At 40.9% G+C, this 60,948-nt stretch overlaps 2 protein-coding genes across 4 annotated transcripts; both read right to left on the bottom strand.

The window, feature by feature from the left end:
• Window positions 1-295: 295 nt before the first annotated feature.
• On the bottom strand, window positions 296-32,515 carry sh3pxd2b (SH3 and PX domains 2B). Of its 2 annotated transcripts, XM_029518699.1 has the most exons (14): window positions 32,162-32,515; window positions 29,266-29,346; window positions 20,590-20,665; window positions 15,333-15,409; window positions 10,949-11,040; window positions 7,352-7,377; window positions 6,915-6,950; window positions 5,553-5,684; window positions 5,289-5,390; window positions 3,452-3,569; window positions 3,124-3,335; window positions 2,815-2,861; window positions 2,605-2,730; window positions 296-2,453 (listed from the first exon to the last, which is right to left on the bottom strand). In XM_029518699.1, exons 1-14 carry the CDS (start codon window positions 32,231-32,233, stop codon window positions 918-920), a joined length of 2,733 nt encoding a protein of 910 aa, XP_029374559.1. In that variant the 5' UTR covers window positions 32,234-32,515; the 3' UTR covers window positions 296-917. The 2 variants fall into 2 exon arrangements, with proteins under 2 accessions (XP_029374559.1, XP_029374561.1); XM_029518701.1 differs by lacking the exon at window positions 6,915-6,950.
• Window positions 32,516-34,007: 1,492 nt separating this feature from the next.
• On the bottom strand, window positions 34,008-40,115 carry LOC115054703 (leukocyte cell-derived chemotaxin-2). Of its 2 annotated transcripts, XM_029520035.1 has the most exons (6): window positions 40,077-40,115; window positions 39,888-39,966; window positions 37,514-37,816; window positions 37,099-37,189; window positions 36,280-36,425; window positions 34,008-34,525 (listed from the first exon to the last, which is right to left on the bottom strand). In XM_029520035.1, exons 2-6 carry the CDS (start codon window positions 39,937-39,939, stop codon window positions 34,359-34,361), a joined length of 759 nt encoding a protein of 252 aa, XP_029375895.1. In that variant the 5' UTR covers window positions 39,940-39,966; window positions 40,077-40,115; the 3' UTR covers window positions 34,008-34,358. The 2 variants fall into 2 exon arrangements, with proteins under 2 accessions (XP_029375895.1, XP_029375897.1); XM_029520037.1 differs by lacking the exon at window positions 40,077-40,115 and having other exon boundaries at window positions 39,888-40,024.
• Between the last annotated feature and the right edge of the window lie 20,833 nt (window positions 40,116-60,948).

The following is a 60,948-nucleotide window of genomic DNA, read 5'->3' as shown; positions in this document are numbered from 1 at the left end:
AAAAAATGGCTAATACAATGGCAAGTAAAATGAAGAAATACAATGCACTCTCCTCCTCCTTCCTGAAGCATGTGCAAACCTTAAAACTTAAACCTCAGCTGGATATGACTGGAAAAAGTGCACATCTGCTACAAGTCACTGTCATTAATTCTGTAGTCACGAAGAAAAGCATTACAATAGCACAAAACTAATATGCATTTTACTAGTATAACAAACAGCACTTCTACGTGGCAAAGACCAGTCATAGCTAATAGCATGTAGTCACTGAACTCTCTTATTGAGTGCAGCCTTTTACTGATGAATTTAGTAATATCTTCTTTTTTTGTTGTTGTTGTTTTGTTTTGGGTTTTTTTTTTTTCGTTTTCTTTATCTGCTTACTGCTGGAGAGAGACCGACTGGAATTAAATATCTCCTGTGATGCAGATTTACCTTTTTAAAGATTCTGGCAAGGACTTTGTCTACAGTTGCGTACAGTTTATTAAGCACTGAACCACTCAGCATATTATATTTAGGCACCATATCATAGAAGGCATGGGTGTAGATACATTTATCGCTGTTATTTGGCCGAGCCTTTGTAATGACAGGACTGGCACAGGCTGCAACTACCATATGAGAAAGAAACTAATTAACTAATATTAATATGTACTATTTAGATTTTTTTAATAAACAAACAAACAAACAAAAAAAAAAAAAACAGGTAAACATCACATGACCCCAAGAGAACATGTGTTATTGCTGGTTCAGTTTAGGTAGAACATCCATATCAAAATTAAACATAACGAATGCTTCAATAAAAAAAAAAAAAAAAAAAAAAAAAAAAAGGTACCTATAAATTAAAAAAATGCTAATTAGCTACGAAGTAGTGATGATTTGTTCATTTAAATTCTTATTGCAGTGGTTCGGAGACCACACCTACACTATGGTTTCTTGCTCAGGTAATTTGAGGGAATCCAGCCCTCAACTTCTTCTCCTACATTTTTACAAAACCACCAACCACTGCTATTTTTCTCCAGCACCTCGAACAGTGTGCCCACCTTGAAGCCAGATGTTTGTTCATCCCCTTCAAAGTCTGCCACAGCTAGATACAGCTCATCCTTACTGGGCTCCTTGAGTAAAGGTGGAAGCTTGTCCTTCGGTGGGCCAGGCTTCTCGCTCTTCACCTGGGGCTTGGGGGGAATGGGGACCTTACTAAACTTTGACTCTTCTTTCTCTTTGCTTGCTGGTGCTTGACCAAAGCCTTTGGGTTTCGGCGGAGGGGGTCTGCTGAGTTGGGGTGGCCCAGACTTGGGACTGTCAGGGCCTTCTTTCAGAGCAGAGGGGGGTTTGAGCTCAGTCGGACTGGATGGGTCGGTCTTCTTTGGAGGTGGAGGTCTTCTTGGAGCCAGGGTGGGGGGTCTCTGAGGTGGCTCCTTGTGGGGAGGCACTGCTGGTTTTGAGGAGGGAGGTGATGAACTCTCCTGGCTGTGACCATTAACGTGTTTTGGGGGCACCTTTGGCTCATCACAGAACTTACCATTGTTGAGAGTAGGGATGTGGATGGGGGGAGAGCTAGGTGGGGAACTGGGGCGGGAGCTAGTTGCTGCTGCTGAGGTGTCATTCTCGGCTGACGCAGAGCCGAGATCTGCAGGTTTTGATGGCCTCAGCTTACTTCTCAGGTTGGTGATGTCCAGTTTGTTCTCTGCAGGGGGTTCAGGTTTGGCAGCTGGAACAGGTTTAGGTCGGATCACTGGCTTGGGCTTTATAAACATCGATGGGCCAGGTGCCTCTGGCTTTTCCTCCTGCACTTCTGGTTTGGATTTTGGTGGCTGCTTAGGTACAGGTTTCAGATTAAACTTTTTCACCTCTTTAGCAGAGACCTTGTGACCACACTCAAGACCCATCTCATTCCGAAGGTGAAGGGCTTTGCTCTTATCATCTTTCTTGGCCTCTGTTGGTTTGTCGGGTTTGAAGGGGGCTGCTTTGGGTGTAACCAGTGGCATGATGACTCCAGGAGCTGGTGGTTTTGGGGGCAAAGGTTTAGAATGATCAGGCCTTGCTTTCTCACCTATCTCCGATTCAAAGCCCTTATTAATGGACTCCCTTCGAGGTGGCAGAGCTGGTTTCTCTTCAGCTGGAGGGGCAGCTGGAGCTGGAGGCAAAGGCCCAGAGAAGGCAGAGCCCCCCTTGTTGGCATTGGGCTTCCAGTCTCTCAGCTTAGGCCGGGCACATGACTCAGTAGCTGTGGTTGGCTCATCTGGTAAAGGCTTGGACCAGCTGTCATCCGTGCCTGAAATGTTTGAGGAACCACCATCTTCCAGTCGCAGCTTCTCCATCTCATTGGGCAATGGGGCAAGGAAATTCGGCCGCACAGCATTACTGGTCTTCTTGTACTTGTCAATAAAGGTGGCGGGGGCCCAGCCCTCTTTGTCATCTATCTGTATGTACCACCAACCACTTGCATTCTTCTCAATTACCTAGTAGATAAAGAAAAGTAATTATATTTAACTTTTTTTTTCATTCTACTTTATCATTAAATATAAATCACAAATATAAATAAATTAATTACTCCAGATGGGCTAGTAATAATAAAAATTTCTTCATACTTAATTTGGAGTTCTGACCCACCTCAACTTTAATTCCAGCTTGGAAGCTAATTCCATCAGGAATAGTGGTTTGGAAATCTGCTATGGTGTAGAACTCTTCCTCAACCTGAGGAGGGATTGGGGGCTTGGGCAGGTTTGCACCACGGGGCTGTGCCATGCGGGAGAGAAATGTAAGGTTAGGTTGAGAAAAAATTGAATGCCTCTTCTAATATGCTTCTGTGTCAAATCTTACAATGGTGAGATCTCTGCGTGGAGGTGGTCTGTGTCTTGATCCCATTTCTGTTGAGGAAAAAGACACATTTCGTTAAGGTGTATATTTGCAAAGTGGCAGAGTATCACCCATCTGAAGACTGATCAGCAATCTGAATTATGAAATTCACACATATTTGGCAGCATTGGATCTACGATGTCTTGCCAATAAGACTGGTCTAAAGCTGCATTTACATTTTTATATTTTAGTGCATTACTTGTTTTGACACTAAAGATAGACACCATCAGAAACATGAATGAACACCCCCCCTTTTTTAAATTCACTTATTACTTTTGTTGTTGTCAGAGAAAATTGAGAGCCTGTTTTCTTTCTGGTTGTTGTCCTTATTCTCTTTGGATGAATTGTTTTGTTGGTTCTGTTTGGAAAACCCATCAAGGTCATTTGTACTGGCATGAGCAGCAGAGCCCGCTGACTGCTTCTGGCTCTGAATGTCCAACTTCTTCAGGTAGGATGCCGGGGCCCAGCCCTCACGGCCCTGATACCTGAGTGAGGGACAGACGTACAAAAGTGCAAAAACTGAGTGGGTAGACTGACTGGCAGTTGTGTCTTTTTATTATGTGCATATATCCAGACACTGAATATCAACGATTTGAATTACCTGATCTTCCACCAGCCTTCCAAATTCTTCTGAATCACCTCGACAATCATGCCTTTCTCCAGGTCAATCTCATCCTGGTCTCGGGCCGAATACGGATAAATCACTGAATACTTCTCTTCTAGAGTGAGAAAAAGACAGTAATGTAAAATATAAAACGTCTGCCTAAGATGTGTGTTTTGAAGATTGCTGTGCAGATCAGGGGAGAACGAATAAATGCTATAGTGTAAAAGGGTGAAGGGTAAAAGCTTGGGAGACAAAGCACGCATTTCAAAATATATAATCTAACAACAACCCTCTCCCTGTGCCTTTTAGGATGAGATACTGTAGCTGCCATATTGGCTTTACATTAGCTAACTGACATGACGCAAGGCTTGAGCAGCATCTTGTGGAGTGAGAAGATATAAGATAGACACTTACGCAACACACGAAACACACATACATACTCCACAAATAATCGACACAAACACAACAAACTTGTTACTGTACTAGAATTAGCAATAATTACTGCATTTCTGATTTTTATTTTGTCTAGAGAGATGTAAATCTACAGTTCTGGTCTATCAAGTGTTTATTAATGCTGGTTAATTGAAATGGCACACATTTGACTTTGATAACACTCAAATACACAATCACCTTTGCATGCAAGGATTTAATTTACATGCTTGGGTCTCTCATGCAGCATACATATCATGCATACACATGAACCACCATGCACACAGTTGTGTGTGTGCGCGTACACACACAGGTAGAATAGGGGGGAAAAAGAAAGGCGTGCGCTCCACCTTGCCCAAAGCCTGTGCTGAATAGATCCCCTAAAGTTCTGCGGCGACCCACGTGCCTTGGCAGTGACCAGAATCTCCGAGGCACTAATTCCAGTACAGTAAGTGAGGCAAGATAGGAAGTGAACATTACATGTCATCCCGGTGATATTGTCATCCCAAATTAACACATTTTTAGCAATTTAACTTTGGACTCCAAGCAAGCATGGCATCTAGATGGACTATTTTTCAGTATTGGGACAATTTTCTGATCCATACATGTTTGTGTACCAATATATTGGAGATATTACTGCAACAATAGGTTGCTTTAGTTATGACTTTAATAGTAAGTGATACACCATTGGTCACAGTTAACAATCGTGTATGTAGCTGATGATGTTTACATAATATTGGCCTTGAGAATTTTCATGAATCCCTTATCATGACAGGGGAAGTAGCGCTGACACGTGACTCGACCTTATGCACTTGTCCAATAGGTATTTCATTCTCTGTTTTTGTATCGTAGCTCTAGACTTCTGTGATCACATCATTGGATGATTGTCTAATTTCAGGGAGTGATCCTCCCCATGGCCAAAGGGCAGCCTGCTCAGTGTCCATTTTTAAAACCACGTACTTCTCAGACTCCGAGACTTGAAATCTGGTCTGTAATTTGCATTTTGGCTCATATACATCGTTGCTTAGTATGGCTTTCACCATGTGCTGTACTGCATTCCCATAACATTTCTACATAACCCCAAATTTTTGTTCATGCTTTTGGACTGATGATTTTATGGGCAGAACTTCAACATCATCTATATTTGGTGGTGTGGTGTGGAGATGTTTGCCAAATGGGACTACATGTGGTGTGTACTGCACAGAAAGATAGCAGAACTTTCTGAACTATTTGAACTGAACACTGAACTGCAGAACTATGTTCAAACCTGTTTAACGTCTACTTGCAGTCCCATTATAATAGAAGTAAGAAACAACTCAGGTCAGTTCTCAGAGTTGAATACTCTTTAGATCCCTCACAATACTAAATGACATCAATGAGCCCCTGGAGGGAAAACTTTACGTACCTTCTTCTCCTGGCAGACTGAAGTCATCAGGGTCATCCTGCGCCTCGAGGCAGGTGGCAGGAACCCAGCCCTGGGCATCTTCTGAGCTCACAAACCACCACCCTGAATCAGCAAAACAGAAACAGTGCCAGTTGAGGTATCGAGGTATCAAATTTGAATGAGTTAGTTTCATTCAACTTTTACAGTTTTCAACTGCTGTGATCTTCCCATTAAATATTTTATCTGTCGCTATTAAGACTGTATTGGATTCTGTGTGGACCTTACCAGACTCATTTTTCTCAATGACCTCCACCACCTGGCCCACGTGCAGGCTGATCTCGGAGCTCTCTTGTTTTTCGTAGTCTGTTACTGCCACATACTGATCAAGGAGGAGAGGGTCTGCTGAGGTGGAATCTCCTATTAAGGCAAACAAATTGGTGCAGAGGTTCATTTAGCCTTTTTCCTCACCTGCTGACTTTTTAAGTGAGCTGAGGCCAAAATCCCCATTATGTAAAAAAGCCTCTTCTCATTAGCTGTTGTTCACTGGGGATTTTAGGGTAATATGTGATAAGGTTATGTCTGTGAACTTGGAATCATAAGATTTGGTATGCACAGCTTGGATATTTTTTTAGTTATTACTGACTGACCTTTCAAAATGGCCAATTTTATTCATGCTATGAAGAACTTTACTGAAAATCCAATTTAAGTATGGGAATTAAAAGTAATCTCTAGAGCTAAAGTAAGTGACGAAATGAATTCTGCTAAATTGCTAAGAATAATTTCAAAATCCAAATTTTGTTAAAGCAAGCCAAGTATAAGGTTGAGGTGAGAGGAGGCTTATTTACAGTACGGAGATTCACGCAGACACTGAAGCAGAGGTGGTAGTGGATGTGATTGGAGAGATGGTGAGGGAAACATTGAGCTGACAGATGGATAAAAATAAAAGGAAATTTGCAGAATAGGAGTGGATGGAGAAGTTAAGGAGTCATGGGTTAAGTCAATCATCAACATGGCTGCTTCTACAGAGGTACAAATCAGCACCAAGACCCACCACCAATGTTAGCTACAAGACAGTCTGCATAAAATCTTTTTTTTTTTTTTTTTTTTGGCTTATCAGTCCATAAAACACAACTTTCTTTCCATGAACATCTCTCAGAATTGATTTATGATCAAATAGCCATATCTCTTCTGCCAAGATCTGCTCTATTTCCTCGGTTCTGTCGGTAATGGTTCAAACTATCATTAAAATGGACATTTGACTTCAACCATTTCCAGTGAACTCAGCCATTTACTTCCAACTCTGTCTGTACCAGAAGAGCATTAACTTCAATCTGCCTGACTTTTCCTGATGCTGACAACATAATCAGGCCAGAATATGTGGCCCTATAAGGCACATTACGGATTAAGTCCCCATAATATACATACAATGTTGTCCCAATAAAAGATACCTAATAAACCCAAAGAAATTAGCCACACAGTCCATCAGTTAAACTGCTTGATTCGTCAAGAAAACCAGTGCAAGCCCCCAGCCCTCAACAAAGCCACCTCCCACCTGCCCTGGCCAGGGAGGGACAGGGGAGAGCAGCCCATGAGCAACCCCCTGGGTCACACACACAGCACGCCCAACCATGACAGCATGTTTACTACCTCGCTTTAGGAAAGTAGTCGCTCTCTCCACAAACCCTGATGGAAAGGAAAATGAATGGAGAAGAAAAACTGAAAAATTGACATGGATGAAACTCAAGATCTTAGATGAGTGAAAAGGAAAGACAGGATACATAATGAAACAATGGCAGTTTGTTTCTTTATAACTCGTACATTGAAAATAAGTAAATAAAAAAAAAATCACCTAAATAAATATTAACATAATATAAGCATACATTAAAAACAATTGTGACAGTGGACTCAATTATGCTTGTGTGAAACTCAGTGACCACTAGGTGGAGATAATGTCATATAATACAGATGATTTGTAGAAAGCTGGTCTTCATCAAGGGAAATTATGTCTCCTCTTTCTTTCCAGAGACAGAAAGAGAGAGAGAGAGGTCACCATTTAAAATCCACAAAATAAAGCTGCCTCTTACCTGATTTCTTCTTTCCAATGGGTTCCCTGGTAACGAGAGGAAATCATCACAATACTACCAGGAAATAGATCATTGTGTACATTTTCAATATTCTGACACTAATTGTGCTTTTTAAACAAGCCATATTGACTGTACTGACATGGTGCAACAACACAACGGAGGAGTGATGACGCCCTCCAGCAAAGAGTCAACATCAACTGCCAATATTATAATTTTTTTTATTTTATTTATTTATTTATTTTTTGTTCGATCTGTTTACATGCAACATGTGATGGATGAGAAAAGAATCAGGGAGTGGCGAGGCAGAGTCCGTGTGAATTAGGAGACTGTGGATGGGCTGATGTTAAATTCAATACTGCATCTGCAGTGTCTGGTTTAGACATTAGCCAGATATATAGATCACTCCACAGAAGCAGTCAGAAGCTGATTCAATGGCCAGATTCCCTGAAAGGTCAATGGTGGCTAATGCTCAGTGTTTTACTCCTTCACTTTGTCTCTTTCTCTGCTTCGTTCTTATCTGAATATGGCCCCTTTGCTTTATGTCGCTCCATCGCCTTCTCTTTTTCCATCTCATATCTTCCATGTCTACTCGGCTCTCTCCTTCGTCTCCCTTAATCATTTTTCTTGGCAGCTGCTCCTTCTTCACTTCCTTGCATCAACATGAATGCTCTCAGCCACAAAAAGCGCCGTTCAATTGACATAACTGTTACTCGCAGAGGTTTAGGTCTCAATAAATCTTTACCCATAAACGTGCCCATTAATGTACTATAAAAAGAAATCCCCGCTTAAGCCAACCAAAGCAATACCAATGATGTGGATTATTATAGAGCAGCAATGTTTGTGTCTGTCTGCGTTTGTTTTTGCTTGTGTTGAGTAGAAACCACAGCTCAGTAATGCAACAGACGCAGCTAATAACTAATAACTGACCCTCGGCCTAATATGATCATAACGACTTGACAGCATCAAATCAAATTAATCGACTCTCCGTTTTCATGTTTATCTAATTCTAAATAAAGAACGTTAACATTATAGCCAACTTCAATCTCACATCAGACAAACAGTTGAGTCATATGTGGATGACTGACATTGGAAATAGAGACAAACTATAAATACTTTCAAGTTTGCTGTTCCAGAAAAGATGATGATAATTATAACGAAAATAACAAAAGGTGACATCTGTGAAAGGCAATTTTAAAAGACACTACTGACTCTGGGTTCTGCTTTTAAGAGAACTTTTCAAATTAAGACGCTCCTTTTCTACACCTGAAGTAGGCACATTCCTGTAGGATTGATTATTGAAATGCTCCCCCTCATCACATCCTTTGCTCAAGTCACCCTTTCACCTCCTCACCTCATTTTCATTCTATATCTTGATCCACGATCTAATTCTCTTCTCTTCCCCAATCATTTCCATTTCTTTACCTCTTTACTTTCTTTACTCTATCCTTGGTGCAACACTTTTTTTCATGCCTCTCTGCATCTGGTCCTTGCAGTCTGTATTCCTGCTCCCCTCCCTCACACTTTGCTGTTCTTAAGGAGAAAGCCCAAGATATCCCTCTCAGTGCAGTAGATTTATAGGTCATGATAAATCTTCTCCCACAGAGGCTGCTGTGTCTGTTCACCAGCCCTGTTGTCAGTCAGCCAGACAACAGGCTGCACTAGCAGAAAGCTGTAATCCAATTTCAATAAAAGACAAACCAAGGTCTTTTCTATATTAATCCACCTCAAGTAAATGCCCCATCTCTTTTCCGCTCCTCCTAACACATGCTTGGGGTTTTGTACGAGGAGTAAGGGGGCATATGTCCTTGGCAACCTTGTGGAGGGAGGACAGAAGACTAAGTGGGTGTGTTTGTGTGTGAGAGAGAGTGAAAGAGAAAGGTCCAGCTGTCAGAGACTATACTTAAAGATTAAAAATGAATCTTTCAGACCTAATCTGCATTTACTATGAGACAAGCCTTATTTTCCAATTCCCAATTTCAGAGCAATTATATAAATGATAGACGGCCACTACAGACTAAAAGATGTTTCCCCACAGCAAAGAGGGCCTCGGAAATCTTCTTTTGCTTTTGCATAACTGTAATTAAAAGTAGAAGCATTATTTTTGGTCTTAATCTGAGTTACAGGGGGTAACGTTTACCACACTCAGGATGACAGAAGCACTTCTGCTAACTGGCATGTTCCCAAATATCTGATTCACATATTTATCACAGGACCGGGGCAGCAGTAAGCTCTGTAAATTATGTGACGGCAACAGACAGCACGGTTCAATGTGACATTTATTACATCCACATTACAGATGGAGTGAGTCCTCATCTCCATCCCCCTATCAGCTGTACATGTTCCTCATGTCCTTGAGCAGAGCGGAAATGAGTAGGAACTAATTCTAAGTACGATATAAATGTTGTACTGCTTTAATGGCGTTTTAATTTAATTACATGATGTTATTTCCTCAGCCACAATTTGGAGTATTATGAGATCTATACTGTATGGATTGTTTGGATGAACACAGGTTGCACTGACCATCACAGAGATTCTCATTTTGCCAACATTTTGATTATGACAAAGAATCTACACATATAAGTTTTTAGGTCAAATGCAGCGTTAAAAATGTCAAGATGATTAGACATGCCTGAGCCGGAGAAAGTACCTTGCTTAAGGGCATTGTAGTAACTGTGAGGGATATCTCAGAAAAAACACAAATTATTAATTAGTAGTACAAAATGTGGAAGGATTCATTTCTCCTATAGAAACTGGCAAAATAGTGAGGTTTTTACTGATGCCGTGGAGTAGAGTAGAATAAAGCCTGTAGGTAAGGGATTGGGACTCGGTGAGACTTTAATTTATTCGACTCGTAATTTGTAACCATGTATCAAAAAAATTGAGTGCTCTCTTTCTGGATACTTTACTGCTTTCCCATCATGAACTCCTTTCATATATAACTGGAGCTGTCGACTCGTTTTCCTGCCAACTCGGGCCGGTGCCACACATCAGTATGTGATGACAGCTGTTGGTGTAAAAACCATCTCAAGGGTTAAATGTGAGCTGTGAATTATGGGTCCTCTATGAAACCAGCCACCCATAACCTCCACTGCCCTAAAGGTGCTACCAACTTTAATAACAACACATTTGCAAGCACAGCCCGTGTGTAAAGTTTTGTATGTATAGTGTGAGTGTGCTGCAGGCAGGCATTTGCTGCCCGATGATGTCTTCACTTTAGCACATAGTAACTGTCAGCGCTGGATATGATGCTAATGTGTTGGATGAAATTTGCAAGAGACAACAGAACAGGTCTGCACACCTTCAGAGCAGCCGTGCAGTCTCAGCTGTCTGCAGCCTGGCGGCTGATCTGAGCTGTAGCTGCATGCTTACATGCAAACTCAGCATTTGGGGGGTGGGGGGGAATGGCCCATTAAGTTTGCTTATGCTTGAAAAAAATCCAACAGGTACAGGTGCAACAATATGAACTCTCATCCGTTAGAGGATGTAATGAATGTTCATTACTGGCAGGCTGGAGATAAATACATAAATGGGCGTTTTTCATTGTGTGAGTCTGAGCATTTCAAACTGAAACCGAGTGTTTCCACGTGTGCTACTTACTCCTTTGGTGGGTTGAGGTCTTCAGGTCTGGTCTCAAAAAATACTCTGACCTCCTCGCACTGGGAGATGTAGACCGGCAGCTGAATGAGAGCCTGCAGACACAAAGCATAGCAGGAAACTTAGGTAGTCACACTAAGTGGCAATCCAAACCACTTCAGTATGCACAGAAGTCAATCAGAGATGAAATATGCTGTTCAATTAGTTACGTTTCCAGTTCAACACCACTGCTGGTAAACATTAGTGCTGTACAAAAGCCATGGAGCGACTGGTTGATCTAATGTTCATATGCTGGAGGTTTGCCATAGTTATGTTTAATTGCTAAACAGATTTAAGCAAGAAAAGCTTTAAACATGGCGGCCTTTATCTCAAACAGTGGATGTAGTCAGATTTAACACATTCTTTGTGGCAATGTGGCAAAAATGTCAGTGACATTCAGACACTACAGGTGACCCTTCAAGTGACTCAAGTTCAAAATGTAATTTGATATTTGGTGCATACAAATGAGAAATTTCTTCTATAAATTCTGCTATACTGTCTAGTATTTCATGTTTTTTTTTTTTTTATTGTCCTCACACTGTCTGTGTTTTCTAAAGTTAAAAAACATAACTTCAGAATAAGATTTTCACACTTTCTTTGCAACGTGTTTTTCCAATTACACCAGCTGGATGTGTTTCTAGTCTCTGGTCTTCAGCCGAGTTCATTGATCCGGCTCATCTACCTCCCTCCCTCATTTATTCCTCTGTGAAGGATCACTAGCAGCAGAGAGATGAGCTCTGACAACACAGCCGGAGATGAAAGACAAACAGCCGCAGTCAGTTTCCTCCTTATTGGTGTGATCTCACTCACACAGACAGCTATCATGATACTGCACAGTTTCATTTTCGAGGTCCCCTTCTCTTTTTTTCCCCTCTTTCCAGGGCCTAACTCTTTATCTGCTTCTCCTTGTTCAACTCTCACTGGCTTTCATCAACACAGATAATCACCTACATGGCTTGATCCCTCAAACCTGAAGACAGAATAAGTGTCGCCAATGACTCTGTTCTGACTACCTCGCTTACTGCTGAGGGAGCTCGGTCCCTCCTTCTCCTCCTTCCATTTGCTGGCAGCCAAAACTCAATGCTATCCATCATGCTGCCTCAGCTGGCCACCACCTCTGATTTTAATACTCCTAAGTGTTTTAGTTCTGTCCTTTAGGATAGCAGAGTCTCTGTCTGTCTCCTCTTTGACACATACTGGAATGAAGACAGGAGTGAAGCCAAATACACATCCAAGGTGTCCTTGTCCCATTTGCCATGTTTACCTCGTCACATTTATGACCATAAATTTATGCCAACAAGTTGCGGTGAAAAAGAAGTGGCTGCTGCCACAGATGAAGCATATTCAGTGTTTTTCATTAGTGAAGTCATAAAGATCGTGCATGTGTTGCCCCCCCCCCCGCCCAAAACAAGCTTGCTGATTCATGGTGCATACAAAATTGTTATTATAATGTTCTCAAGTTAACTAAAACTACACCGTCCCTCTCTTGTGGCACAGCAAAGCAGCTGATTTAAGACTTTTTCCTGCTGGTGACCTCCAGAATTCCCTCACAGTGTCTAGTCCTGCAGCCCTGAGCCTGAGGTCAGAGAGCCGGCTATTCCCTCATTGGATTTATCCCTCTCTTTGTGTCAGCCTGCAGCCCGTCCACTCATTACAATTCTCCCCAGGGAGCAGACAGCAGGGAGGCTCAGGGTACATTACAGCAAATGGACTTTATGGGTGTTCTTTACAGCAGGCAGCATTAAGGTAATTGTGTGTGTGTGTTTTCTCTCCAAAGAAAAGTGGGTAATGGAAATTCCTCTAAAAAGGTACAGTACATTGTGACTGGTTCTGCACATAACATCACATGTGCCCTTACATGGCTATCTTGTCAAACAGCAACCAAGAATGACTAAGATTTTATATTGTTCAGTCGGTTACATCTGAAAATCATCATCCAGTGAAAAATGTATTAAAATCAAAAACGGCTTTTGGGGGGGGGGGGGGGGGGGGGGGGGAGTACTCCTTTTTTGATTCTTTGGATCCATAATAAAGGATAGTTAGAGGAGTAATTTATGCTGAATGTTAAGACTCGAAAACATAATCTCTTTATAAATATATAAAGAGATTATGTTTTCAAATCTTTTGAATGGCAACTAGTGAAGGTCAGATAGAAATTGCTTAATTATTACATTGCTGACATTTTGATGTGATGCGGTTCATCAAGCTGTGTGACCGAGATAGTCAGCCTGGCTCAGCAGCCTTTGCTCTTGGTTTTGCAAACAGTCTCTGATTTCATGTTTTTTTCCTCTCTTTTTTCTTTCTATCCAACTGTTTTTCCTGACTTGAATGAAAACATAAGACCTCACAACCAGGGAAATTCCATGAGCCAGGTTAAAGCGTCAGCTGTACAACAGAGGGGCTGATTCAGCTCTTCCTACAGAAAAACATTTTACATTTTACCTTGTCAGCCTGGACAAACACACCACCTTTGTATGTGCAGTCAAGTTCGGATTTGTTTCAGCCGTTCAAATATAATTCCCAGAAGTCACTGCCAAAGCTTAATCCTGCCTATCACTGGGCTGGGTGAGGACGCCGCTGATGTGTCCTAAACCGCATTTTAACAAAATCTGAATGTCACTCAAAGACTGTTCACTCAACAGTCCTGCTTTTAAATAACTTCCAGAAATTTCCACCATAACAACTCTGAGTGCACCACTGAAAACTATTCCCATAAACATCTACACCCACAGACATGAACCCATAACTCCAGCCTTTCCCATAAGTGGTTAAAGGTGTTACCTACACCAGCTGTGCATTCCTCTAACCCCCCAAGTGACACTTGCTGGAATATCATACATAAAACCTTTTATCTTCACGCCTTTTCCATTATTATTTATATCTACAAAGGAAGCAGTGACAAAAGGCCCAGCAGTACAGCATCAGACCAGAACAGTACAGTAATGGTTTCATGAAGCTCTTTGTAGGGATAAAAGTATAGAGGTAAAAAAAGAGGGCATGGAAATATGGGCTTGTTCATCACATCCTAAAATTCTCCTTTTCACAGAAGAGGAAGGAGGTGTGGACTGGTTGGAGGTCCTTTGGTAAACCTTTAGTCTTGAGAAAACATAGCCTATGGGGTGTGGATGTGCTGATTGGAGTGACCACCGCATCAGTACCCACTACAATAGGTAATACAACTCGTCTTCCTGGGGTTTCAAAAGACACCATTTCACACCTACATCATAAGCATCTGTGGCCTTAATACCCATATCTATTTTTACCACTTCACCGCAGACTCCTTCATTAGTTAGTGCAGATGTAGAGGAAATGGACATTTTTAAGCTATTGTCTTGGATTATTTTCTGACAGCACAAAACTACATGTGGTTGCTAAGAAGAGGAATCCATCATAGTGTATTCATTTAGGATTCTGGGCTAACATTTATGTCAAAATGAGACAATTATTTTCCAGCTATTGGCAGTTTTATGGTCACAGCTCTGCTACACTGGAGCCTGAATTTGTACAGTTCAATTAGTCGGCCTTTTCCCAAGGCCAAGTGATTTATCTCTTTGGGAAAAAGCCATGTAATGGGCTGGATAATGTATAGGTTTTACATGATCTTTTTAACTCTGTGGTATTTCAAGGGGCAACAGAGATCATAAGTGCAATTCTGTCCGTCTTCTGTCACTGGCATTAGCATAAGACAACATATATTCTCTTTTTTAGTTACTGTGCTACAATCGATTATTGTTTTGTTTAGCTATCGAACAATAGTTTTCCTCTTTAGTAGATAGACAACTGGTCCCATGAGAAAGGATTTTCTTTTAGTTTGTATGCTTTTGTATGGAAGTCAGAGTCAGTGACAGAGCACCTGGGGAGCTCTTAAGACTCCTCACCAAGCCTTTATGCCCCTGCTGCCATAAATGCACTCTCAAGAGAGTTCAGTATGGCACACAGCACACGCTGCCAAGTTAGAAGGAAAGTGCAATGCCATTATTCACACAGCTGTTCATGTAAAAATGTAATCCTCTAAATTTTGTTCCATAAATCTGTCAGTGTGACTATCAGATAAATTTTCATTTGTGCTTGAGCTTGGTGTTTTGGTTTGGTTTATTTATTTATTTATTTATTTATTTTTTACAGCTACTGTTATTGCAAATGTGCTGCTTCCCATGTTGCTCAAGTTGCATGAGAAATAGTTTTTTAATTTTCCTGTTGACTGAGTTGATACTGTTTCACATTTTAGGAGTAGCGACTTCTTGTTTTTCTACCTTTTTTAAATATGTCAGGCTGAGCGCAACTTTCATGGAAATTCAAGGAATACGACTATTGCAGACTTTAGAGGTATAAATCACAGTCCACTCACCCTGCAGTACTCGTTGATGGGCCTTAGCCTTTTCATCGCCACATCTCTGATATGGCTCCTTCTAAACAGGATCTTCCCTGGAAAGTAGAAAAAAAAAAAAAAACTTAGAAGTTGACAGGACGGAAATCCCAACGAGGTGACGTTACATGTTCTAAACAAAACCAATATTAAATGTTGTTGTTTTTTTTTTTTTGTTTTTTTTTTTGATGATATCCACACCAAAGGCTACTTCTCAAAAGGACAATAAGGACAAAGACTTGCAGAATAAGTGGTAAGTTAATTAAGATGCAGACACAGCGGTGTTATCAATATCACTGACGGCACAATAAGGCGGGTAAGAGGCTGCGTAAATAGCAGGCCTTTCCATGTCATGAATAAATGAATTTGGGAAAGCAAGTCATGCCTACATGACAGCTTAAATGCTACTCCACCATTTTTTAACCCGGGGCACAGACGAGCGGTGTCGCCATAACAATAACAAGAAATGGCTACAAATAGGCCTCTTAAAACACTCGTACTTAACGGTATGTCGGAAATTTCTGAGCCAGCATCTATTTTCTCCCCATTTTAGCAGCTGAAGTTTCACTGATAAGTTCACTGAGGCAGGTCTAATGTAAATATATAAAGTAGGCGAGAAGCCAAGGCCGTAACAGGATCCTAAATAACAAAAAGGAACGTGTTTTGAGAAGACACCGTATCGCCACCATCGTGCGGTGAAGGTATTTGTTTAGCGCGTAAATGAAGCAGACTTGCTGAAACATGAGTATATCTCACAGGAGGAGGCCACTAAGCAGCCAAACCTCCTGCAGCTCCACTGCTTCAACAGTGTTACTAAAAATGGCACCCAGTGCTTCCTACACAAATATTTGTTTTCTTTGTTTGTGTGCATCTATTTCTGTTTGTGTTTCTGAATATTGATACCTCTGTGTTAGTGCTCTGTGCATGCAGAGTGGAGGCTTAGGAAAGGAGGGAGCCATATAAGGGAAGGAAACATGAAAAGGAAAGGATGTGATGCCACTTCCTCAGGACACTGTTGGTGGGTGACCCAAAAAAAAAAACTGGACTGCAAATAGAGGAAATCTCTTTCATTACACTTCCTGGTTAATGTCTGACTAAGAATGTGTTAGAGCTGAAGATAAGAGAAAGTACCTCACCATAATATCAATACTTTCAGTGAATAAGGAAGTTGAAGCACTTAATAGATTTGGCTGCTCGTTTGAGTTAATTTTATCAGTTTGGTGGCAGATCTTCAAACACATGGCTGTTCCTGTCGCTTCTGTATCTGTGGCTTTTGTTTTCTAACTTCAAGTTTATTAGAAATGTCAGGGTAAATATCTTTATACAAACATTTATGTGTCCCAGAGTATGAAAATAACTTAGTTTTTCACAACATTTGAACAGGAAAGAGTGGAGTGCTAGGTAAGGAAGAATATTTAAAAGGAAACTGACTAGATGAGGAATGAGAGAAGGCGTTCCTAATCTCTCAGGTGCTGGCAGAGCTGGAACGATACACCGTACAGACACTGAAGAGGTTCGAAAGTCAAACCCCAGATGCGTAATTCTCTTCATTTTTTGTCTTGTTCTTCTGTCTCCTCCTTTGTCACTCCTCAAACAGAAAGCTTTCTTTGACGGGTTTTGCAAAACTCTCCGGGGTCAGGAGGGAAGCACTGAATCAACACTGCACACCCTGTATGCATGGCAGCTCATGGGTGCAGCCAATGAAAAGGGCTTATATGTGGGGGGTTGAAAAGCTGCTTGGTGCCACGGCTGAGGAAGGGTCGACTTTGCGGTCAGCCTCAGTGAGCGAGGCTATCAAACAGCTTTTGTTTCTTGGTGGAGAGTGCGGGAGATGGAAACACAGACTAGGTTGTTGTTCACCTCAAACACAGCAAGCTCACCACACGTGAATTCTTTCACCATTTTTCACCATATTTTGCCTCTTCAGGCTCATTTACATAATACAGTACTGTAGACTTAATACTCAGTCAAACCTAAGTCACAAAACAGAAGAATTGAGATGCCAAAATGTGTTTTGAGACCAATTCAAATAAAATAAAAAGGTTCAGCAACAAGCAGGCCCTTTATAGAAACACATAGAATAAGTAATAATTAGGTGGATGGGCTGAAATGGCCTGCCCTCATAATTAAAGAAAATCCTTTTAACACAACTATGTCAGGAAAATGTTTAAATCCTGTCATTTTTTTTGGGAGTATTCAAGATAGGAAATACTGAGTCAGCATGCAGATCTCGAAAAGATGTGGCCTAACTCAGACTTAAAACTTAAAACCTTGTTTGAGACTTGGGCTTAACTTAACTGAGACTTGATTTGAGAGTTGATGTTACAGATACTGAGAACTGACTTGCGTTTCTGTTGAATGACTAAAGTACGACTTAAATTCATCTGAAATGACACAAAGATTTGTGTCTGTCTGTAATTACTGTTTTCAAAGAAATTGCTGAGTATATATCATAAACAGCCATAAAACTCTACTTTGTTACACCACACGCAAGAGCAGTGATTGTTCCCCTTTCGACACGAGCTGAGTCTGATAGGAGTGTGGCATCAACAAGTTCATGATTACTGTGCAGTTATTGCATGTTTTTCTGCTTACACACGGAGGAATGTGAGTTATTCATCTCCACAGACTGATATTTGACCAGTCAAACATGCTGTACCTCCTACAGTGGCAGCCAGAGAGATTCCCCAGCAGTAATTAAAAAGTATGTGCTGTATGTCTATCATCATGAGGAAGAAGGGGGAAAAAATTACAAATTCATTGTCTACTTCTTGGACAAAAGTTCAGGGGAAAAAAAAAAAAAAAAATCACCTCTTGGATCAAGCAGGGGGCCCTAAAGAAACAGATCCACATTCCATGTTGGGTGTCCACACAAACCCTGACACCCCCAGCTTTAGGTAATTGGTCAAAAGCATATCAGCTCTTTTTCAAAGGCTGACCTGCTGACACTGCTGTAAGGAGCACCGCTCAGGGGTCTGGGTCAGATCAAATTTATCACTTTTTTGTCATGTGTGAACCCATCAAAGACATCAGCCACTGTGTGGTGGGGGGTCTAAAGGAAAAATACATACTATATTATTATATCTTCAGAAAACAGAAGACTCAGAGTCTGGTCAGGGTTGGGGTAGACTATCTACATGCAGAAGCAAAGTTATGCATGTATGCATTTGGTGCAAAGAAAAAAAAAAGTGAAGCAGAAATTCTGCACTATTCACACATGCAGACGAGCCACTTTGCTGATGTTGTTATACCAAAGGAGTAAAAATGTCCTGAGGCCTTGAACAAACCAAAGCAAGAAGGGAAAACCACTTCCGTGCCTTGTTTGGTTTTTGTCAGCCCACAGTTCAGATTTTTGCTGTATCAATGAATGGTTTTCTTGGCTGTCGGGGAAAAACACATCAGCAAAATCAGGCAAATGTTAAGTGGGAGTCATTAGGGTGCTATAGGAGCTGGTGACATTGGTCACATCTACAGGAAAGTGTGCTACTTTTAAAATACATCACTTTTGCTCTGTTAAAGTCAGATTTTTGGAAAGGCTACTGGCCCTGGTGGCTGTTTTGGCCTGGATGGGTAGAAACAGAATCGTGGAACAATCAGAGACCCACTGATTAGGTCTCCTCAGTCACGGTCCAGCCTTTCCTGATTTGTCACGATCCATCCACTTAGAGAAAGTGTGGAAATACATACATAATACACACTTTTTAGCATTCCTGTTCCTCACTTGCGTTTTAAGTAAGTAATCAACCGCAGACTGCGTTCATACTGTCACACACACGTACACCAGAATAAAAGAATTGTCATGTGAGAGGCGTTCTGAGGAAGGTTCGTGTGGATGGAGATTTTTTTCTGATCAGGAGTTTGTACGTGAGTGGATCTATAGCTTCCTTCACAAAAGCTCCAGTTATCCAGGCGCTAAACACAAATAATGTTTTTCCAGCAGAACTTTGCCCTCCTTTAATCGAATTTATACCATCCAAAACTGAAATCAGAAGGTTTCCGTGATTCATAAGGTGCGTTGTTGGCTGTGGTTTCTTTTTTACTGAGTTTATGTTTCCTTAATATGCAATAATTACTGCTCTGAAACAACTTGTATTCTGTAGACTTACAACCAACACTATTCTGAATAAAGCAATAGTGGCTAGTGTATGAGAAGTAGTGAGCAGTGTTTTTCTATCCCTCTTCCCTTCAGAGTTCATCAAATTGTGTGTGTGTGTGTGTGTGTGGGGGGGGGGGGTCTTACAATGAGTTCCAGACCTGCACAGCCACAAAAATAATCCTATCCCCCACTCAGCCCAAGCCTGGTAGGGGAGGTATGGGTGGAGTCTTTGGGTGAGGCTTCCTTTCATACTCTCATAAAGACTTACTTTCATCAGGATCTCAATCCAACACTGGTTCAAAAATGGGTCAAGGACACCCAGAGCCCTCTTAACAACAAACAAACGTCACTGTCACTTGAATTTGTTTGAAAGTAATGGAAGATGAAAAGGAGAAATTGTTTTGTCCAATCATGTATCACGCCCAATGATGTTTTAGGCAGAGCAATCATGCAGATACGCCAAGAAACTCGCCCGATGATGGTTAAATACTTTATTTCTTTTTTTATTCAACTGAAACAATGGCAGACACTCAAGCTTCAGCTCTGATCTATAGAGCATGTCTGACACAAGACAGCTATAGGCCACATGTTGACAGATCGGCAGAGGATGAAGACATATGTTCATGCTCATTATGGAGATGTTATCAATTATGGTTTCTTTGCTATTCTGGCAAGTTCCTTTGTATTCAGTATGCAAAGTCAACAAGCTGCTTTCCTCCATGCTATCCCCAATCAGTGAGTCATTGTTGTCCACATTTCAACTTGGTGCGTGCAAATTTCTTTAACATGCAACTTGAAACGCGCAGGAATAAGACAAAGACACAAGTGCAAGATGACTAAAATGACGTCCCTTGTCTTCCCTGGTGTATTTATGACACATTTCTCTGACACCATTTGTAATTATGAAGCTTATTTATTTATTTGGTCTATAGAATTTCAAAAATAATGAAAAATAATCAGATATCTGATCCAAATTACAGGAAAAAAATCCCCAAATTTTAAACTTGAACCAAAAAGTGCTAGTTTTTTTTTCCCCCAAATATGAGTTCTCATTAAAATAATGATTCTTCTATTCATTCAACAAAATTTGTGTGGGTGTGTGCATGAGAAAGAAGGCTCAGGGTCAATGTGTTTAACTCTTACCTGGTAGGAAAGGAATGATCCTGCGTTTAGGGTCTTTCTGGCCTCCCTCCACTGGGAACTTATCCAGCAACTCCATCTGAAACACACAATCAATTAAAGAATGATTAATACACAAGAAGTATTTACAGTCACATGTACACATACAAACATCACATTAAACACAACAGGATAGCTGAGTTTGGAGAGGAAAGGTCCACATTTTTACATATCAGCAGTTCCTGCGAGGAATTCGGCCAATAAAGGAAGGCCTGCCAATAATTAGGAACGTACTGAGCAGATGGTATGGCTTTCCTCTCTGCTTCATGTGCTGCTGCAGCTAAGGGGCCGTCAGCAGCAAACCAACACTGACACAGTGGAAATATTTCTGTTACGATAATCTTTAAAGTGGCACAGTTTTTCATTTGTTAGTTGAAATGATTTTACCTTAAGAGTAATATGTGTCTATGTAGGCAGGACCACAGAGAACATGTACTGAAGTCTTCTGGTGTCCCATTCAACACATTTTGTCGTTCGTCGTCTGTCACACTGAACTATAGATTCATCTTTTTGGCCTCTCTCATCATCTATTCTCATTTAAGGGTGTGCCTCTATTCAGCTGAGGCCAATAAAATGGCACCTGGCAGCACTGACTGAACTTCAAGTGCACTCTCTCTTTCTGTAATACATTCTCTGATATCTTCAAATCTTCCTTCAAAAGATTTAGGGGTAGAAGTAAAATAATTTAATGTATTTCACAGATTTATAGAAGAATCTTCAGAAACGTATTTGATATTGCAACTAATGGGTACAATCCTGTCCTTCAAAAACGTTAATAAAACACCCTCGTTTGTATGCACAGTTTTTGTATTAACATATTTTTGTGTGACATAATTCACAGGAGCTCATTTAGTTATTTCTATCAGTCTTTCAGAATTGGATCGTATTTGTGGTGCTGGGTTAGGATGGACTGATCTAACATAAGTGTTTTTCCTGTGCCCACTTGCAGAGCACACATTCTGCACACTATCATTACACATGTGCAGATAAAAAAGGCCAGAGGACTGAAAGACAGGGCCAGCAGAACTTTTTTTTTTTGTCTTTGACAGCCCATCCATGTCTGTATGTGTGTGAGAGTGAGTGGGATTTGTGAAATAGTATAGTACCTCAGCAAAATACTGCTTTAGAAATTATTTTTGTTATCAAGAAAAGTGTGAAACTATACAGATGGATTATTGCGCTGTGGAAGGCAGTCCAAGGAAAAGAAGGACTTTAACAAAGGGAACATTTTCTTAGCTAGGCGTTGACCAAAACCTGCGTGACACTAGATTTTCTCAATAGGAATAAGTAGGCGAGACAAACCACATAATACCAAAATAATGAAAGCCTGAGAAGGCTAATGGCGGCAAAGTTAGGCTATGGGTTGTAAGACTGGGTCCAGTTCAATATTAACCTGATGAAGTGATTTTATTTATTTATTTATTTTTTTATTTATTTTTTCATTGCTACAGAGGCATCTGAAGATCAAAAAGATAAACTAGCTAAATATCTAAACCTGGGGGGGGGGTTCCTTCCAGCAAATGTTTAGATGTCTCTGAGCCATGGGAGATACAAGAGCCTCACATCTAAAATATGTCATCAATGTCCCAACAAAAATATAAGGTCCTAAAGTTTCTATTCCTACATGTTTAAACTCGCTGGCTGGTTTTCAGATCCCACAGTGAGTGAATGTGTCCATTCTTTGGTTTTTGGTGCTTCTACATAGACTTTGGGTGCATTATGTATGGCAAGTTTTTGTATTTTGCATTAGTGACCCCACTTGGACAAAGAGAAAGATCCAGCTTGTTGTCAGCATCAAAGATACATGTCTCAAGTTATGAAATGAGGGCTCGACCTCTTCTGATCAACTAAACTTCGAACTATCATTTGGTAGGTGATTGTGTTTTACTTCTGGCTGAATCCTTTGTGGCTTTCACCTTGTGAATTTGTGAATTGGTCAGTCATATTGCCTTGTTTCCGTATTAGTTGATGCTCCATTATACCATACCAACTTCTGTTTACTTCAAAAACATGCTGAGGGATTTATTTGACAAAACTCAGCTTATTTCCGTGGAAGAAGCTAGATGTCAGTAGACAGAGCAAAATTAGTCAAAAGCACAGTCTGGCCATACACAGTTTTGACTTTGTCATGATTAACTTTCATTAATTATTGATGATCAAAATTGGGATTTCAGGGAGTGGTATTTGTTGAAATAGTTCACGCAGCAAGCTTCTGCGAAACGAAAATGAAGTTGAATCAAAATGTCACAAAATGCATCACTCTGAATGAAAATGTTACAGAAATAATAAGTTTGACAGAGCCAAAACTAACAGAGAAAGGTGGGGTGGGGTAAAAAGGCTTGAGGCACTGCACAGTTTATGGAAAAAGCAGTGACTTGTGCCAAATTGTACCCTTTAATACTCTTTATGGACTGTCTAACTAAAGTCAGGTGCCAAACAGACATTGTTACCATAAAACAATGAGTGGCAGAAAGTTCTCTGCATATTAGTCAAGCAGACGGGGCTTCATACTAATGCTGCATGCTGTATGCTGCAGAAAAAACAGATGGAATACCTGAAATACACAACACCAGAGGCAGTCTCACATTAAATATAACCCACATATAAAGATTCCAGAGACGGACCGGATATACAGTATTTGTATTTATACTTAGTAAGTGCCAGAGTGGTAATACATGCAAAAGACTGACAGTCCCTGAATGGTTACAGACATCTGGATGGAAAAGTATAGTCTGAAAAAAAAAAAAGAAACATCAATATACTCTGTTCAAACATAAAAGAAGACATATGGTCTACATATCTGCAGCTGTAAAGAACAACCCTGCTGGCCTTCGCTTCCTCTGCTTCAATTTTTTTCTTCACCAACTCTCTCAAAATGACCCTCATTCCCTTAAAAGGCCTTTTATAGTTTGATCTTTAGCGTCCAGTAACATTGGTTATACTTATAATACAGTAAACAGCACTAAATTCACCAAGCATCACTCTGCTTGGATTAAACTGAGTGGCCTCACCACCGACACAGTTCCACCTTAAAAGATGTGGAGTAAACATGAAGACAGACAGGCTAAGAGCGACAGAGGTGAACACAGACGAGCCTATGCCCCACACATTGTAATTGTTCCCATGTGTCGGACTTGGAGTGCAGGCACACCCAGTCTCTGTGTCTACTCTGGACATCGTATCTACTCTGTAATCAGAGCCACTCAAACACGAAAAGGCATCTGCAGAGAGTAAAGATGTGTCTTGAAAATACCAGTTACATCATGCCCCCCACATCAAACATTGATGCTCTGCAGGCACGACAACGTCAACCCAAGAGGGAGCACAGTCAAGTTCCACATGACTTTCCAAAGCTTTTCTCAACACAAGTTATTTCAAATGATGTGCATTTGTCTTTGCTTCTTTTTTTTCACAACTTATTGGCTTGGAAGTAACATTAGCTTGTGGACTCCTTTATACCAAATCCTAGTGTGGAGATATTACTATTAATGTTTGAAAGAAGGAATAAGTACACACTTTCTATTGTCAACATGCATCATCTCCAATCTGTTAATACACCCAAGATACTGTAAACCTTTAGACGTTGCTATTTCATCCTGCGCAGTCTTACAACAGATTATTATTTATCTAGTCCATTTCCACTTTTACCACATTGTCAGTCTTCACATAAAGGCCTAATAAAGAAGATCTAAGCAGCAGCAGACTGCTGAATGAGGGTATAAAAGTTCCAGGAAGAATGGCTGCTCTCTTAACCGCATGCCTATCTCAGTAGTCCCCAGATTCCATCACTGAAGATTCATGTATGAGGTCATTTTAACCCTTTGCATGAGATCACACCGAAAAAAAAAAACAACCCTCATTCATCTCAATGTGGGTTAATATAAAATGTACAACATACTGTACTGTGTGCTAATATCAAGGCCTGTAGTCGCCTGTATCATTGGATTGAAATAGCGGGTTAAATATATTGGTTGATATATACTATAAAAGATGCTTTGGATAGAAATTATATCAAGTCAATATAGAATTCTGATCCCAAGATGCCTGAATGAATTGCACTGCCAGGGACCAAGAAAAATCCACAGCCCCTTGTGAACAGACTTAATACTTCTACTGCAGTGCACTGATAGTGGATGGATGAGTTAATGGTGTCTGCATTTCCTTAATTCATGAACAAGGATCCTTCTCTCAGACCTGACTATTCAGTAGGAAATACTGTATATGCCAATGTTAGCATACAGTAAACAGACACAGGGATGATGTCAGTGCCGGACACGTTCAGTCTAGTTATGGTCTATTTAAATTTAATGTCATACTTTCAGTTAATCCCAGTGGAATCATTCTATTTCCATATGGCCACATCCAGGTCACAGCAGAGGGTCAGAATAAAAACAGCACCCAAGGGTGTGGTTGTGGCCCGGCGTTCAAGCACACGAGAAATGAATAAAGTGGATTGACTTTGGATTAGTATTCCTGAAATAGTATCATACCATTTAATATTTCAGTATTCCTGTGCAGTACTGTAATATACTAGATAATAAATTTGAATTTAGATTCAATTTAGACGGCATCAAAGTAATACTTCACCATTGTCCGTTCTGCTATATCAATTGCTTGAATAGGGTTAACTACAGCAGCAAAAATGGTGGAGGAATACTAATGTTTCCCCTCGACCCCAGGAACACCGCCAGTCAGTTAAAGGATTTTTTTTTTTTTACTTTATCTTTTTTTTTTTTTTTTTTTTTTAAGATTTAAGCCTATTTCAGCAAGGTGTCAGACACCAATGTAACTTTTTAGTGCTATCTCTCAATCTCTCCAAGTTAAAGGCCACACCAGAGTCTGTGACGAGCTGTGCTCATCAGCTGATTGGAGGAGTTACTCTTTCCAATCGATGTCACATGAATAAGGCTTCAGTTAATGACTGTAATTCTGGACAACTGCTCTCCCCTGGAGGCATATGACACGATTTCCCTGTCACACACTGCCCCACCCTGTCCTCCTGTTGCTGAGGCAATTTTCTATACCCACTTATTCTATTGTGGGTCACTGAGTCTGGAGCCTATTCCAGCAAACAATGAACAAGTGGCAGAGTGGACCACCCCATCACAAGCACAGCCTCCCTGTTTTGTGGTATTTTCTACCAGCAGAAGACAGATGGTCAATCAGTTTGTCAGAATATTAAACCATGTTCATTTGCAATAGCAGCAAATTTTTATAAAACATGACTAATCTCATTCGACTGGCCAGTCCCAAAACAGACGGATGGATGCGAAAGGTTCAGGACCCAGAAAGTGGAACATAGAAAAAAAAGGTAAAAACAGTAACATGGTGATGTATTGCGATGGATGCTTGTATGCATCAGTGAATCGTAAGGAAGAGTGTGTATCATGTCATTCAGTTTTGCCTGAGTAAAATCACGTTTTTGTGTTACAATTGTTGCATATTCCATTATTCAAGGAACACTGCAGTGCTTTAGAGATGTATGAAGTACATTTTTATGACAATAACCCAAGTGCAAAGTTTGTAGCTTGCACAAAGGGAAATAAGAGCAGCTGCTTTATGAACTCCATATAACAGGCAGCCCCCCTGCCCTCAGGAAAATTATCTGCCCCTCTGTAAAATGTTTGCTACTAGAATACTTCAGATGGAAAATATGTGACAGCTGTACAAATCCGAGTAGTAATGAGAAATGTATCGTTTTTTGTGTGTGCAATAGCTCTAAAAGTAATTGTGTACCCTGTATCTAAAGCATTGAATCAGGAAAGTTGGAAGACTGACGTGAGTGGACACGTGTGCAGCATGGAAACTGTTCTTAGTGACATGGAAATAAAATTTCAAAGCCACAAAGATGACCCCATGGCAAAGAAAGAAATCCAATCCCCTGCACTTTCCATTTTTCTGAAGAAACACTTTGGTCTATTTCTGTTCACGGCAAAAACATTTTGAAAACAGACACAGCTTTTAAATTAAAATCACAATTACTTGGTTTACTCTGTATTCATCAGCTCGCTAAGCTAAACACAAACCCATTTATTGTTAAGGCAACAATTCTACTTAACCGCAGAGTCTTTGGTATCAAACAATAGATAAAAACTTTTGTAAATTTAAATAAACCTAATTATTAGAATAGAAAACTGTTGAAATAAATGTAGGAACGATACTAAAGTCAAACAGAGTGTATGAACAGTCTTCGGTCAGTCGCCACACTAAAAGCACATAAATTGAAGCATCAGCTGCTTGGGCCAGCTGTGGTGACGGGATGTGGTGAATAACACTTCCTGCCTGGCTCTTGGGCTGTGGACTGACCGAAGACCCTTTACGTATCTTTTTTACGGTTTCAGAGGCACTTCTGACTCACAAGGCAACACAGCGGCGTAAACCTATAGAATGAAATGAGAGATGACTAGAGATGAAAAAGCAGGATGAAGTAAGCGACGGAGGATAACAGGAAATGAAGAAACGGTAATGAGAGGAGGAGTGACTCGTTACGTCATTGTTCAGTTCCGACACCTAGTCTGACGTCCCGGAATCTGTCCTGGAAGTTCAACAGAAGTCAACAAAAGCTTTGCATGACTCCCACCTACTCACCTTTTATACAACCTACATGCCATTGCTTTAATTCAAAATGACTAACTGCTTTAAGTAGTGACTGACTGTCTGAAACACATTTTCCCCCTTCTGGGCTTCCCATAAGCTGTGGATGTTTACTCCTGAACCCGAGGCCATCAGTAGACTCAGTGTCTGCTAGCCTGAGGGCATCAGGTCTCATTCCCGCTGCCTGCTAAGTCTGAACACGCACTGCAGCAGTTTGGTTAAATAAACACAGCTTTTACTTTAATAATTATTTTGCACTTTTCATTTCTATCGTCATCAATGACTTCTCTGTTCTGCAGATTTCGTGTACAATACACAATAATATACAAGTTGTCAGACTTTTGTTTTAGTAGAATGCCCATATAGTCATATCAGGTGATTGTTCTTGTGCTCCAATACCAGAAAAAAGTCTATATAATCGTACAATACTTTGTGCAATTAGAGGTTTCCACCCAGGATGTGCTAAATGAGTTATGAATACACACAGGAACTTTCAGCATTTCAAACTTTTCTTTCCGAAATAAAACAGCCTCATGATGGGCCATTATGTTACTGCCAAACCTAACGGGAGATAAGAAATTGGCCTGTACTCTCTACACCTGGGTTTATCAACATCTCCCTCACCACTTAGTCTACCCACAACCTGCCAACACAGCAGGAAGCAGCTGAGGGTCGGGAGGAGGCCAACACCAGTCGGGAATGCCCCCACTGAAAATAACTCGTATGCTATCAGTCAGTCTGTGGCATTGATAGGATATGCATGTGATAGTGAAAGTGATCTCTGCTGGTAATATGCTTCATAGTAGATAAAACAAATATTAAATTATCAGTTAACTCGGCTTTATTGATTAATATTGGTGATGTTGTAAAGGAGGAACTGTTTCCAAGCACACAAATATCAACACTTACTGGAGTCATTTATTCTGGTATAGAAATTACTTAATCCATGTAAATACTCCTGTCTTTCCAAACTCACTTTCCAGTAAGCAGAAGATCTCATAATGTTGCTTCATCTCACCACTCACTGAAAATAAAAAGTTTTCCTTTGGGGCCAAAACATACAAAAAAATTTAAAATGATTTTCTTTCCATATTCTGGATGTCAGAATAGCTACAGAAAGCTATGAAAGGGTGTTGATTATATTGGCCAGGCATCGTTCTTGTTTCTTGCATGAAAACGCATTTCTTCTGTCCATGTAGACCAAATCGATAAAGGAGAAAGCGGGAACAAGAAGTTCTTTACGTGTTATTGTAGTTCGGTTCTGGGGAATGTTTTTCACCATCCTCGCTTTTTCCTTATCTACATTATTTACTATACAGATGAGTTTACTCTTAGCCAATATATGCAATGAATTTTAAAACTGTAAAGAAAGCAATAAGTGGAAAAAACATTATGACAGGGTTTAGATTTCTTGTAAAACTAGAATAAAATATTCTCATAGTGAACATTAGCTTTACGGGCTCAGAAAACCTTACTGGACTGTAAAAGTATTTTATTTCATTGCTCATCCTTTGACCATCTGAATCAGTTAAAGGGCATTTAATTCAATTAGGGTGGCGGGATACTTAGCCTAAATTGTTTCATTAAAAATGGTTGCCTTCCTGGGCTTCCTGGAGTCCATTCTCTTGAGCTCCGATGTGGCCAAGGCCACAGATCCATTACCTTTGAAAGAGGAACGGAAACTAGGATACTAATGAGATTCCCTCCTTGCGCAACACATGCTACCAGCATGACGTTAAAGAATGATTCAGACATTTCTGTGGTCATCAGTGTGGTCATTGTATTCATCACAATTCTCAGCTAACTTCAATGGGACATTTTCCGACTCTTCTCACACGATATAATTACCACTGTCATATGGGTGGATAGAGTTATAGGGAGAGGATACATTCCTTTTGTGGCATATTTTGGTTTCTGGTGGGGGAAAACTGAGGACTTGCATCAATAATTGCCCCCATAAAAAGCACCCATGTACACACATCTAGAGCTTAAAAAGAGAAGCACCAACACAGTTTTGTGTGCACGAGATCCAATGCTGTTACTCACCTGCAGGTCAAAGAATTTGCTGTAACGTCTGTAAATGACTTCTGTGCTGCCATCACTCCAGGATACTTTGATGATGTAAACCTAGAAAAACAGAAAGGCAAATAATAACATGAACTTGTGAACTAACAGTGAGCCATTATTGTTAATACCATTTCATTGTCCACACTGTCTGGAGCATTTCTCCTGACTCACAGTGCCAGTAATTGGCAGTGCTGTAACTCCTAGAGAGGGCAGCCTGACAAAAAGCAGGCAGCAAGCTTGCCAAGCAACATCAAAAGCAATGCCCTGTCACCATCCGTTCACATGAACACAACTGGGATATCCGATGATTTAACTTCCCGAGCCTTCAGCATCACTTCCTGCTGAAGAGGAAGGTTTTACCCTGCATGGATGCAGCTGCTTTAACCACGCTATGTTTTCTCACTTCAAGTTGTTAAAGAACCAATGGAGAACCAGGTCATGAGATTGCTGCGAGGTGTTCAGCGCAGCGTAAGGTCACATTCTGCCTGAACACCACTGGCATGCAGAGAAACTGTAACTTTAATGTGGCATTATGTTAAGTTCAGATTTAATTTCTTCTTTCAGCATTAAATGCTCTTACAGTCATATCATCAATATTTAATAACATGACAAACTTTTCCAACTAAGCATCTAGTCTAAGCATTGCAGTCTTGAGGCAACAGACACAGTTTTGTTTTGTTTTTTTCTTTCCTTCCTCAAGGCGAACAAGAGGGGAGAGGCAGGGAGGTGATTGGAAACTCCCGGGTGGCTCGGTGTGTCTGGCTGAATGCTTTTGGCCCCACTCCCAGACCTTCTCTGGACACACTCTCTCTTTCTCGGTACGAAAGTCAGATACAGCAAAAGATGGACCAATTATAACCAACTACATAGGCCAGCAGGGAATCTGTCATTATCAAAGAAAGTGCCATTTCCTAAAACATATTTTTGGTGAGCATGTGCACCTGAACTATTACCAGAGTACGCTGTCTATGGCCAGCTGCCATTTACTAAATTCTCACAAGTTAGGCACGATGATTTGCTCTGTATTGTGTCATTGTTTAGTAAATGTTATTTCTCTGTTTGCTTTTTTTTTTTTTTTTCCTCATTTAGCCCAAGTCAGCTGAGACGTTTAGCTTTAAGCTGCTTTTAGTAATCTTAACCAAACCTCTGGTTTCTGGAGGGTTTAAGGTGTCTGGGCTGCATGTGCACAGAGAATACCAAAGGCACAAAACAACATGGCTATACACCACAGACCAAACAGACAGATGGAGGAGTCACAGGACCCGGAGAACTCAGTGTCCTTGACCGCTAACACTCACAGCGGTATGAATTCTGTTGGTCCTTCTACCCATGCACCATCTCACACATGCATGGATGGAAACCAACATATGCATGTGAGGGCACACACAAGCACGCATCAGGTACACGGAACTCACACGAATACCTGCTAAGGACTTGGCAGAGGCCTTCACTGTTAGCCGTCGTATGATGTCATACCTCTAACTTTAAACAGTGTGCACAAAATTTGCACACAAATTAACCCAAATATTGCCCCTCTGACTCGCTATCACAGAAGTGAATGACAAAAGGGTCATTGTTCATGACTTGCAGAAAATGAGTCTTTGTCTTTTTGACATATTTGTCTCCCACACCAGTTCTCCTGTATCTGAGCGGATGATAGCTGAAAAAGAACACCTATCCACACATACACCTACTTCTCCCCTGCCCCCGACAGTGATTCAAGACTGATCCCATTAACTGGCAGAGATGCTGTGTTCAGTCACAGATACTTTTAATGAGATAAGCACAAAATTATGGCACTACAGCTCTTAGATTTGATATTAATGTCCATATCAGCTGTGGAAGTAGAGCTATTCTGTGTAAAAAAGCCTTTTTTATCTATTTAGTTGGTCTTTGTGATCAATATGAATAACTCAAACCCGAATCGTGTCACTGTAATGCAAAACTTCAGTCATAAAACGCCAAACACTGCATGTCTTATGGTAATATTTAGGCCCAGCCCCTGTTCAAACATGGCCTTGTACTCACTGTAATGTCCTTAGGAACACCACCATCGAGACTTCCTGCTTATCAGCGCCTGCAGGTATTTTTTTTATTTTTTTGTGAGGTGTGACAAAGCTGGGATGCTAATTTTTTCACTCTCTCCTCATGCAGATTAGTCTGAACGGTTTGTGAACAGCTCTGATTCGCTTATTAGGGATGTTTTTCTTGGACCTTCTCCTGTGATGGCACGTGGCAGTATGGCCACATGAGCAGGACTGGAAGAAGTTTGGGTGAGACACACACACACACATATATATATATATATATCTCCATGTATTGCCTAATTACTGAGTCACCTGAAGATGAACAGACAAAAGAAGGATGATGGGTCGGATGAACCAGATCCAGTCTGATGCACTGTAATGGCACCTAAAACTACAACATCTCAAACCCTAATGGGAGTGAAAACAACACTTATCGGTCCAATCTCAGATCTATACACGTATTGATGAAGGAAACTGTATTTTCTGCACTCTGACTCAGCAGTTGGTAAAATGTCAACCTGAAAAACACCCAAGGAAAAACTTGGAGGAGACTGGATCTCCTTGCTGTTGTCAAACTTCAGTGTTTGAGCTGGAGGGATCGAGAAAAGCAAAACAGTTCCTCTGTTGACTGCAGAGCTAAAAATAAAGACTGCGAAAAATCGGGAACAACATGACTTTCTCGGAAATCTGTGCTGAAGAAAGTGTGTGTATCTGCGCTCAGATTGGAGAGGTGTAATTTGATCCGCTCTTTGTTTTTGCTTCGGCCGTCAGCAGAGGAAGCGGAGCCGCAACATAAAGCTCTCGATCTGTTGCTCCTCTTCGGGACTATTTTCTGAAAACAGACTCACGTAGTGTTTATTCGGGTTCCGTCTCTTCTGGACATCCTGCACTGTTACTTCTTGCACGGTCCGCCTCGGCATGATGTCCTCGTCTTCTTCTGGTCTCCGTTAGAATAGAAAAGAAGAAGAAACAAACACACACAAAAAAAAAGCTGTTCTCGTTGGGTTTATACGAGCGATCAAACCCGACTGAGAAAGTTTGCGCGGTGACGCTTCTTGGTCATCCGTCCTCCTCCTCGGTCCGATCGGAGCGCAACAAATGCTTTTTTTTTATTATTTAATTATTTTTATTCCGGACAACAGTGTGTGTAGAGCCTCCTGTCCAGCATTCAGACTCACAAGCCAGAAGTGGATACTGGGTCGGTCGGTTCTTTGCTCCAGCCCCCCCCTCCTCCTCTGAGCCGGCCTGCTGACGGCTCCCAACCAAACTCCCAGCCTATCCCAGCTCGCCCAATCCCATTTGAGGAACTCAGACGGCCATGATTATGCTCCACGGACCGACCAACCCCCACCCCCACCACCACCACCACCACCACCACCACCCACAGACACTAACGTCAGGCTGCGGATCCTCTCCGCCGGACTCGATCCAATTTCGATCTGTGCGCATTTTGATCAGACGTCACTGATGCCAACCATCCTCAGAGAGTGATCACTGTGGCTTTATCCCGAGGGCGACATCCGGACATCCGTCAATATAATAACCTTGAGTTTGACTTTGAAGTCACGTTTTCAAAAAGTGATTTATTTGAAATGAAAACATCTAAAAAGTTCAGACTAATTCATCAGAATGACACTGAAGCTCAAAATATCACATCAAAATCAGACCTCCAATTCATTTAAATATAACTACTAAACAAATGTCAGGATTTTTATTATTATTATTATTATTATTAAAATTGAGCCTACTTAGAAATGAATGTTGAAATTGATTTGTCAAGAAATTAACTTGAACTAAATGAATTAAAGAAAGTGTTGGGGTTGGGTTGTTGACTTGTGTTGCACACTGACACGGTTTTTTGTTTTTTGAATTGGTCCAGTCTGCTATTGTGTGTGTGTGTGTTTGCCTGTGCTTTGCTTGGTGCATGTGAGTTTGTGTGGTTTGTGAAGACACATGGACTGTGAACACACAGAAGTTTGATCCACTTCAGACTCCACACTTTTGTTTCAAGATGCGTTACTGGCTCAAACACTGGCCAGATTTTGGCTTTTTGCTAAAGTTTAGGTAAATTTGTTACTGTGTGTTTATACATTTAAATCCAGCGGAATATGAACATTTAATATATGTATACAAAAATAAAGATGGGGTGTAAGAAAGGAAGTGTCAGGCCTGACTCATTTCCTCACGTGATATTTTCATGTCTGTTTGTGGTTAATAGGCCGATCAGTCAGGCCCTTTCTCTTAGAAGAGTGCTTCTTGAGTGTGTTTCATCTTATTGCTTCATACTTTAATGATTTTAGTGTAATTAATTAAAGTAGCAGGAAAAAATACAGTTACATTTATATTATCTAATTTTTGCAGAAACTTATCAAGACAGATGACTAAGTTGAGCTTTTACTGGCAATTTTGTTGCAAAATAGCTCCATCTTTTGGTGTGTTCTGTACATTACAACGATACTGTACATGTGGCAGTTCTTCACTTGTCCCTCACTATAGACATGGTAGAGTGAGAGTGACTTGATGGCTGAATTGAGGAGAACATTTCAGGAAACAATAATGTCATAGAAGGATGAAATTAGATGGTGAACGGTGGATACTGGTTTTCAATGACACTGTGTGACTGTAGACTTTGTCACATTCTACATTTCTTTTTCCATATGACTTATAGAAAATGAAACTATTCCAACCCAAAAGCAGAAGTGAGACAAAGCATTTATTTCGTCATTCAAATAAAAATACATGGTATAAAAAACGTTACATGAGTATATATCCCAAAAAAACGACAACAATATTCAGTGGAAAATTTATAATACAAAAATACACAAAAGGACAAAAAACAGGAAGAAATTGATATAAAATAACAAAATTCTGCCATGAGAAGATCGTTAGTAAGTTGGGTCCATTTTCAAAACTGTGACTTGAGAGGGACCAAACTTGAGAGGTCTCTTAGTCTTAACTAGGCACTCACGGTTAAATTTACAGGGTCAATGTAAAGTGTTTCAAAAGGTGAGGGAGTTACCGCTTGCAGGCAAAATAAAAGCTGGATCATATGAAAGGTGAAGGGTCAGTGCTATCACAGTTTTGCAGCTGCAGGTGGGAGGTGATGCCGGAGAAATGCTCCTGTAGCGGCAGCAGGTAACCCAGGGGTTCTCCTTGGACCACCGGGCCAACGTAACGGTACGGACGGATGTTGAAGATCTTCACACAGTGAACTGGATTTGACAGAAACAAACAAAAAAATCACTCATACCCAGCAAGTTGTCCTTTTTTGTTACTAAAATTTGTGAGAAACAGATTCACAGGTTTTCCCAGATCGCAGCGTTGGAGTGGAGTGGATGCAGCTGAGTTGAAAGAATCTCTCGAGACAGCTGTTCCTACACTGAAGCTGAATGGATGTGTAAAACAGGAGTTAAAGGCTGGTCAATAGAAAAAATCATTATGTTTGCTGAAGAGACACAAAGGAGTCAGGCAGGTTTAGCATTCCCCTTGCCTTGGCTAACTGTTCCTTAAAAGCTATGAATCCTACTTAATGTGCTGTACACAGTCTGTACACATACACAGCACAGCCATAATAATGAAAATGCTGTCAGGCCCTGAAACAAGTACATAAAAAACAGAATAGCTGGCTTCTAAATGCTCATTTAGAAATCCGAATGGGTTGACAGAGGCTTGAAACCCAAAGAAGGAACTATCTTAACATCTTTATTTCATCACTCTGCAGACAAAAACAAACTAAGAAACAAACATCTCAGAGTCCTAAACAAGTGCAACACCATCTTTAAGTCCTATCAGTGTCTCAGCATTAATGCGGTTATCATGGCAAGGTAATGCGTCTCTGTGATGTCTAATCGTGTCTGCGCTGTACCGGGAGATGAAAGGAGCTGACAGTACATGTGTTCTTCTGATAACACAGTACAATTAGGGGTAGAGGCAGAGTGAGGACTAATGATGTTTACTCATCATGCTGGCAACTTATCAACCCAGGAAGCTCTTAAAATACGTTCCAGCACGTATGCAGACACATACTCTACGGTACAAAGGCATGCGTGCGCTCTTCTGTGGGCCCCATCGACACACACAAATGCAGATGCGTTGCTTTGTTCTATAATGACGGCCCTTTTGGGGGTCATTACTCGTGAACTGCCTTTGATGGGGTTTCACGTCCAACTGGGTGCAGATGTGAGAGGCAACCAGGAGTTCAGTGGAATCTCAGCCTCCTCTCCTGCAGCTTGACTAATCCCTCTAATTCATCGCTCCTTTTACATCCCCACCTAATGCCTCCACCATAATGACCTACTGCCACCTCCGCCCCGGCCGTGGCCCTGTGCAGTATGGATTACACACTCTTACCTCTCTTTAACCTGCAGAGGTAAGAGTGGAAGATTACAATGGTTTATGTTTTCAGAATTATTTGTTGAAGCAGAAATCTGAGAATCTTGTTGTTGATATGGGAATGAAGCAGATGTGTCTTCAGTGCCCAGCTCCATGATGCAAGTTGAGCGCTTTGGTCTTCAGTGTGATATAAGAACTGTTGGATAATTGCTTTGCCATCTGTCCGGATATTCAAGGTGTGTAGAGGATGAATTCCAGTGACTTTGGTTATTTCCTGGCTTTTTTTTTTTTCGAACACCATCAGAAGGTCAAATTTTGAATTCTTGACAGTATTTATGGTGCCCAGAGAATAAAATCTGTACTTTTCATTGTCAAGATTCATTGAATGTCTTGATAACTGTTAGTTGGATACATGCAAATGATCCAACATCGTCACGATTTATGTAACAATTTAAATTTACTAACAATGAGCAGCCTCAGCTTCTGAGCTGTGTAGCTGTGGCTTCTTGGTATTGTTGAGTTCCTAAACCAACGCCTTTACTGTGACTCAGTTTTGGTTGATAGTAAAACATATTCTGTCTTTCTCTTGCTGCACTCGCTGCCAAGTACTCCAGTGTCATCAGGTTTTCCTTACCATCACTAAGAAGCTTGACTCCATCGTACCGATTCCCCGCTGGGTCTTTCCGACTCACTGGACCTGCCAAATTTCCTGAGAATGGTGCATTGACTGAACCATAGTCATCACAGACCAGGTCCACTGCTTTATGGAGGCCTTTACCTCTGTAAGAGCAGAGACCGAGAATTAGACCAAAATAAAACACTTCAGCTTCATGTGCAACATACTAAACTGTTTTTGTGAGTGTGTGTCTGAGAGCAATTATCCTCTGGCTCATTGTGTCAGCATAACGGTGGGTTAATGTGCAATTTAGTGTCATTGGTCTGCAGCTTTTGTGTTGTGTAGTCATGGTGCACCAAGCACGTTTTTCATCTTACCTGCATTACGACTTCTCTGAGCCAGCAATCAATGGCAAATTACACTTCCTGTCTGTTGCATGTGTAAGAAGCAGAGAGGAGGATTGTGTGCTCTTTTTGTAATATTGGTTTTCTACAAGCAGTTTATGTTCTACATGCTGAATATTAGTATTGCTTATTGAGTTACAAGCCAGTAGTATTCTGTGTTGTGTGATATATTCAGTCGGACAAATAGGGCGCATATATTTGTAAGTTGAACTCGCCCACTATTGCTTTAGGTATTTAATGTGAGATTGGGCGGCTCCTGGTGTGTTGTCACTCTGGTGTGTAAGGTGCTTCAGTAAATGCCCATTGAAGGGCTGTTTGGCTGCCTCATTCAGAGTGCAACACTGGACATGCTGCCTTATCAACAACGCATATACAATGGAGCTCTTGAGTTGAAGGTTAACACGTTTAAAAAACAGATCAGGAAGAATCACACCTTTTGGAATTGAACGCTCCACAGCCGTGCACATCGCATGCCCTCACTCTGTTGTTGTGGTGACCAGCACAAAGGACATTCCAGGCTCCATCTAAAGAGACGAGTAAAGGTATTTAAAAAATGTATTTTATCTTCTGCTGAGTCTGAGTCACCAACCATTCAAATGTTATATGAGCAGTGTCAGACACTGATACAACCTCACACCCACAACAACACTTTTTCATGACTCTGAAGTCTGACTGAAGTCACAATGACCGTAAACAACCTTTTTAATCCTCTTTGTCAAAGACTATTAGTGTATCTGTGTGACTGTGGATGAAAGTAGTCTGTGTGTATGAAGGTCGTCATCTAGCGTTATATCTGAATAAAAAATGTGCAGGCTTGTGTATTTATGGATGGAACTACATCATTTTACCTGGCACACAGCACTGTCTCGTCTTGGACCCTGAACACTTGTCTTGAAGGTAGTGGCCTTGGCAGATGTATCGGTTTGGTTGGCAGATGCCTCCCAGCCTCGTGCAGCTTGTGTCACTTTTTGGTGCCATTTTATTTTCTGTCTTTTTGAGCTTCTTTTTTGGACTCGTGATTTTAGATCGCTCAGGACGTGCAGATGTGTGGTTTCTCTTCGCCTTGATGTTTCTGTTGCCGTTCTTGTCATTTATTTGAAATTCTGTGCCTTTCTTCTTTTTATGTTCTGAAGCACAACTTAACAGGACATCTGTAGCAGAGATAAAAAAGCATCCAGAGTTAGAATTAATGAATGGAATTAAAATAAGAATCTGACTCTGTTGAAGGATAAGATCAAATGTTTTTGGAATTGATATTTGAATTTAATTACTTTGAATGTGAAGATGTCACATCCAAAAGTATCAGAGAATTTGGAGATCTAAGGAATCCAGAGATAATTGAACTATCTGTATTCAGATTACCAATCAATATATTATTATATTATACGTTCCCATAGCCATTAGCCAGAGTGAAGTGAATTCCTTTAAAGGCTCAAAGACATTCAACAACCAACCACAAGAAACCTCTATAAAAACCTTGTAATGTATAAATGAAAGCTAAAAGAAATTGCATGTTTTTGTCATTAACAGCTGATGGATGTTAAAGGAAAAACATGCTTTATATTATCCATCCATCCATCTTCTACCGCTTTTTCCGTTTCTGGGTTGCGTGCTTTGTATTATATCAGTTGCACATTTGTGTTGCATGTGGTTACTTTCTTAATATTTGATTAAAATCTCTAATGTCTGAGTTCAGTGTCTGGCCAGATTTGGTGAAAACCGTGATATTTGTCCACAAAGACAGTTCAGTGATTCATACAGTAGTGTCTTCATTCTGACAGCACACTAACTATCCTGCCCAGACACAGTCTTTGCTCTTCATTAACTCTGTTAACCTCAGAGAAACAGAAAATATTTCAATCATGCTTCCCTGGCACAAGAACACACACCGGGCTCAGTTATTGAAAGAAGCTGCTTATCACTACAGGCCCTAATGACTGGGAGACAGAACGGGAGAATAGCTGGCTGTGGCTAGAAAAGCACTTCTCCTCAGGATGTGAGTTAAAATTAGAAAAAGCTAAACTTTGTGACAAAAATGTTTACGTAGCCTTGTTGCCCAGGTTTGAAATAAGGTGTTGCTGGTGTTTTGCAAAATGATTGTTAGCGCATTGCTCAGCCGTCTCTACATTTTGACCCTGCCAACGTGTTGCGATGCAGAAAATGTGCTCATCTGGATGATTATTGCCTGATGGTTGCTGAGGTGTTTGGCATGGCTGTTAAAACATTTGGAGTGAAATCAGCCTCGTGTTTCTCAACCCAAGGTGCTGAAACCTTCAGACCAACTCCCATTTCTCTGTCTCTCATTATTGTGACCAAATATGATACTGTGAGTGTCGCTAATGCTTGCAAGGAAATGCTATTATATGCTATTTCACATTTAATTTGTATGGGCGATGTGGAAAGCCTCGGCCAAATTTGGCCACTCCTTGCAAGTTTGTTCAAAGACATTTGCTCAACAAAGGATATACTGATGTGACAAAATTCATAAAACCTACAATTGAGTTTTAAAGTTTTGTCGTTATCTTTGTCTCTTTTGATGGAACTGAAGGAAGATTTTGGCTTTGTTTGAGTTTTCTAATGAAAATATACAGAAAGCAGATGGAGAATTTGAAAATAATGGCAGGAAGCGAGGAAAAAAAAAACCTGCAGCTCAGTCGCAGACTTTTCTACTAATTTGGTTTGAGGGCATTCTTTCTGTGGGTGGCACACAAAACACAAAGTAGCTATATTCAGTCGAAAATGATCAGTTCACATTTTCCAGTATAATAGTAAACCTGAACAGAGTGAGAGTCAGATATCACACTTATTATAGGTACCTCTCATTTAACCGCAGTGTGTCCATTGTGCGGTGCAAATGATCATATCTCTGTCTAACAATGAGACAGCCATCTCATTTTCATATCCCTCAGTCAGTTTGCCTCGAACTTTGCAGCGAGATGCAATGATGTAAATGAATCATGTCTCTCTTGTAGTAACACACAGAAATCCATCTGTAACCCCCTAATCCCCCCTCCAATTGTTTTGTGTTTTCAGTTATTTTCGACGACAGAAAGATTTGTCTACACAACTGATTGCTGTTGCTGTATATGCTGTGGATGTGTGGATAGGCTTGTGTTGCTATAATACGTGGCAGGTTTATGCATGTGTGTGAGCACTCCAGGCATGATGTATTTCACTGTATATCTCCTGTATGGTGTATTCTGTGTACTGTAGGATACTTACAGCATACGAGCAGAACTGCAATGAGACAGACCCTCAACAACATTGTCATCATCAGAAGATCAGGTCAGAACTTAAAAATCTGTGCATCACGGATAGAAAGTAGAAAATCATCTCCTCTAATGTCACATCGGTGCAGAGCCATTCTCAAATAAAGCAGCAGGCTGGTACAGAAAATGGAGCTACACTTACCGGTCTCATGGAGAAGTTGTGTCTCCAGGCGCAGTTAGTAGAGACACAAAGCAGGGACTGTTAGAAATCCAGTGTGCTGTGGAAGCTGCAGACCTAACCGCAGGGCGCGCCCCCCCACACTGTCAATATTGATATTGGCCTTTAGAAAACGCACACATTTACTTGCACAGAAAAGGCTCACTTTATCGACTTTTTGTTTCAATGCTGAAAGTTAGACTGAGCTTGTTATTGGTCCGGGAGGAGAAGCAGAAAGAAAGTACAAATATTCCTCCAGTGCTCCATGAAATGAACAACTGGGTCACCATACTGACAAATACTATTCCCAACTATCCCCTTCATTTAAAAATATATATTTTGTCACAAGTTGTGGGACTTGCCTCATCTCTACAAAATAGTATATAGTATAGTAGATATTATTGATTTGCTTTTTTTGTTGATAATTTTGAATTATCTACTTTTAATTCAGCATAATTGTGTGTCTGTAACACCTTTAGCTTATTGCTTTGTCATTAATGTGATGACATTTTTCAAATCCCAGAAGAACTACAGAATTATGATGTTTGCTAATATTATTAAGGCATTAAGGAGCTTTATCATAATTGTGTTATTGAGAGGGAAACTACAGTTTCCTAATTTTGTCATGCTGAACCACTGATCCCTGGATATTGTGTTTATATAGTCCTTATTTTTCCCTATTATTTGGTGGTGGGAAATATTATTATGTTCATAGGTCTGTTAGGCTGTTAAAATTGGTGTCAGGGTTATATATGCAAATCCAAAGAGTCCACAAAGGCAGAATGACTTCTCCTAAACGTGATCATGAAATAGTTTGAATGTGATATCTCCTACTGATTGGATGTGGCAGTTGTTGCGTGTCCATATTTATATCCATCCATCTTCTACTGCTTTTCCGTTTCCTGGTCGTGGGGGATGCTGCAGCCAATCCCAGCCAATGCTGTGGGAGAGGGCGGGGTCACCCTGGACAGGTCACCAGTTCTATATTTATATATTTATCTCAATTTTCAGAAATACCACACATTGAAAACACTAAGATACCACCTTTTTTATGATTAATTTTTTATTTTTCAGTTTTTTTATGAATATCGAGTATCTAACTTGTTGATATGCCACTGCTACATCCCATTCAGACTGTCTGCTCACACTGTCTGAGAATTATAATGTAATGAAAGCAGGGGGAGGGGCTGAATAATGGCCTGTGAAGAGTTGAGGCTTTTTGCAGTGAGACAGCTTTGATAATCAAATATCTGGGCAGAGGATTATACTGATAGACCATATGGCTTGATATTTGAAAAAGAGAGAGGGAATCGGGGAGCGAGGGAGACTAATAAAAGACAGATAGGAAGTGGAGAATAATGTGAGAGAAAGTAATAGCACCTGTCAGCCAGTGAGTGAGTTAGGGAATGGAGTGGGGAGAAAGGAAAAGAGGCAAAAGGAATATCATGAAAGAGAGAAAAAAAGAAAGATAATGCAAGAAAGACAACCAAGTAGACAAAAGAAGACAAGAGAAGCAGTAGAAACTCCAGTCTGCATCCTCAGCACACTCTGCTCCGGCAGAGGAAAGGCGGATAGTGTGGACTCTTTGAGAACCCTTTTGATAAACAAGGCTACTTAAATAGAAACACGCGCCACATTCTTCAAACTCCTGCGAGGATAGGACTGACATTTCACTCCGGCTTCTCTGTCAGTTAGTTCTGGCATTTCAAGGAGACGGAGAAGAGATGCCACAAGTGTTTCCTAGCAACAGTTTGCCGCAAAAGCCTCCCCCTCCCTCCTGCTCTCCCCTGTACCCCAGCACCACCCTGCCTTTTTAAACTCCCTCCTTCCCTAAGATACCAGTTGCAGCAATGCACCACTTGCTTCAGACCTGAAATACATTCTAATTCTCCCGGCACACCCTCCACCTCCCTCCTGCTCCCTTCAGAAAACTGCTGGACCTGCATGAGATGACATTCAGGCCCCTGTCACCTGTGAAGGAAAGGGCGCCTGTGAAGGTTGAAGGCATTACAGCCGAGAACTGTTGGCAGATAAAATATCAAAAGAACGCAGCAATATTTCACCCTTTTACAAGCTGAGCTGTTCCTGGCCATGAGTTTCACTTTGTCCATCCCCACCCCACCCCCAGAGCAGTAAAAAAAAAAAAAGCCACTGTGGGCTCTGTGGTCTGTTGATGGATTGAAACTGCTCCATGTATCCACATCCACTTTCTCAACACAAGCGACCCAGTCACACCTACTTGGCTCTGCCGATTTGTAAACAAATTCACTGAAGGAGTGACGGGTATACAGCCTGTCTGAGCACACCTACAGCGCCAGAGGGCAGGGGATGAACTCTACAGTGTTGGGGGAAGCAGAGAGGGGGCGCCAAAGTCTGGATCATATCTTCTGCTAAAAGCATTTCAGTGTCTGCCTGGGGAGAGCTTTCAAAGGACGTTAGTGGACGGGCTGAAGTCCAGTCACACGTTTCCACCTCTGTCTCTGAGTCTACAGGGAACAAACTAACATTTAGACTGAGCATATCTCTGAAAATATAACAAATGTCAACCCATGTCCTTCATCCTCCTTGTGAATTCCCATGAACATACAGTATGAGTTAAAAGCTGACCTGAGACACCGAGCGACGGTGAAACAATAAAGCAGGAGGATGGATGCGAGTAGAATCTTAAGGTCCATCAACCTCAAAGTTACAGGGTAGCACCAGATGAAAGTCTAGTTATAATGTTATTCCAGAGAATGAAATCTCTTCCACAGCAGATATCAGTATTTGACACACTGGGAACAGCGTTTGCAAAAAGGTAACTGCTCTGCGTCTGTACTTTTGTGTGCAAAACAAATGGCTCCTTTTGACACTCTGACCTATAACATTTCCTTCATGTTGCTTCGTACTCTTCATCCTGAGAGAAGCTACAGTGACCCCAATGCAACAGAACACAAAGGTGATAGGGAGGAAAAAGTAAAAGTAGCTCACTGGCGTGAGAAAGGAAGAGCTTAAACTTTAAGGAGCAAAACCTTTGAAGTGTGCAGGAGTGGACATACCGGCAGGGCTGAGCGTGATAGGCCAAGACCATGAATGCCATGGCTAAGCATGTATGGATCAAAGTGTGGTTTCACAACTGACAGATCCCTGAGGAGGGGAGGGAGAATATCAAACGCAGCTGAATTACACCCCTTCACTTCCATGAGGGAGAAGGCAGAGTTACATGACAAAAAGATGAGGTGGAGCAGGGGAATAAATGAATTAAGAGAGAGCCAAGTCACAGGTGAAAAACATGGCATCCTACTGGATCTCAGCTGGTGGGTGGAGGGCAAAGAAAAAAAAAGATAGGTGGATCTCAAACAAGAGAGTGTGACTCAGGTTTTCTCACTTTTTAGCTGATGATTCACAGTTTGGAAATAACATGCAGGAGCATGTACCGAAAAGCCCTCATGTATTTCTGACACGAGTGAGCAGACTAATGTTTGGCTCTGTGTAATGCTCAGATTCTATCTGTAGGCATGGAAATGTGACCAAGATATTCAATTCACCATGATGTGTATCCCAGGTGTTAAATGTGAGGGCGGCAGACACGCCAGCTGCTGGATCGATTAGCCTCTGAAGTGAGGTTGAATTGACGAGCGGGAAAACACAGATGACCCCCATTTTCACGTTAAATATTGTTGTTGCACACTCATTTGTAATAAAAATAAAAAACTAAGGAGACCTCTTTAAGAAAGAACAATACCTTAGAAATCTCCCTGTCCCATCTAGCTCCTGCTGTCATCGACAAAGCATCTCATTTAAAGTCTTTTCATTAAGAAGTACCCAATTACAACCACATTATCTATAATTACAGTGTTTTTACATCACAGTTCTGAGATAAAACTCCTTCAATGCGGCTTCAGTGTGTAATTAGTCCTAACAAGCACCTACTACACACATAATTAGAAAGAAATTGATACTAATACACCTGTCTGCTAGACATAAAAACGTAGTATCTACATAGACACAAAATAAACCTTTTCACGGACATGATTATTATTTAACTGAACACTACAAGTTGAAATCCTGCTGGGATAATACATCACTGAACAGAAGGGTCCTCATGTGTGTGTGGGAAATAGAAATGGCCTAAGACTCAGGTGGATACTTCTATTTCATGCACATGTAAGCCAAGGAAATACATGAGGTGCCAAGAAGCTGAGGGACTTTCTACGAAATGATGGATAAGACTCTGCAGTATTGACTGCTATTGGGAATATACTCCAAACTTCCGAAAGCCACTGCTGCAAGGACAGAAACCTGTAAGACTCCCTCATGGGGCCCTGTTGCGTTCTGGTTGAGCTCTTGAATGTGACTCCCAGAGGAGGAAGAAGTGGAACAAATGGTGGAAAAAAGAGCAGTGAAATACTAAAAGTGCACCAGTGACTGAGGAACTGGAACACTGGAAGCCTGTCTTTTCATGCGAAACATGCGACACTAAGAGTGGCAATTTAAAACTAATGATCGATCCAATTTAGCTAGTCTGAGTGTAATTTATCAGCAGCGCTCAGGTTAGTGATTGATTTGGTCTCTTCATAGAGTTGAGCTGATTATCTGGTAAACCGCTTCTCTAGTTCAAGTAAGCCATCTGTGCTGTCCGACGTAATTGTTTATCTATATTAAGGAAAATTCTTATGAAGTTTTTGTGATGCATGTGTAATTAGATGTACTTATGTTAGATTCACTGTATGACTTAAACCCAGCATTTCATTTCCATCTAATCTTTTTCTAATGGTCTGGGTTGGACCTTTCCATTTTTTATATTTTCCATTTGTCAGACTTTCCTCCTCAGACACTATTAACCTCCCAAGTGAAGTAAGATAGAAGATAGACAGGAAGGAGAGAGCATTTTGCATCATCTCCTGCCGATGTCTCCTGGCAGGGCGGCAATCTGTCATCTCAGGAATATTGGGAGTGATCGTGCCAACTGTATCCTCTGTCACATCTTTCTCTCACACCGGGTCTGCCTGGGTTCATGTCCGGCCAGTAGATGGCAGTGATTATCCACCGAAGCAGGCCGAGGGGCAGGCCAAAGGCACGTTGCAACAGCAGGAATCTCATAGGTTAATTACATACACTCTCATGCCAGGGAACGTGATCATTCAAACAGCATCTTACTGGATAGGAGCACAGAGAGAGATCAGGATTGATAAATTAAAAAAATGTGAGAGGAATGAGAAATCATTTACTTTTCCACCTTCTAATTACATTATTGTTTGCTTGTTACAATTATCACAAAGCTTCTCACTTTGCCATCCCACAGTGTTCGATTCCTCTTTTTACGTGGTGAGTCTGGCAGTTTGGGTTTTCACTGAACTTATCACTCTATCCTGAGAGAAAGAATGAACTGAAATGTACCCCCCAGCCCCCTTTCCCACGCAAACACGTACTGTACATAGACAGATGTCAGGCTGCAGAGTCATCAGCACACAGTGAGGCTGAGGATTCTGTGCCTTGCTCATGGGAACAGCAGTAGTGTCGCAGCAGATGTTAAGCAGCCTCAATGCTAAGAAATGCTGCGGGTCAGATGGCAAAACTTGTTCAAAATGATGAGACAAAGTAAACACATATTGGAATCAACGCACGGTAAACACCAAGTAAAATAAGTGAGTGTTTATAGCCTTCTTAGGTCCCTGTTGTCTTACCACAGAAGTCATTTCCTTGCTGAGCTGCAGCATAGGTAGATTTTTTTTAAAAAGAAACAAATGAAATTTTATAATAACAGAACCAGAAAGTTAAAATTTAGTTCACTGTCTGTCGGGGAAACAAGTGGAAATGGTCCTTGGCGTGAATACATCTTCTATTATATCCACTTGGATGTTCAGGTATTAACTGATGTTTTCTCAGGTTGCATTGTACATGTTTTTCTTAACTTTCTCTGCTCTTCTGTCTCGTCCTTCCTTTCTGTTAACTATTCCAGTGATGCTTTCCCTGAATTTGACATTGGTCACAAAAAAGCAATAACTTGTCACATTGAGCTAAGCGGAAAGGATAATTGGGTGCTTCAAGAATAGGGCTCTTGAATTTTGTTTTAAATGAAATAGTACACAAAAGAGAAAAGAGGCAACATGTACCAGTTTACTTTTAGCTGACATTTACAGGCCAAGGTAGGATTTGGAACAAATCAACCTCATATGCTTGTTTAATGGCAGCATCTTAGTTTTCGTTTTCCTTCTGACTTAATCACACTCTGCAGTCTCAACCTCGCGACTCTTTCGCATCTTACTTTAAGTTTGTGGCTTCTTGAATAGGGGACTCTGGTGGTGTATGACATCTTAACAACTCTACAGCTGAAGCTTTGAAAACCTTGTGATTGCTTGATAAACACTCTCTACAGCACACACTTTCTCTACATGTACTCTTTGCAAGTACCACACATAAATGCTATGAGCTGGGTTAAACTTGCCCGTAGGTAAAATCCCTAAAAACCACAAAACTAATCAAAGCTTCAAATGTTGTTTAGTAGATTTGGCCTTCTGTAATCAAGCTTCACTTAGTCAACAACAAACTGAGCCTCCTATTTGTAAATCCTAAAAGAACACCACAGGAGACCATTTCATATCCTTGTGTGCAGTGCATGATGAATATTCTTGACTAATATTTCACACAAGACCTATAATATGTGCTAATCGTCCTGCACTTTATAACCATGAGTCAGAAGCATGAACATTGTAAACTGGAGCCATTAGTGTCACCACAGTTAGACATAAATGGCATAAAGAATGCACAGAAGAACCTGTTTTCCCATGAAGCACAGAGAGTGTTGACCAGCTTGGCAAATAAGGTCAGTGCGAGTGTCAAAGTGTCACAGTGTGTTTCCCATTTATATCAATGCTCCCACATTGGCCGTGCTCTTTTCCTCATGGCCATGTATAAAATCCTACTTTGTTATTGTTCTTTGGAAGGGGTTGGAATATTATCCAGAATGGCAGAATTTGCAATCAGTCAATTGATGATATCCAACCTTAAAGGCAAAGTTTAATGGTTTGACACTGGAACACAAGTCTGCTTTTGGAGCCTTTCAGACAGACTTTACTTTGGGCCTTTTAAAGGACGGTGCTGCTCACATGAAGTCCATTTGCCCCTTTATATCAGCAAGGCATTCTGGTAAATGTTATTTTTATGTTATTGTATTTGACATTTTCAGTTATAGTCAGAGTAAAGTCATTCAGATTTCAAGTCTGTCAGGGAGACCTGAATGTTACAACAGAACTGAATATAACATGGAAACTTTTTTTAGATCCTGAGGCTGTGGCTCGACTGACACCAAGCAAAAGTCTAGTCTAGACTAAAGTCTATTTCTGCTGACAACATTATTTAATGGTCTTGGGTTTAAGAGATTTTTTTTTATTTTATGTACTAATGGCCCCACGACCTGGAAACAGATAAGAGGTGGAATATGAATAAATGAATGAATGAATGAATGATTAAACCAATGGATTGTTCATTAGTACAACTCAAATTGTAGCTGTACCCTGGACATTAAGCAGACACACCAATAGAATGATTTAACAATTTTGAGTCCCGTCAACTATTCTTCTTTTCGGCATCCTTTTCTCTCTGTGTTCCATTTTTCTGTGATGAAATGGTCAGTGTTAAAGAAAGCAGATGAAAGCCTTAGAGGTCCTTCTTCAGGGTGGAGAAAGTTGAAAAAGAGAGAGGTAAAGGGGATAGAAGATCAAAGTCCAAAAAAGAGACAGACTTTGTGATGAAATTACAAAATCAGAGGGGGCAGGCGTAGCTGTGGGCTGCGCAGTCTGATTCTCCTCGGGTAGTTTAAGGTTAGTTTGCCATCAGAAGGGAAGGGGTGGCGGGGCCATTGAGGAACCCAATAGAGAGTGACAGATATCACCCTACATTACTCTCCCCTGCAGTGGAGTCTCCAATCCTATTCTCCAAAACTTACTCTTCTCTTAGCACCTTTCCAACTTTTCAAAGAAATAAGTCTGCATCACTCTAAAGAACGCAACTCACGTTAGCAACTTTACAAAGAACCTCTGTTACAAAGAAGAGTCTCTCCTGTACCTCCAAGTACAGGCCGTCCTTTGAAATGTTGCCTGGCTGTGGTGGATATATATTGAAGCAAACAAACAAAGTTGTGAGGCATGAAACCAAGACAATGAGCAAAAAGAAACAATAAGGGATCCCTTGAACGTTGTGTGCAGCCATTTGGTCCAGTGTTAACATGGAAATATCAATAAGAGCACTGCAACATAACTATATCTTTGCTGTAAGGTTGGAAATTCAGTTATATTCTGAGCATAACAGTGACGGCAAGAGGTCACATTAGAGCAAACATGGAGCTTCATTTCATGCGTGGCATGATTGGGCTACCAGGTCTGTGTTACTGTGTGCCAACTAGTGCTGGAGCAGTGTAAATATGAGTAAGTAAATGAGGTCATAATGATCCAGACCTGACTGTCGTGTCACTTTTGCGCCCCTCATGCTTGAGGGCATGTGGTGACACAAAGAGAAGGTGGCCTGGTGCCTGGAGAAGTTGTAGCTTGTTTGACAGGAAATAAATCAAAGTTGGCATCTGACCAAAATAAAAAGAACAAAGTTAGTACCTGCTAACGAGACATGACAGACGGAAAAGTCACGCTTTGTTAATGTTACCTTAGCGAGCATCACACAGACAGCACTGCCAATTAAGAAGGGTTGTCCAGTGACTCACGGCTTGCTCCAGTTGCGAACATGTCAAGATTTAGATACTTAAAATTAATATCCACTGTATTTTTTTCCTCCCCCGAAACATCTTGTATTATCCTTGCACTCCTGCTACACACACACACACACACACACACATTGAACATTAGCTTTATCCACATGGTTCTGTCAGAAACAGACAAATGACTGTTACCATCAGGTGGAAAAGAAATTAGGTTGTATAGATGAGACTGTTGAAATAAAATTACGAAACATATCTTCAGGTGCACTTCAGGTGAAAATGTGTTTAAAACAGGATAGGAGTCCATCACATGTTGAGTCAGGCTGCATGGCTGAGGTTTGTGAGCGGAGGGAAAAAAGGAATGAAAGAATGAAATGATCCTGAGCTGTTGAAAGGATGGATTTGAGGCACCGTACGGCACTGAAATCTTCACGGCCAGTCCACAAATGAATAGTTATGTTGAAAATACTATGTCATCTGTGAATAGCACACACTGTAATTCTGACATGCATGTCTACGGTGCGCACACACAACAGTCACATTATGTCTTACATCTGTGCACTCTCATGCACTCGCACAGTAGCATCCTATCTCCAATGTTCACCTTGACTTAGCACTGGGCTGCCTTCATAAATTCCTCCTTATCTCAGGTCTCAAATGCACCCAGATATATGACCATGGGGTCGGACTGAAATATGTAACACTATCAACAGCACTGATGAGCACACACATATATGCACAGACAAAGGCCAGCAGTTAGTCATGACTTCTCTTTGAAAGAGCTGTGAATCAACATGTCAGTCACACTGAATATTTCACACTGCATTGTTGCGGTTTACATCATCATGCTTACATTATGACCGAGACTGCTTTCCTTAATAGAACCGTTGTAATTGTTGGGTAATTTACTTGATGTAAAAATGTAATCAATTATAATCATCATCATACGCCTAACTCATAATATGGTGAAATTAAAAGAGTAATCAGATTACTTAACCAATTACTAAACAGCCACTGTAATTAGTTCTTCCTTGTTACTTTGACTTCATTACTCAACACAAATGAGTCGCTGCCTTCAGCCTCCTTCTTCTAAAACAGCTGCAAATTGTCTACACCAACATAAAAACATCTTCTGGTTTTTTTGCCTGTAAAAAAATAAGCTGTGCTGGAGTTTAAAGCAACACAAATCATATTTGTATAATAATAATAATATATGAATGAAGATTTGATGTGTAGGCTTGATTCTGCAGCTTCTCTTGGATATTTGGAGCTTTACATAGCAAGTTTCAATTAATTGTTTACCTGCTGCTCAACCCCCCAATGGCACTGCTCTGACTATTTTTTATCACTCTCAAGGCTGCTGCCGGCTGCTTTCCGAAATGATGCTTATTTCTAACACCAGAAGGCAGCTGTTCTCAGTGAAAAAGCTCTCAAAAAGCTGTTTGTACACCCCCCCCCCAAATAAAGTTGGCAACAAGATTGTAAATTTAGTGGAGCATTTAATAGCTCAAGCGACAGATAGTTTCCGAAGACTGATAATAGATAGTCCAGACCCCAGAGGTTTATCCTTCCGAGCAGTCTCTAACGACCCACAGTAGGCTGTGAAGACAAATCCAGCAGCCATATGAATCAATCAATCAATTATGTATCATTGTCAAAAAAAAAAGAAGTGACCAGACAGACAGTTCAGTGGATGATAATTTTTAATAAACTAGCCCATGTTCGTTCCACTGACTGATTTTAGGTTTTGAAGAACTTTGATTTTGAAGTATATAGTGACAGTCCAGAATGTCAATGACTTCAGAGCTTATTTGTACTGCAGCTGTTTCGACTGACATGATGTGTGGATCTCTTAAAAAACTAGTTAGGAGCTGTCTCACAATCAACCTGGCACTATGAAGGCATTTACCTTTAACATCACTGTCCCTTAAGGTTTGTGCCAACATTTCTCTGCACAGTAAAGAGTACACGGGAGGATTGGAACAAGGCTGGGTCAGACTCAGTGCTCAGAGTGCTGCGGCTGATTGCAACGCAGCTCTGACTGAGTATCTTAGAACAAGAACCATTGTCCGAGGAAAAGAGGAGAGCTGGTGGACGGCTTGACTTTACTAACTAATATTAAAACTTAAATATTCTCGAAGAGCACCAAGGTCAAAAGAGGGGATTGAGGCAAGGGAAGACTGAAGGAAAGAGGTGAGAGAGGGATGCGCAGAGGAAATACAAGGAGAGTCATTTGGCAGTGCCAGTACGCTGAGGGATAAGGCAGAGGAGGGAGAACAGGGCTGGAACACGGAGGTTGCAGCCCCCGCATCTAAAGGGACAACCCACCTGCAGAGCAAAGCCACTGGGCATTGACACTGCCCATTTCTTGATTAATAGGGCTGTCACTTATGACAAATGCAGCACGGAGTACATGGCCTACTTCAATAAAACAGAAATGCAGCATTCCTCCGCCTGCTGCTCTCTCTTCACTACCCTTTTCTCCCTACCTAAGAGAAAGACCACATACTCCTATCTCCATTCACCATCTCCTCTATCTCCTGTGATCTTATCCTGCCTTCTAGTCCAGATCTAGTAAAGATCCTCAATGCTGCCAATGGGCCTTCTGCCTTTGTTTGATTGCAGGAATGTTCACGTTAGGATAGTACTGAATTCTGGATTTCAAGGTTCGGTGTTGCTCTCTACTTTCCAAAGAATTTAATGGGTAACCTGCTAAAAAGGATTTTATGTGGACGTAACATTCACACGACTGGGGCCTGCAGATGCAAACATGCTGTGGTATCAAACAACAGATACGGAGATGATGATCCTATTGATGTGATCTGCTGTTAACCGCTTAAGAAACATGCAAATGCCACAGGCCAGTTTTGAACTTTGAAAGTGGGGTGCAATAAAAGGAGCAAGCCTTTCACCAGGGCGCCCCAAAAGGCTTCAACTTCAGATAGAGTAGTTGTACTGGTATTAGTTCCATATCGGAAATGCATTAATGCAATAAAAGTGTTTTGTTTTTTTATCTTACACTGAATTCTTTGATAGATGGAAAGAAATATTTCTGTGTGAAAGAGATAACACCCAATTTAACCTTGACTATTAGCCATAAAGAGTTTTCAGAGACACAACAACAATATGGAGGGTGCTTTTCTTCTTGAATCTCCACACAACACTGCCTTATTTTTTTCTCAGGGCCATCGTGCATAACTGCAGTACTTCGACATCCCTTATATTTTCTTTACACAGCTGCTTTTGGATTATAGCCTCAATGTTTGCAAGTCAGGCGGAATTGATTTTATGCAATGGGTCAGTTCAGGTATTGAGTTTCACAGGCAAAAAAAAACAAAAAACAGAATTGGACCCATGCAGGACTGTGATGTTTGTCATAGACCTGAGGGGAACTTAGGAAAAGAAGCCGCTTCTAAGTAGGACGTGCAATGCTACGTTTTTTTTTTTTCCCTAGAGTTCTCATGCTGTACTGCAGTACCACATCTATGTTTGCTTTTGATTTCTCTGTGGTTACATGGAGTCCTTCTGAGCGTAGTGTCCCTCTGGGTCTGTCAGCCTGCAAAGAACAAATGCTTTCCCAGACTATCAGATGTTAGAATGTGCTGCATCTCAATGTTGTTCACATTTTGACAAAATTTAAAAGGTTAGAGGAACATTTTTACTATTTAAAATTATTCCGATTTGCTTTATCATTCTAACAGTTTTAAATAATCAGAGGCAGTGGATTCATGGACTGGAAATGGAGACACCGAGTTAGCATGTGTTTAGGGTGACAAATTGAAATTTTTCCTTATGATTCCATACCTAATTTGCTGTAATTCACCCATTACCTACTGCAATCTCTCCAGGGAGTTGCCACATCAAAGGTTAGGTGTATGAAAATTTTTCTTCTCGCTGTGTGAGCACTTTATTAGGCTTCTTTTTATTATTATGTTGACCTCACTATCCAGAGATACTGAATTGTGAAGCAGAAAGATGGAGATTATTTGACCGTGAAATCCTTGTCACCAAATAAAAGGTGTCATATCTGGGGCCATGCAGTAAAAACACATCGTGAGGTGCAATTCCCTTTGAGAATGACTGAAATAATGTGGTGTGGTGTTAACTAAAGTGCTGGTAACTTCATAGTTGTCATTACACATTTCTCTGTGAACAAAATCTAATTTTTCTCATTCCTCGAATTCAGAGGCCATTTTTTTTGTGTGTCAAGTGAGGAGAAGAAAATATGCAGAGACTCCTACCATTGTTTGACCAGTCTGTTGGTCTCCAGTTTGAGCACCTCCATGGTCCCCTGCACAAAACCAGTCTTCTTGAGCAGTTAACTCACTTTGCTGGTTTTGGCCTCTGATGTTGCCGTAGAAGCCAAGATCGGATGTTACGTCTGGCCTGTACTTGAGCCACATGCTTGTGTTTCTTCTGGCCCAGTACACAATGTGGTTCCATGGCACAAGTCTGGGCTGCAGGCAGCATGATGATCAGGTGCCACCTCCACATCTGCCTCAATTCTTCCACGCGCGCAGAAAAACTTCTAACTGTCTGCCAACACCAGGATAAGTGAAAAGTTTCATTCTGCTCTTTGGGAGAAGACTGTGAAGAATATTGTCCTGGATGCAACAGATGGGTAACATTTACAACATCATGCTGTGGACATTACACAAAGTGCCAGCTCTGTTCATTACTTAATCCAGCCTCTGTGCTGCAGTCCGCTCAGTCATAGTGGACAGGAACAAACTGGCTGCATGAGCACTTAACATTTCCCTGGTCCTGAAATCCAGTGCTAATAAAAAATTAGGTTGTGCTGTTAGACGGGCTATGAGCCTTGCTGAACTCATTACTGTCAAGGCAAGATGGACTGAGTGGGATTAGGCCAATGGAATTAGATCTTTCATTAAGGACATTTTATTAAGATCTGATGCAGCAATTTAGAAACAAGTTAAACTTACTTTTTGATTAAGATGAAAGGTCCAGTTGTGAGATTAAAAACTGAAGACTCACTAACTACTGATATATCCAAGTCTGCCAAGTTGCTGAATCCTCACATAGACATGGGGCGAGGATTTCCCCCTTTTTGGATGTGGACTGCACAAGTCTGATGAGAAGGCGAGCTGGGGGAAGGATTTGAGACATACCACTTCCTGTACCCCGAAGTGTGTTCATCATCCAAGAAAATGGATATGTGATCAAACTGTTACTGCTTCAAATGCATCAGGGACAAAGTGAACAAATCTGCAACAGATGCTCACTAGTCAAAACAAACCGCAGTGTGAGTCGCTGCAAAGTCTTGAATGGTGCCAGCTTTCAGCTAGGCTGCCTGTCAGTCAATAATCTTACTGTGTCCACACACCCCAACACGCACCCCTGTCAGTGTGTCTGCTTGTATTACTTCATCTGCGAAAGTAGTCCTCTGTGCACACAGCTGTGCATCCTTGTGTTGTGTGTATGTCCATCTGAGTGACTTATGGTCCTTCAGGAGTGTGTGAGTGCTTCTGGAGGTGTGCGTTTAGTGATGGGGAGGAGAGTGACATCTCATGTCGTCCCTTTTCACCAGACAGTGGGACAGATCAAAGGCAAAAAAATAAAAAATAACAACAACAACAAAACAGAGAGACGGACGGCCCTTTCCTTGGCCTGCTCACTTTGGGATGTTTGGAACATGACAAGTGCATTCACACGTCCTACAGAGGAAGAAAAAGACACACAACACATACACACTCACATACACATGTAGACCCTGATAGACACAAGTAGACACAAAGATATAGCAAAGAAAGGTACATTCTTCAGGCGGTGACAGGCTTTTACATTTTTTATATATTTTTCTAACAATTAACATAAACTCCATGTGCAAACATGATCATAGACTCGAGCTTTCTATGACTTTAATCGCTGCCTTTATGCTCATGACCTTTCACCGTCACAGGCTACACAAGTGCTGACAAGTTTTCGGTTGGAGCCTGTTTGGCCTTGGATTTCAGCTGTCAGACAGGCCATTGATTTGTGGAGCTTGTTGAAAACCCCTAGCAGCCTGAGAGCAAGCTCTACAGACACCGCTGCTCCCAAAATACAGCATATGATTCAAAACTCCAGGGGCGGTCAGAGAGTGTAAGAGGGTCGAATTCACACATACGACCACACGCTTGTGCACCCGTGCAGACACGGATCGATTTGACAGTGGAGATCGAGGGACATGTCACCAAGGCTGTAGAAATGAAATGACTTTCAGCACCTGCTGTGGATGCAGAATAAATGGATGTGACTCATTCCATCTTTTTGGCAGTGTGCTGGTTTACACATGGTATTTTTTACCCTGATGTGCTTTCATATTCATATTCTTAAAAGAATATGAAACATATCAGCTCAGTTCACGTTAAGCTAAGCTGACCGAGTACAAACAAGTACAGAAAACGTCTCCATTATTTTTGATAACGTGTGCTGAACATGTGCTGAACGTGTGCTAACATGTTTTGGGTGGACACAAAGAAGTGAGCCCCCCCTCGCTCGTTTATTCGCTATCAGAATAAATTATTTTCTCGCTTAGGACACACACAGATGCGTTGTAATAAATGTGCCACAATACAGCCAAGTATTCAGTACTATTAACCTCGAATGTCGCAAACCATTGAACAAGTGCATCCCCGCCAGGATTTTTAAGCATCCCCTGGAAATACTTCCATCATGTTGTGAGTCTTCGCCATGCCTGGATGTGATGTGAATAACTGTAGCACAATTGCTCTCCAATTAACAGAGGTGATTTGTTGATTTTCCTGTTTTGTATATGTTTATTCTTAAATGGCTACATGTTGAGCTCTTTGATCCACCGTACTTTTGTCCCCTTCATCTTTCTTTTACCAGCCTTCTGTCATTTTAACAGAACTTTAGTTGTAATAAAGCAGAATTATCTTTTAAACTGGTTTACTTTATTGCAGCACATACAGTTCAGTGAAACCTATCGTCACGCAGTTTTGGGACCTGAAATCTGTTGTGTCTATGTATTTGCATGTTTCTGAGTCACAGCTCTTACATGAAAGTCTGAAAGTGAGTCCAGTATCTCTCCAATTTTTCCTAATGAAACACACAGTCAGAGCCAAGACCAGAAACTTTTTCTCCCCAGAGTGAAAGAAAAACTTCCCGCTTACCCAGCACTGCTTTTTGGCTGGATGAGTATTGCTTATGTGACATGCAGCCTTGTGATGTTCAACATTTTCCCCCTTCACATTTTTTTTGCAGATAGACAGCTGAGAAATCCTGTGCAACCTCCATCCCTGTCTCACTGTATCTGTTTTCTCACATCATCTGTCTTTCTTTCTTCCACCTCCTTTGGCCTGGCACTTCTCCACCTCCTTTACCCTCACATCAAAGGGAGCATTGTCCAGAGCAGACTGGAGAAGCTGTCATGTAGCATCTTGAGAGACAGATCACGATGAGCGCTGCTCCTGACATGGTAAGTGGGGATAACAAAAGCCTGAGTAGAGTCTCTTGAGCCGTTGAAACAGCATCAGGATCTAGAAATGTGACTGTATGTGTGCTGTGATGCAGCCATTGATTGGAAGGGGGGGGTGGGGGGGAGAGCAGGGAATCACCTGACACTAACAAATACAGCTTTGTTGTTACAACATACAGTGTGGGTTTGTTTGTACACCACAAATGGAAAGGCAGCACAAGCTGGGAATCGATTTTGCAAAAACTGCAGAAACCAAATGAGCCCTGTGGACACTCCTTCCACTTTGTTGCTATGGATACAAAGCAGTTCTTAAACATGCACTGTCACAATAATGGCATTGATCTCATTGTGTATTTAATGCCCACTTGGGACAAGATGACAGAGGCTTGTAAAAAAAAAAAAAAAAACTCTTTACTGGTACAGACATCCAGATGCACTTTACTAAGTTTAACAAAGTTCTAATGTGAAGTTCTGAAAAATGATAGGAACTAAAGAGTTTTTTCATTTTATACTCATCCATTGATTAATTTTAGGATTCATTAGCCTATATGGCAAAACAAAATTGAAACAAATTTGGGAAAATTGGCCAGAGAGAAGAACAGACTTCCTGGACCCCCCTCAACCCCCCCAGAGACTAGAAAAAAATGAAATCAGATTTATTTCTATAGCGCCAGTTACATCAAGGCACTCAGCATATAGAGCAGGCCTAGACCAAAGTCTTTCTAAAATTATTTAAAGAGACCCAATAGATCGCCCAATGACCAAGCACTTGGTAACAGTGGCAAGGAAAAACTTCCTTGAAGAGCCATCTGCCTCAACCAGCTGGGTTGAGAGAGGGAGACAGGGGGTGGGGTGGGGGTAGTTGGGTAGGGAGAGAATGAGAACAGGAGGAAGGGATTCAATACAGATGCAGGCAGGAACATATGATGCTGCATGAAGTTCACAGACCACGTGAATAATGAACAAAAGACCCAAAGACCAATAGCTATGAATCATGAATGAACTACTCATTCCTACACTGAGAATATGCAGCAGAAAGATCCATTTGTGAATGAATCTGAGCCTGTGGCTGTGATATAACTTATTATATTAACTTATTATAAGCACACAACAAACACTTGAACTGAAACAAATTTGTTTTGGTGTCAAATATCTCAAACGTGGGCTTGAGATAATTGTTTCTTCCTCCATTTTCTTTCTCATCCACACCGCCAAAGTTATGTTTCGTCTTGCAAACGACGTATGGCATGATGTAGTACAAGCATGGCAATAAGGTTGGGACAACCCATATGTGAATCAGCAGAAAGTTTATTTTCTCTGAATTTTTCAGAAAACGAAAATCCTCAGATAATCTAAGTGCAAAAGTAGCGAGTAACAAGAGCATCAATAGAAATGTAGTGGATTAAAAAGTATAGTAAAATTTAAGTAAAATTTGTCCTTCAAATGTAGTGAAGTGAAAGTAAAAGTATCCCCCAAAAGTAATACTCAAGCAAAGTACAGATACTCAAAAAGTCTACTTAAGTACAGTAAATTTGCTTTGTTGCTGTCCGCCCCTGCTTGTGGGCTGAATTCAGATGCGTAAAGCTATATTAAATTTGACCCTTGATGTTGTCAGGTTTCCAATTTTCAAGTTTTTTTTTCTCAGACAAGCAGAGCCAACTAATAAAACAGAGGCTGTTCTTGTTTCTCTTTAATTTCAATAATAGCTCCTCAAAACTCTACAAGTAGTGTAAAAAAGTCTTAAATGTCCTCATTAGAGCTCTTTTTTACAGGCCATGAAAGGATCAGATGGAAAAAAGAATTAAACCAAACCTGCATTTGGAAACACTGCAGCTCATCACACAGCTGGATGAATACTTAAACGTACCACCATGGCCCATTCCAACTCATTCACAGATTATTTAACATCTAAAGTCTGCACTTCAATAAATGCAATCCCCATTATAATATGTCTCTGTGTGAGAGACACAGTCTAAAAAAAGACAGTTGGAGGATTTGGTGAGCGTCGCTTTATGTATTTTCTTCTGTGTAAAAGAACAATGACATTATATTTGAGGTGTCAGAGTGGATCACCTGCTTTGTCAGCAATGAATTTGAAAAAAAAAAAAAAAAAAAGGCTCTGAGCAACATGACATTCAGTCCTACCTGGAAAAACAATTTATGCCAAAATTTAATTCACAGCTTCCATCCACTCATCTGACCCCCAGAGTGAGTTAAGCGACAGTTTGAGAACATTCTCTGCAAGATTAAATTCCCCTCTAGGTAAATCTCCTCCTGTCCTATTTGATTCCTGAGGCAGGGAAGAGCAACATGCCACCTTCTCAAATGCTGTGTTCTGCTCTGGGCAGAAATGTGTGTAATAAAGAAGCTAATTGGTTAAATGGAGTAAATTTACATTTTTATTATTATTACTTTTTTCTTTTTTCTTTTTTTTTTTTGTAATAATGTGTCCATATTGCAGCATTGGAGCAGCAACTTCTACTCATTCAAGCCATTGTTAAGACTGAAGTAAATGTAAAATTTTAAAGTGGAACCTTAAAGCATCACAGGCACCAAAAATAAGCTGCATTAAATGTTACTAAAATTTATATAAAATGAATTAATATTTAGATTTTTTTTCTTCATTTAATTTCAGTACATGTGCTGCTCATGCAATGTTTTGATGAAAATAGGGATTTTTAGCACTCAGGGGCAATTTGCCCTCAGCATCCTCACAGTCCAGTACAATATCAGATTCATCAGTGATTCACTGCACCCATATCTATCTGAAGCACTCAGTGTTATTGTATATTCTTGTTTACTTGCTTTAAGTTAGACCTGACATTGGGTTCTGTGAAATGGAACAGCCCGAGGGAACAAAACTCTCCAGTAATCATCCAACAAAAGAGCTGAAATGAAGCATCAATGTGAGTCAGTGTTATCCCCCTCTGTGCCTCCAGCATATAACACAGGAAGGAGGTGTCATGCAGGTAAACTGATTCACATTCAGTGTTGCAGCATGGCTATGAGTTGAATCTACAGTGCAGTTATTCAAAGGGCTCAGTGCTGATACTGTGAAGGTAAAACCGGTCACAGCCACGAAAAATGGAGTCACCATCAACTAGTGATGTGCCATTCGTGAACGATTCATTCATTTCGAACTAATCTTTTAATGACTCGGGAGTACAGTAGTCATCTCGGGGGGTGATTCTTTCTTCCCTGGCCCGTTCGTTCACTCCATAGGCTCAGATTCATTCACAACAAGTCTTTCAGCCACATATTCCCTGTGTAGAAATGGCTGATTGGTTCATGACTCATAAAATAGAGTCTTCGGGTCTGAGTCTCTCGTTCACTTGTCACATGACCGGGTCTTCGGGTCTTCAGGTCTTTCATTCATTATTCAGGTGATTACAGCAGTAACATGACCAATGCTGTTATTACTGGTGATGAGAGCTATCTGACACTAGCATGAAAGTTAACATTAGCAATGTGGCTATGGGATAGATGTTTAATTTGTCTTTCTGTTGGAACAAATTCATACAGTACGGGTCTTCAGTGACCAGGTAGGCTAAAGCGAATGGCCATCGAATGAGAATTTTTTAAACGATAGGCGGAGTGCTCTCCTACCAGCAAATGAAGTAATCAGTAATTTCAGTAGGATTTGGCCCAAAAGGGCGCTCAATAGTTTAACAAAAGCAAACTCGTGTATTATTAGCAAGATGCAGAAGGGGAAGTATCAGCTCCTGGCATAGGCAGTATAAAACTACAAGACAAGATGGATCCTGACATTTGCCACATAAGTCATGCTTGTGTCTGGCCCATTTTCTGGACCAGACAACAGCTGAGTGGTGTGTGAGAAGTGGCGGTGTAGTTGGTTCTTCGACTCTGCTGACCTAACTGTAAAATTCATCACATGCCACTGATGTAGCCTCAAGTAGTTCTGCTCCTTCCACATGTCCAAGCTTCTCAATAGTACCCAACCCTAGTGCAGAGGCATTGCCAGTGTAACAAATAACTGTGGAATATCCAGCTCTGTCTGTGTCATCTGTTGCTTCTGCCACGGCAGAGTGTTGCTTTCCTCCTCCCCCTCCTCCCACATCGATCACTTCATTACCCACAGCTATCCCTTCCTGGCCTTCTCTTGCTGCTTTATCAGCCACTGCAGCACTGATTGAAGTCATGAAATACACAAAATAAATGAAATGGGCTGCTAATCACACCAGTTGAACTTTGTTTTGCTTCTGTAGTCTTTCACAGACTTTCTTGGCACCTCCCGAAAGACAAATTGTTTTTGCATCTGAAATTGTTTTTGCAAGATTCATGTGGAGTATTCATTGTGTCAGAGTTGAACATTAACCTTAGCCTCTTGCACAAACAGCTGTGGTTGACCTGCATCTATGCCCGCGGTGTGGGGGAAAGCCAAACATAAACCTTCCAACCTTCCATATGAACACACATAACCACAGACACACCTGCATGATTGCACATATGAGCTGGTGGCACCTACACATAGTGTGACATTATACCGACTGGAATGAACTGGCGTGTGAGATATTCTCTGTACATTGCAATTCATGGTATGGTTAGAGCTGCAATAACTGTCGAGATGATTTTGAATTGGAAGAGTTGTTGTTTGTAATATTATATATTCTAATTTCATCCTCAAGCTTATTGTTGTTTTTTAGGCCCTGACGTACATCCATAACATTTAGTTCGGTCTCACCACCTTCATCTGTCTCATTTCTAGC

The sequence above is a fragment of the Echeneis naucrates genome, chromosome 14 (assembly GCF_900963305.1).
Source record: "Echeneis naucrates chromosome 14, fEcheNa1.1, whole genome shotgun sequence".
In the NCBI taxonomy this organism is placed as follows: domain Eukaryota; kingdom Metazoa; phylum Chordata; class Actinopteri; order Carangiformes; family Echeneidae; genus Echeneis; species Echeneis naucrates.
This window is presented reverse-complemented; position numbering and strand designations above follow the sequence as displayed.

What these genes read in the sequence shown, in the direction of transcription:
- LOC115054703 (XM_029520035.1), bottom strand. Translation starts at nt 39,939, where the DNA reads ATGATGACAATGTTGTTGAGGGTCTGTCTCATTGCAGTTCTGCTCGTA. An exon ending in GGAGCGTTCAATTCCAAAAG is followed by an intron (nt 36,426 to 37,098) that starts GTGTGATTCTTC and finishes CTGCTCTTACAG; the next exon opens with AGGTAAAGGCCTCCATAAAG. An exon ending in AGTCAAGCTTCTTAGTGATG is followed by an intron (nt 34,526 to 36,279) that starts GTAAGGAAAACC and finishes TGTCAAATCCAG; the next exon opens with TTCACTGTGTGAAGATCTTC.
- sh3pxd2b (XM_029518699.1), bottom strand. Translation starts at nt 32,233, where the DNA reads ATGCCGAGGCGGACCGTGCAAGAAGTAACAGTGCAGGATGTCCAGAAG. An exon ending in GACTACTTTCCTAAAGCGAG is followed by an intron (nt 5,685 to 6,914) that starts GTAGTAAACATG and finishes TTGCCTTAATAG; the next exon opens with GAGATTCCACCTCAGCAGAC. An exon ending in TTTCTCTGACAACAACAAAA is followed by an intron (nt 2,862 to 3,123) that starts GTAATAAGTGAA and finishes TTTCCTCAACAG; the next exon opens with AAATGGGATCAAGACACAGA.